The sequence below is a fragment of the Arachis ipaensis genome, chromosome B5 (assembly GCF_059453495.1).
Source record: "Arachis ipaensis isolate K30076 ecotype BB chromosome B5, ASM5945349v1, whole genome shotgun sequence".
NCBI classification, from domain to species: domain Eukaryota; kingdom Viridiplantae; phylum Streptophyta; class Magnoliopsida; order Fabales; family Fabaceae; genus Arachis; species Arachis ipaensis.
Genome location: NC_142440.1, coordinates 140,802,886 through 140,863,833, shown reverse-complemented (window position 1 = coordinate 140,863,833; position 60,948 = coordinate 140,802,886). Strand labels below are relative to the sequence as shown.

The 60,948-nt window shown below is 32.9% G+C and overlaps 5 protein-coding genes and 1 non-coding gene across 15 annotated transcripts; 5 read left to right on the top strand and 1 right to left on the bottom strand.

The window, feature by feature from the left end:
• The first annotated feature begins 464 nt into the window (after positions 1 to 464).
• LOC110262533 (uncharacterized) lies at positions 465 to 3,139 on the top strand. The gene is made up of 8 exons (XM_021102784.2): positions 465 to 627; positions 854 to 1,143; positions 1,239 to 1,304; positions 1,387 to 1,885; positions 1,974 to 2,256; positions 2,612 to 2,715; positions 2,786 to 2,879; positions 2,966 to 3,139. The coding sequence occupies exons 5-8, from the start codon at positions 2,131 to 2,133 to the stop codon at positions 3,137 to 3,139; spliced, it is 498 nt and encodes a 165-aa protein (XP_020958443.1). The 5' UTR covers positions 465 to 627; positions 854 to 1,143; positions 1,239 to 1,304; positions 1,387 to 1,885; positions 1,974 to 2,130.
• A 6,618-nt stretch (positions 3,140 to 9,757) lies between these two features.
• Positions 9,758 to 15,256, top strand: LOC107644150 (uncharacterized). Of its 3 annotated transcripts, none has more exons than XR_015883177.1 (8): positions 9,758 to 9,890; positions 10,191 to 10,273; positions 10,377 to 10,475; positions 10,583 to 10,651; positions 11,580 to 12,048; positions 14,460 to 14,536; positions 14,653 to 14,787; positions 14,874 to 15,256. It is a non-coding gene; the product is annotated as an uncharacterized LOC107644150 (transcript). The 3 variants fall into 3 exon arrangements; XR_015883176.1 differs by having other exon boundaries at positions 9,759 to 9,890; positions 10,196 to 10,273; XR_015883178.1 differs by lacking the exon at positions 9,758 to 9,890 and adding an exon at positions 9,899 to 10,049 and having other exon boundaries at positions 10,196 to 10,273.
• Positions 15,257 to 18,577: 3,321 nt separating this feature from the next.
• LOC148565988 (uncharacterized) lies at positions 18,578 to 22,470 on the top strand. 5 transcript variants are annotated; one of them, XM_088486529.1, is made up of 6 exons: positions 18,641 to 18,706; positions 18,796 to 20,275; positions 21,345 to 21,388; positions 21,562 to 21,683; positions 21,788 to 21,885; positions 21,990 to 22,470. In XM_088486529.1, the coding sequence occupies exon 2, from the start codon at positions 19,127 to 19,129 to the stop codon at positions 20,264 to 20,266; it is 1,140 nt and encodes a 379-aa protein (XP_088342655.1). In that variant the 5' UTR covers positions 18,641 to 18,706; positions 18,796 to 19,126; the 3' UTR covers positions 20,267 to 20,275; positions 21,345 to 21,388; positions 21,562 to 21,683; positions 21,788 to 21,885; positions 21,990 to 22,470. The 5 variants fall into 5 exon arrangements, with proteins under 5 accessions (XP_088342651.1, XP_088342654.1, XP_088342652.1 ...); XM_088486525.1 differs by having other exon boundaries at positions 18,578 to 20,275; XM_088486528.1 differs by having other exon boundaries at positions 18,578 to 20,275; positions 21,788 to 21,892.
• Positions 22,471 to 32,847: 10,377 nt separating this feature from the next.
• Positions 32,848 to 37,120, top strand: LOC107644152 (uncharacterized). 3 transcript variants are annotated; one of them, XM_088486530.1, is made up of 3 exons: positions 32,848 to 34,559; positions 35,394 to 35,593; positions 35,691 to 37,120. In XM_088486530.1, exon 1 carries the CDS (start codon positions 32,961 to 32,963, stop codon positions 34,548 to 34,550), a length of 1,590 nt encoding a protein of 529 aa, XP_088342656.1. In that variant the 5' UTR covers positions 32,848 to 32,960; the 3' UTR covers positions 34,551 to 34,559; positions 35,394 to 35,593; positions 35,691 to 37,120. The 3 variants fall into 3 exon arrangements, with proteins under 3 accessions (XP_088342656.1, XP_088342658.1, XP_088342657.1); XM_088486532.1 differs by having other exon boundaries at positions 35,394 to 35,571; positions 35,691 to 37,073; XM_088486531.1 differs by having other exon boundaries at positions 35,394 to 35,586; positions 35,691 to 37,073.
• A 10,636-nt stretch (positions 37,121 to 47,756) lies between these two features.
• On the bottom strand, positions 47,757 to 49,576 carry LOC148565987 (uncharacterized). The gene is made up of 4 exons (XM_088487328.1): positions 48,820 to 49,576; positions 48,355 to 48,740; positions 48,196 to 48,284; positions 47,757 to 48,117 (listed from the first exon to the last, which is right to left on the bottom strand). The coding sequence occupies exons 1-4, from the start codon at positions 49,574 to 49,576 to the stop codon at positions 47,757 to 47,759; spliced, it is 1,593 nt and encodes a 530-aa protein (XP_088343454.1).
• A 3,707-nt stretch (positions 49,577 to 53,283) lies between these two features.
• Positions 53,284 to 56,375, top strand: LOC148565986 (uncharacterized). 2 transcript variants are annotated; one of them, XM_088488181.1, is made up of 2 exons: positions 53,284 to 55,098; positions 56,081 to 56,375. In XM_088488181.1, the coding sequence occupies exon 1, from the start codon at positions 53,446 to 53,448 to the stop codon at positions 55,087 to 55,089; it is 1,644 nt and encodes a 547-aa protein (XP_088344307.1). In that variant the 5' UTR covers positions 53,284 to 53,445; the 3' UTR covers positions 55,090 to 55,098; positions 56,081 to 56,375. The 2 variants fall into 2 exon arrangements, with proteins under 2 accessions (XP_088344307.1, XP_088344306.1); XM_088488180.1 differs by having other exon boundaries at positions 56,053 to 56,375.
• Positions 56,376 to 60,948: the final 4,573 nt, after the last annotated feature.

The following is a 60,948-nucleotide window of genomic DNA, read 5'->3' as shown; positions in this document are numbered from 1 at the left end:
TTCTTTTCTGTTTATTCTCAAAATTTCTTGTATTAACAGTGCGTTTCTTATTAACTTTCAGAAGCGAAAAATCATCACCAATAGAAAAATAAAAAACATAGAAAAAGAGCAAGCTCATTGTTGAGGATTCATCTCCTGAACAAACTCATTCCTATCATGGGTGGGATATTTTGTAAACCTATACTACCATTTGTGTTCAAAATTATATTTATTAACATGTTGTTTTATGCATATGCTATCAGATCTGAAATTGGAACTGAAGAATTAGAAGAATTATTGAGGGAATCTAAAAAGAAGAAAAATAATGAAAAATCTGCTGCATAGGGGTTTGTAATTTTTGGGGTGTATATTAAACTTTTTTTTGGGTGTTTTCGTTGCTAATAGCTGTTTTTGGTTTCCCAGGGAGAAGGGAGCTGGCTTGCAATCGACAGAAGATCACTATGACTCATCTGAGATGTAAGAACCTTTATTTGATAAAATCTTGTTATTCTGATTTAACCATATGGTATTTTTACTGAATGATATCTATTCCATCTTTAGAATACTGGACATAAACTTAGGAAGTGATGATCCTTTGTCTCAAGGACACACAGATCAAAGCAGCATAAACAAACCAGCAGAGAGCATGTAATTTTTCTTTCTAATACCAGTTGCTTTTATCTTTTATTACCTTATGCTTCTAATTCTGTATATATTTTTTTTAGAAAAAAAAAGCCTTTTTATGTTTTATTCGAGAAAAAAAAGGCAGGAAAAAAAGCAAAATCTGCAGGTACGTAAGTTCTCAAAAAAACAAAGCTTGTGTTTCTTTTGATTACTTCGGGTGTATTTTTTACTTTCTTTGGGTGTATTTCAGGTTGAGTCTGGTTGAAGAGTCAGCCAGTGAGCCAACTGAAGAGAACATGATGGTTGTCCGGTTAGAGACACAATCACAAACGGAAGCGCTTTCAATATGAGTTTTTCAAGAAAATTTCAACCTTATAACCATTTTATTTTCGGTGGCGTTGTTAACCTTTTGTTTTTCTTCTTGTTTAGAGTTCCGATTCAAGTTTGTCTACCACTATCCCAAACAGCCCCTGTGCCAGAAATTGAACCAACCCCTGCAAAGTCTCCAAGTGAAAAAATTAATAAAGAAACTACAAAAAGGTAAGGAATAATCTTGGGGTGTATTTGTTAATTGTTTGGGTGTATATTGTCCTTGTTGGGGTGTATATCCTCACAATTGTTCTGTAACACTGCAGTACTCCAGAACCGCCGCCAAAAACTAAAGAAAGCACACCCACGCTTCCACCAGCTTCATCTAAAGTGTAAGTTCAGCAGAGTAAAATTTTGTTTTCAATATCATTCATCTATTCTTATTCTTATAGTATGTTATATCTCATCACGCAGTAATCCAGCCCCAGAAGATGTTGCTGCACTGATGATGATGGCACGGACAGCATCGTACATTCCTAAAGAAGGTTCGATGCCATCATTCAGCCTCGACTTGATTGGTTCAAGCCAAGAAGAAGCAGCAACGCAAGAGGGTGCAGCAACGCAAGAGGGGTAGAGGGCGAAAACTCCTGAAACGCCAAAACTAATAGAACAGTTAGGGGAGCTGGTGAAAAAAATTGTAGGCAGTGGGGTGAAAATAGAAGGTAAAACTCCAGCTATTCATAAGCAAAGTGGTGAACAAAGTTTTGAAAAGTTTGAAACTCCTGCGAGGACAAATGAAATGAGTGCTGAAATGAAAGAGAAATGCTACATCTGGGCCACACGTGTCAAAACATCCGCAGATGGACGTACTAATGAGTATGACGCCGTGTGCACACTCATTGCCCAAGATAAATACATTTTGTCAAAACTCCACTTCGCATCTCTCCAAGCTGATACACATATAGAAGCTGAGGTAATATTATAATAACATTAATGATTTTATCATGAAAAGTAACTGCAATATCAATTTATGTAAAATTGATTTGGGCTTTTATTTCTAGATTGTCTCTGCCATGTGCCTCATCCTTAACTAGCAAAAGATTAAAAGGTTTCAAGAAGAAATATACTGTCTCCCCCTGATATTTTGGTAAGTTGTACTGCAACAAATCTTGGGTGTATTTTCTGTATTCATTTAGTGTTTCACAATTTTTGCAGAACATGGCCATTGCAAATCATCCAGAAGGGGTATTCTTACAGCCTAAAACTAATAAGCCATTCAGGGTGGAAGACTACCCAATGTTTATATCCTTCTTGGACCTCAAAAAATTAGCATCGCATCGTTATGTAAGTTTTCATTTCTAAAACTTCTTATTACCATTCTTTACTTATGTGCCAAATAAATTAAAACACTGTTCAATCTGGACATACTTCAAATTTTTGCACCTATTTGCCAATCACAACATTGGTGGTTATGGGTGGCTGATACAAGAAAAAAAACTTTTGTACTCGACCCATATCACACGACTTGTCCAGCCGATGAAAGAAAGAACATAAATTTATTCGTTGTAAGTTGGTTTGTGTTCTGTATTTTAATATTTGGGTGTATTTCTGTTCAGTATAAGGTGTAGGTTTGTGCTCATTTGTTTATATTCCTTTATTAAATTTATTCATATATTACTGATTTGTTTTGTGTGTTAAGGGACATGTAATTTCAAGAATGAGAGTATATGCTGGGGCACCTCTAAAGAAAGACGATCACAAAATTCATACACCATACATTGACATCTCAGGCCAAAAGACAAGGTATAAATCTTTTAATCTGAAAGTTAAACTTTCCTAGATGTAATTTGCTAAGTTATTTCTTGTTTTTCAGCTATGACTGTGCTATTTATGTAATGAAGTGGTTTGAGATAATTCAGCCCAAACACGTTAAAAGGGAGAAGTATGAGTGGGACAACTGGACCAAGGTAATTGTGTTTAAAAACTATATAACTCTATATTACCTTACTAAATTCACATAGTTGATTAAAAAGAAAATTCTTTTAAACTTCAGGACGAGGTGGACCACTTTAGAGTAGAATATGCTTTCCGGATTCTATTCCATGAGATGAATCAAGACAAAGTTGAAGCCATTAGGGAAAGTAATGCAATAAGACTGTCCAAGCCATCCTCATTGTTATTGAGTTCATATTGTCAGATAGATTCTAATGATATTGACACTGATTAATGTAATTGTTATATAGTCTTGTAAGAAATTGAATAGATGCTGTAAAAATTTGCCAATTATGAGTAAAATTTTTTTCCATAATTAAATTCTCTCTGCTGTATTCAAAATGTCTGAATTACAGGTACTATAATATGAAGAAAAATATCAAACCAAATATACACCCATGCATAACCTGATATTTTACACCCAAAGAAAGTTGAATATACACCCAAACATTTATCCTCTGATGATTTATCCCTAAAACCCTAAACCATAAAACCCTAAAACCCTAAACCCTAAAACCCTAAAATCCTAAACCCTAAAGCTCTAAAACCCTAAACCCTAAAAATACTAAACCTTAAACCCTAAATGCTAAATCCTAAACCCTAAACCCTAAACCATAAACCCTAAACCCTAAAACTCTAAACCCTAAACCCTAAACCACCCAACCTACTATACACCCAAATCATTGATTCTTTACACCCATAAGATCTTATTTTAAACCCAAGGAAAGTTAAATATACACCAGACTTCTATCCACTAATGCTTTATCCCTAAACCCTAAAATCCTAAACCCCTAAACCCTAAACCCTAAAACCCTAAACCGTAGTAAAAAAAAAATAAACAATATTTTATAACATAAACAGCAGATTGTGAAATATATGTGTGTGTGTAAAATGTGAAACACAAGAAAATTCAGAAATACACCCAAAAAACAGTGCTTTACACCCATATTCTATAATTATATACCCAAAAAGTTATCCACTGCTACTGGTTCCCTGAACTGATAATTCATAACACATCCTTGATATTGGCTGGAATTTGGACACACCACAGATGCAACATCAACGAGGTTTAACTAGATATAATAAACTCACATATTAGCTAAACTATTAACGAGAAAATTAAACTCAATCACCACATATTTAAAGAATATCACTTTTACCTCGTTTAAAGCTTTCGTTTTCTTCTTCTTTGAGGCATTTGCAATCTGTTTGTCCAACTTTGAACCTAGCCTATTTTTTGGACGTCCTCTTGTTCGAATCCTTGGAGTGCTTTGAAGCTCGTTAACGGATTCCAAGTTGGCGTTTTCGTGAGATAAAGAAGATGTCCCCTCCTTTTGGCTTTCAATGATTCCATCTCAACCATGATGTTATCGTACGCACGGTGCAGAATTGCAGTCAGCTCCTCCGATTCTGATGCAAATTCGCAAATATTTTGCGAACGAAAAATCAATTCGTCAAACCTCTTACTTCTTGGCTCCAACAATGGCTCGTCGTGGCTGCTCTTGATGTGTGTGTCTCGCCTCTTTATCTTCTTGCTCCATCGTTCCAATATATATCTCGATGACACTTGGCTTACTCGTTCAAAGCTTAACACACTTAGTGCGTGACGACACAATATCCATCTTGACTCGAATAATAAGCATTGACATTTTACCTCGGCTGCTACTGAGTCGTAAGTAACCACAAATTTGTTGAATATTGAGCTGGAAACTTGTTCTCCAACTTCGTATACTGAATAGCCTAGAGCAGAATTCGTTAATCTAGTGATGCAATTCACCTTTCCTCTAAATTGTGTTTGGACTTCCCTAAACTTTTGATGAGTGTACACATCTTGAAACTGAGCTTCAATGGAGGATTTGGTTGCACATGGTATGACCGTATGAAAATCTGCAGCATCTGATTCTCTCTCTGCTTGCTCCCTGCTTCCGAGGCAATTATCATATTGTTTGACAAATTGAATAAGCGAGCTGTTTCGGGTAATAAACTTGTTAAAAAATGAATGCATGATCTCGCTCCTTTGTGTGCTTTTCATCCCTGCCCAGAAGTGGTGATCCAGATAGATTGAAACTCATATATGACAGTCTTCATAGAGATCTGCAGAATACACCCACAAAAAGACTATAAATACACCCGAAAAAACATGCAATTTACACCTCTGCTGCAGATTTTAAACAACATTACCTGAAAGCCACTTGTTGTCCACAAGACCAAAATTCAGCAGAAAATCATTCCAATTCCTATCAAATGAATCTTTACTATGAGAGTTCCAAACAACTTGGCTCAATTCTTGTTCAATTTCAGCATGTCCCTTGTACCCATTTAATTTGCTTGGGATCTTCTTCGTGATGTGCCAAATACACCAACGGTGAATTGTTGTTGGCATACAAGCCTCTATAGCCCTTTTCATTGATGCGCATTGATCGGTGAGAAACCCTTTTGGAGCATTTCCCCCATGCAATGAAGCCAACATTGAAATAACCATTTAAACGACTCAATTTCTTCGTTTTTCATCAAAGCGCATCCAAGAAGTATTGACTGACTGTGGTGATTCACCCCGACAAAAGAACGACAAACCAACTTATACCTGAAACAAATTACGACATTGCAGAATGAAAATCATTACGTACATCCATATAATGAATTTATACACCCAAGGAACATCCAATATACACCTCTGCAGCAGATTCATAGAACAAAATTAATTTAGCAACATAAACAAGAACATCATATTACCTGTTTGTATTGTAGGTGGTGTCAAATGAAATAATATCTCCGAAATACTCAAAGACAGCTCTGCTCCTTGCATCGGCCTAAAAAGCAAGCTTAATCGATTGATCGTCCTTGAGTTCAAGCTCGAAAAAGAAATTCTGATTCTTCTCTTTCATTCTCAATAAATATTTCCCGAATTTCTTTGCATCTTCTTGTTCCGAAACATTCCGCAATTCTCTCGTGATGTAATTCCTCGCGGTGACCCCCAGCTGCCGCAACGAATGATTGGAATGTTTTGCTTGGTCTGATACCGGCCTCCTCATTATTCTCTATTGTACAACGAACGGACATGCTTAGTTCCCTGTGCTGTTTGAGCATCTCTGCTTGCGTTGGACAGCAAGGGTGCGAATGATGCAGCACGACCTTTGAAATGATCCAAGCACCAACATCCTTCAATGTGTGTATATAAATTCTTGCAGGACAATTTAAACCAGCTGTGGGATTTGTCTTCTCGGTCGAAGATATTTTAGATTTCCATTTTCCCTCTCTGCTACATGTAATCAATTGATTCTTACTTTCGTTTCTCTTTTTATTTGTACTCTGAACTCTTGTAGAAAAACCTGCAGCCTTGGCATAGTCCTTGTAAAATTTGTCAGCATCTTCAAGGGTTTTAAAGGTCATTCCAACCTTGGGAACAAGCTGCTCATCAACAACAGAGAGGGGCTGCAAAAATACATGTTTAAAACAAGAAAATACTATAGAATTTCTGCACCTCATAAAAAAATAACAATCAAAGTAAAATACACCCAAGGACTCCTGATCTACACCCGTTACGACAACAAGTCAACTAAAATAACAAGAAAAACCATAAACTGTAAATACACCCAAACTTCCCCTAAAATACACCCAAACTTCCCTAAAAATACACCCAAAAAGTTCTGATCTACACCTGAGCGTCTGCTATAAATTGCAGATAATTAATCAAAACTAATACATTAGATTCAATCCACAGATTATGTTCACGCATTAATTTCACAGTCTATGTTCACGAATTATTCAGCTAGACAATCATAGACGAATAACTGCATCAAATTCAGATTAATCTTAATTAGCTGAATCTAAATCAAATCTCAGGAACTTTGTTCGATTCAAATTCAAAATCCACTTCGCCCTGATTGAGCTGACAATCTGAGGTTGAATCATCCATTATCTTCAAGGTTCGTTCAAAATTTGATTTCAGAAACCAGAAAATCGAAATAAAATGAAGCTAGAGTTACAGTAAGAGAAACTGAGGTGAATGACGAAGAACAAATCAGTAATAAACGCAGAAGAAAGAACGATCGAAAATACAAGCAAAGAACGCAAGAAGGAGAACGAAGAAACTTGGCAAGAGATTCGAAGAAGGTAACGAAATCTTTTGAAAATTGGAAATTATATTATTCACGCGTTAATTGATTTTGATTGATATAATATTCTGTTATATAGCGCGTGACTTGTACGTAACAATTGGAGCGCATTTAAGGTGTTAGTAAGCTTCAGGACTTGTAACACTTGTAAGTGTTAATCGCTTGTATGCTAAGATTAATCCTTAAATTAATTCATATATTTTATTATTATATTTATTGTTTATTAAATAATTTGATATTTACTTCAATCAAATCAAATAATTAATATAATTAACCAAATTAATTAATTGATATAATTAATTATAATTAATCAATTCATATAAATTATAATAAATGGTGAGATTTGAATGTCTAATCAAATTAATTAATTGATATAATTAATTAATTATAATTGATTTACTTTAACGACTTAAATGAAATAAATTAGGAAACACCTTAAGAGTATGCCACATCAGTTCCATCATTAAATGCAAAAATTCGATTTTTATATAATAGAATAGAATAGATAGATAATAAAGATATTTTCTTAAATTAATATAATTATGCATTATTTATTAAATATTAATTGTAATATTGTAATATAATTATAATAAAGATATTTTTCTAAAATAAATTTATTTAGAGAAATATAAATTGGTTATTAATAACCAGTGCCATTATCATATCATTATCATATTTTTTATTATTATTATTATTATTATTATTATTATTATTATTATTATTATTATTATTATTATTATTATTATTATTATTATTATTATTATTATTATTATTAAAATGATTAAAAATATTTTCGATTGATAATTGATAAGTAATTTAATAATGCATTAAGTATTGATTTTATATAACTATAATAAAGATATTTTCCTAAATTAGTATAATTATGCATTATTACTTAAATGCTAATTATAGTATAATTATAATAAAGATATTTTTATAAAATAAACTTAGAAGAGAAAATAGTACATTCATTTTGGCGGAAAAATGGATTAATGAAAAATCGACACCTCACTTCCATTAGTTGAGGAAAAAACCCAATTTTAGTATATAAAGTAGAAGTAGATAGATAAGTAGATATTTTCTCTTAATCCCATCTATAAAATATATGGTAAGAAATCACATTTTATCCCCTCAAATAAAAAAAATTAAGAGATCCAATCTCTTAGTTCTTTAGTTTTGACAAATTTTAAAAGTAGAAACAATTAAACAAAGAATAAATATCCATCTCCATCCCTAGAAATTTCTTCTAAGGACCAGGAGCCCCAACCAAAAAAAATATCAATTTTGGCCCTCGTTCTTTAACATTGTGAGACTAATTAGTCCTCACGTTAATGATATCTCTTCAGAATATATTTATGTGACACATTAATCATGAATATATTCTCAATTTAATTTTTATAAGTAAAAATAAATTAAAAATTACTAATATTACTTAATTTTACACAATAAATTTAACCAATGTATTTAAAAACGGTAACAAAAATATATAAAAAAAATCTAAACGACCCCAACAACTACCCAAAATACCAGACTCGCAACAAAAAAACTATCAATCCTAATTAGTTTTTAACAGATAAATCAATAGTTTAATATGTCACACAGGTTTATTTCGTTAATATAGAAAAAAATATTAACAAAAAGATTAATTAGTTTTACAGAAATAAAGATTAAGGATTGGAGACGTAATTTTTGAGTAATTACCCATATCAATCCCAAGGATTTTAAAAACGGACATTTTAGTCTCCAAGAAAAATTAATGTATAAACCAATCTCCAACATTTCTCTCCATTAGACATGACAGTCCTTCATCCAAAAATAAAATAATAATAATAATAATATTATTATTATTATTATTATATTATTATTATTATTATTAATTGCACAAGGTGTATTTTTTTGTATTTTTTTAATGATAAATTTATTCATTAGATTCTTATATATATATAGTCACTTAATAATAATAATAATAATAATAATAATAATAATAATAATAATAATAATAATAATAATAATAATTATTATTATTATTATTATTATTATTATTATTATTATTATTATTATTATTATTATATTTTTGGACGAAAGATTATTATGTCTAACGAAAAGAAATATTGGGTATTGATTTGTACATTAATTTTTTGGGGACTGATCTGGATAATTATTCTACCGGAAAATGAATTGGGGACTGATTTGTCTGTCAAAATAATTGTAAAACCTTGGAGATTAATGTGTATTAATTTTTCTTGGGGACTAAAATGTCCAATTTTAAAATTTTTGGGAACTGATTTAAATAATTACTCCGTAATTTTTTATTAAACCTCACTGTGAGAGCCGTTTAAAATTTTCTCTTAAAAAAAATAATCTAAAATAAATTTGATACTATTCTCACTCTCTAATATGTTTAGTTAAAAGAAAAGAAATAAAAAAAATAAGAAATAAAAAAAATTGAATATATTTTTATTTTTCTTAAATATATTTAAATAAAAAATATTATAAAAAATAATTTTATTTTTATATTATAAAATATATTAAAAAAAAGAATACTATTAAAAATAAAAAACATAACAAATTTTTTACTCCTTTTCTTTTAATATTAAAAAAATTTATTAAATCCCATCAATTTTTTTACATTATTCAACTTTTTATTTCTAACTTTTTTCTGACTAAACAATAAAAAATAATCAATTTTCTTTAATTAGTAATTACCTTTCCTCCCTTTTCCTTTGCTTCTATTTTCCTCGCAAACCAACATAGTAAGGTGGAAAGCACTCTTCGACTCAACGCATTCCATTTTACCATACTCCTCTAGTCCTCTTGAGTTTTGATTGCAAGAATGTTGTCATTGTTCTCATCCTCACCAATCAAATTAAGGTATGCTTTTCAATTCCCAAATTCTGTTCCCCAGTCCGCTCTCCGTCTTTGCTTCCCTTCAACTTCATCCCTACACTCTCCCTCTCAGTCCCAATTACTTGATGAAGCTGTTGATTCCTTCACTCGCATGCTCTTGGATTGTGTGTTGTTGTGACGGAGGTGTTAAAAGTGAAACAATACAGAACTCTTTGAAATTGAATTTGATTTTATTTGATGAATTTCTTTACATTTATTTATTATTTTGATTAATGTTGTTCTAGAAGGATTACTTTTAATGAGTCTGAACTTTATATTTGCTAGTGCAGAGGAAGTTTGTATAGACTAATTCATCTGCCAAACAATCAACTAGATGAGCAAAGGCAGTTGAGATGGCCCTCGATACTGTAAGATTCGTTTTTCTTTTATTGCGATGTAGTTTCATTAAGCAAATTATTGCCATAATCAGTGAAACTCAGTTGACGTGACATATATCTCTTGAATCTACAGGCCCGAGGAATAAACCATTTGCACAACTGCACTCCAGTGATTGTACACCGTGATTTGAAGTCACTAAATCTTCTTGTTGATAAAAATTGGGTTGTGAAGGTGTCAACTAATTGTCATGTTTGAATTTTCTTGATAGCATGCTGAATGCTATCTGTAGATATGGTTTAATTGGTTTTTTTCACCCTTTCTTTTTTTCTTTCGTATAGTTATGTGATTTTGGCTTATAAAGAATGAAGCACATTACATTCCTTTCTTCCAGATTAACTGCAGGAACAGTAAGCTGTCATAATCCTTATTTCTAAGCTCAAATACTGTGTCATACCCTCTGCATTCTGAATTATTCGTTCTTTCATGTTCTTGTTCTACATTTTGCTGCATATTTTTTATGTTCGTTGTGCTTTATATTCTTCTAAATCTATACAAACATACACAAATGGAGGCATTTGCTATTATCTTTTAACAAAAAATTTGGAAAACCAGGAGCTTCTTGCCGTTTAAAAATTCATTATGTTTGGCATGTTATATTAATCCTTTTGTGATGATGAATACCTATCTTTAGCCTCGGCTTATGTTATGTTCAATTTATAATACAATTACAAGTTCTATGTGCCAAGAAAATGTCAATTGAATAGGGTTTGAGAGAATGAGAGAAGGAAGAAAACAGAGTGAGAAAGAGAAGAGGATTTGAAGAGAAAGACAAGAAATTTATGATCTGCATTACTAGTGAGCTTATCACTAATCTGTGCTTATGTATAGAGAAGGGTAGCTTGCTGTGCAAGCTAGTACAAAAGGCACAACAGTCCGTTCATTCTTAAGTTAGTTATAATAGCTGTAACTAACAGCTCTCCTATGTAGCTGGCACTGTTCTAACAGCCAACAGTTCTTTCATAACCAACTCTTGTAACTCTTCTCTAGACTTTACCAACTCACTCTACTACGATGAATGGTCTTTGGTAACAAATGAGCAAATCTTTCTTAATTTTGTTGAGGCCTAAAGTTATTGTTTGGTAAGAGTTTTAAATAGGTCAGTGTCCTCTGATAATTGCCAAATGGGGCCTTAGTGTAACTACATGCTTTTCATCTCTACCTCAAGCTCCTCTCTTTCATATGCGTGATCAGTTTCAATATTCTGCACGCATTTAGTTTTGCTGCTAAGCGTTTGTTTGGCATTGAAATATATTCATTTTTTATGACATGTTGCAGGCCGAGTGGATGGTGCCTGAAGTATTAAGAAATGAACCTTCAAATGAAAAGTAAGCTCAGTTATCATTGGTTTTCGTCATTAAATTTTTCTTTATTTTGCTTGTGGAGGAGGATTTCATAGTCTGTGTTCCTCTCTGACCTGAATCATCTGGCATAGGAAAAAATAAGTTGGAGTTTTTATTACATATAAGTGTTGTTCTTTGGCTTCCTTGTCTCGTCGTTCTTCTCATTGGTTTTGCCACCCTTTTAAGGCATTCATAATTTTATGATAACAAGTGGTGATTGGATATCCCGGTGCGATGTTTATACTTTGAGTCATATTATGGGAGCTCTCTACTTTGCAACAGCCCTGGGGTGGAATGAATCCGATGCAAGTTGTGTGTGCTGTCGGTTTCTAGCATTGTTGCCTTGTCATTACAGATGATATGGATCCTGCTATCACGGATATTATCAATCAATGCTGGCAGACGTGAGTGTACTCTTCAATCATTTTATCCGTATTCTAAGATATCAGAACTCTTGCTTATAGCATTCTGAAAACCACTTGTTCTATCTGATATGAATAATCACATGAAAGGAAATACACATTTGATCTTGCCAAGGTACAGTTTTGTTTCAATATAACCATTTTTTAATAAAAAATCTTTATAAAGTGCAAGCCAGTTTCAAGAAACCCCTTAATGACGACTCGTTCTCTTAAAGATTTTTATGCTCTTAAAGATTTTTATGCATGATAAGGACTTGATTACACAATTCTTAAAGGAAAAGTCTAGGAGGCGAGCAACTTTTTCAAATTCTAGCCAGCATGTAACCAGCAAAGAAATGTGAGCCATTGGATGAAATTTCACACCAATCTCACACCATTAAAATCATCATTGATGGTTATTTGATGGCTACAAATCACAAAAGTTGCTGCCCCCTAGCACTCCTCATTTTTAAACTAGAAGACTTGGTTGAAAACTAGGGACTTGACGAGTTGTATAGTATTTTTGCTCATTCAGTCCTATGAGGCTCTGATTCTTTTCAGTCTTGACCCTTTCTTTTCTTTTTTTTTATTTTCTTTCTTCCCAGTTACTTTTTTTTTTCAGTGGAGTCATTGTCAGTTTGTACCATTTGTTTGTGTACACAATTCTTTATAATTTTGCTGTAATCAATTCTAAATTTTAATGTGCATAAATTATGAAATGTTGCAGTTGTAGCTTGAATGGAAAAAAAAAAAAAATTGATAGTGCATGGAAATTGTTTGGTGCTGGAAATGCAAATTGGATAAGCTTTTTATTCTTTTTTTGTTTTACATTTTTTTATTTGGATGGGTCCAAGTGTTACGTCTAACGCTTTGGTTTGGTAAAATTTTTTGAAAAAGTGTTTTTCATTTAAAAACACAAATTTTTTATTTTGCATTTGGTATATAAGAAAGATTATGTATTTGTACTTGCAAATTTTAAAAGATAGAAGTGTTTTTAAAAGCATTTAAGATGGAATTTTTCAAATATAATTTTGCATATTAAAATTAAAAAATCTAATATAATCTTATATATTAATTGATATCTAAATATAATTTTTATATTAATGTATATTATAGTATTTTTAAAATTTAAAAATTATTTACTAAATGCTATTATTACTTATATTTATTGAAAATTAGTTTTAATTTAATTTATTAAGTATAAATGTTATAATTTTTAAAATGTTATCTTTTAAAAGTTAATTTCTATAAATTACTTTAAAAAAAAGTAAAAATTTTACTAAATAAAGCATAACTTCTTCACCTTTCTTGCTAAAAAATAATATTATTTATATTTTTATCAAACTCGTAAAAATAATGTCTTTTGTTTAAATTTGATGGAAAAAAAAAGTATAAAAGTGCTTTAGTATTTTATTATATACATATATTTAATACGTGATGTTATATTTGTAAAAATAATATGAATAGTTATTTAAGATATAAAATAATTTATATTTTCTGTATATTAAAATTAAATGTCTTTTATCTTTTAAAATGACCTTTTTAGCCGATCAAACATAAATTTTTGTTAGTTTAGTCAACATTTCTTTTTCTTTTAGAAAAGTAATTGAGAAGCCAATTCAAACGGATTAATTGTAGTAACAAAGGAAAAAGAGTAAATACTCAAATTGATGCATGAAAGATTATTCGATCTTTAAAATTGGTCTTCGAAAAATAAAATTAATCAGAATTGTCCCCAAAAAATTTAAAAATACTCACGTTAGTCTTTTTGTCTGTTATTTGACAAACAACGTCAACATTTGCTTACCTGTCCGTTAGTGTCACAAGTCAACAAAAGCTTCAAAGGTGTTGTTTTCTTTGGTCACCTTTTTCAATCCTTTTTCATTATGGTCTATTCCATCTTTCTTCTCAAAATAGAACATCTCTCTAATCCAATCCTTCGTCTTTGATTCTCACCTCCAACAAAAAAGGATGTTTGGCTTTGTGACGTTTATTGATCCACAAACGGTTAAAACCATTTTAGACAAAGGGAATCCCCATTATATTCGTGGGTCTCGAGTGCTTGTTAAATCTTATCGGGAAAAGTAAAAGGTTATTAAAAGGTACTTCCTTGTCTAATGTTTCTTCGGTTAATTTACATTTGCAGCTCAGAATTAAATGCTTAAACTTGACATTAGAAAGGGTTGTTGTTATAATTTGATTGTTTCTTGGTATAATTGTATCAATATCTGATTATCTTAAGGTTAATTTAGAGAAATTTATATACGATAATAGTATATATTAATTAATTTACTTTCGTCCTTTGTGTATGAATGAAATTTAGTAATTTAATTTTATCCTTTGATCATGCTAGTTATGTTGACAAATACCTCTTTTTCAAGAAACTTTTCGTATCAACTTTAATTTGGTTGCAGAAAGTATGCTGATAGAATTTAGCACTCTATGTGTTACTCACCTCACCACATAGACATGGATTCTAAAATGAACTCAAGTGAGTATCATATTATCTTGTTTGGAATCTATATTACTTGTCCTGTTCATATGGCTTGTTCTGTGATCATTCTCTCATTAGTCATTAAAATAACTATTTTCAATTTTTTTTTGTAGTTCCAAAAAATTGTGGCAATGCTAGATTTCTTAGGAGACAACTGATGAAATACAAAGGAGACGTTTTTGCCCAAAATTGTCTGCCTACTTCACCCCATTTTCGCTTCTCCACGAATGTAACGAGAGCTTCAGAATGTATGTAGTAGTAATATGAATTGCATTTATTTATTATGAGTACATTCTTTGTATCATTCTTTATAAGGCTACTTTACATTTTTCAGATCATTTTAATTTCAACTTTCATCTTCAAGAATCTTTCAAAAACACACACGGAAAGAAATATAGAGTTTAAATAGCCCAAGGCCAAAGGCATCAACTTTCTTTTGATACACTATACAGTACCAAGTAGCTTTGAAGTTTAGTCAAAATCTCTGGCTTTTAAGATGAAGGTAGCAGCAAGAGGATTATAAGTTATTAGCAGTAATATATATTATATTATGCATAGTTTTCAACCATATTGTATCCTTGTCTAGACTCCGGCCAACTAGATGCTGCCTATGATGTAGTTCAACAACAATGGTATTTAACGAGGATAAAGGATTAGGGTTTATTCTCTTTAGGACTAATTTGACAAAAATTTCTAAATATATCTTGTCATCAGCCATTCTGCACTAACCTGTCATGTTGATATAACACACTAACGACTACATAAGTAAGATTTAACGTCGTTACTGACAGAATGAACGGAGGGGAGACGGAAGAACTAACGTGACCATTTTTAAATTTTTTGGGAACAATTTTGATTAATTTTTTCTTTCAAGAACCAATTTGGAGACCGGGTAATTTTTTAGGGACCAATTTGAATATTTATTCAAAGAGAAAATATATCTTTTCAATTTGTTTTTTTTTAATTAATGTTATAAAATAGACTTACATTAAATTATCTTTATATAAAATTAATAATTAAAATTTTTGTTAAATAATAATTTAGTAAAATTTATTAAATTATTTAATAATTTTTAAATATTATTTTATATAAAAATATTTACATGTAAGTTGTTGTCTATAAAATATAATTTTTATCGGTATTTTTTAAGTGAAATAAAAAAAGTAAAGAAAATGTGATATAATAAAAGACTATTGCTATGCTAATGAAACTTTTTTTTTCTTCACATGATGAACACAAGTAGCATACTCTAGAGCAAATACATTTACCAAGTCTTGCACAGCTTTTCTGCTTCGTTACAGAAGTTTTGTTTCTTCTATAGGATAAATAATTAGTGAAGTTTTTCTACGGATGGGCTTCGAGACCTTTTTTGTGTTTTTTTTAATTTTATTGATTGTTGTTCCTATATTTTCTCTTTGCTTTTTGAGTTTTTTTTGGAATGATGTATATTAGAATCTCTTTTTGGGGGGGGGGGGTTATTTATCAGGACTCAGATTTGGTCTTCTGCAGGTTTTCTATTGTATGTCCAAGACTCCAAATAGTAGTAGCTATTAGGTTTAGTTTGGGTAAATAATTTAATTAAATTCTTTTTAAAAAAATAGCTTAAATAATAAATAATTATATTAAAAGTAATTTATCAATAAGTTATTTTGTGTTTCGGTTTTTAATTTTAAAAGTGCTTATTTTATAGAAATGTAATAAAAAGTAGTAGTATTAAGAGAGAAGTTATTTTTTTAAATTTTTTTATAAGCTCTTAAATAGCTTCTTAAAAAGCTACAATTTGATTTTAAAAATTGCACTAAACATTAATACTACTACTTTTTATAAGTCAAAAAGCTTAAAAAATATATTTTTGAAGCTTCCCAAAGTCCTTAATGTTTAGAAATACATTTTACCAAAAAAAAACATGTTTAGAAATACATATTGTTGAATGAAGGTTTAATTCGTTTCGCGAAATTTTCAATTAGGTTCCTATACTTTTTTTTTTCTTTTAATTAGGTTCTTGCACCAAATTTTTTTTTTCAATTGAGTTCTTATATTTTTTTTATTTGAGTTTCTGCACCAATTTTTTTTAGTTGGGTCCCTATATAATTAAGTCAATTACTACCAAGAGAGACATAATTGAAAAAAAAAATTGGTGTAGGGACCAAATTAAAAAGGAAAAAAAAATATAGGAACCTAATTAAAAATTTTGCGAAACTATAAAGATCAACAGAATAATTAAACCTTAAATGAATTCACATTAAAAAAAATTATTGAAATTAATAGACCTAAAGAGTAGTCATTATTTTTTGGTAAAAAATTATTATTTAGCGTCTCTAATTTTAATGATAATAACTAATAGCTATGGGTGCAATATTTTATTAGGTGACAATTTTTTATTTATTCCATTCAATTTTTTTCTAATAATAAGTTGATTTGTCAATATTATTTGATAATTTTTTTAATATAAATAAACAATTATCAAGAGATAGAAACAAAAATTAACTCTGATTAATTGTTAGAGCATGAATATTCTCCAAGTATAAATTTCCTAATATATTCTTTCCTAGCATAATATTAAATATTTTTGGTCTTCCACTTCACTCGAAAAAATATATAGTAGAGTTGGACAAAATTTTATAAACAGGTGTATATTAAGTGTATCAGCAAAATTATAGTAAGTGTGATGCTAACCACTTCAAACATACTAATTCAGCCTCTTTTAACTTTATATTATTCAACAAATTTTCTAAACCATAAACCCTAAAATTATCTGTCCATGTTATACTTTTCTAAAGATAACATATCTCTTTGTTGTTATTATTATTATATTTAATTATTTTATTAACATTTATAATTTTATCAAGTTTTTAATTAATTTTTTATATTTTAAAAATTTGTAATTAAATCTATATACTAGATTAAAACTTTCAGTTAGATCATCTCATTTTTTTTAATTAAAAAATACTATTTATTTTAAAAGTAAATATTTTAAAATTATTTAAAAAATTTAAATAAGATTAAATTACACAGTTGATCCCTATACTTTAATAAAATTGTAAATTAGTCCCTACGCCAATGAAAGTCTTTGATTCTGCCAAAATAACGTCGTGTTTCTGACACTACCACCATTAATTTCAAAAACGGCTTGGCGGTGAGGCATTGGCAGACGTTATGGAAAGGGAAGAGGATGAGGAGCTTCCTGCGTTCCAAAATGGTGCGTTTGAGGTTGATGGCGGTGATGGTGTTGGAGCAGTGGAGGAAAAGACGTTGATGGATCGTAAATTCTTGGATCGGTATGTGTCTATGGGTGGGATCCAAAGACATACTATGAGGGATTTTTTTTTTGTGACTTTTACTATGAGGGATTTGATTAGTAAAATTGAGTTGTTAGAGAGAAGGATTTTGTTTATGATGAGAGAAAGATTTTAATTATTGATAATTTAAATATAATTGGAATGAATTGAATTGAGTTCATTCATGATAATAGTTCATATTATCGTGATAGTTTGTATAATTTTCGTTAATTTTAGTTTTTACTGTGTGTTCATAAATTTGATCATCAGCAATGATTTCGGCATTGTTGTTGTTAAAGTCGTATTATTGTTAAAGAAGAACAAAAATGCAAGAGAAGGAAAAAAAAAAGAGAAAAAAAAGAAGAAAAGAACATTTTAATAAATGTGCATTTTTTTTATGATAAATGTTATTAAAGACTTAATTACAACAAAATTATATTTTGTACAGAAATTTAATTATAAATTTTTAAAATGTAAAGACTAATTTGTAATTTTAGTAAAAAATATAAAAATTAGTGATATAATTTAACCTTTAAATAATAATTAATAAAGATTTAATTATAAAAATTTAATTATAATTTTTTAGATTCCAAAATTTTGATTAACAAAATAATTAAATTTTATTGTTATTGCGTCGTTGTTTGATAGATCACCTTTTTTTTCTCGAGCATAATGAAACCAGTAACCCCCAAGCCTTGTAATTTATTTGGTATATACGTCCAATTCATAAAATTGATAAAAAAAAAAATCAATAGAACCAAGTAAAACGGGACTGGAGTCTAGAGACCTTTCATTAGTATGGGGGGTGTTAGAAAACTTAGACAACAGCGAAAGTGCGAATCACTAAAATGTTGTCGTCCTCAACCTCAACGATCACTTTGATTTTTAGGTATTCTCTTCTCCGAATCCCTAATTTTGTTTCCTTCCCTTCCTCTTCATCCCTTCACTCTCATTCTGAGCCCCCATCCCTTCGTGAAGTTCATGAAGCTGTTGATTCCTTCACTCGCATGCTCTCTATGCGTCGCCCTCCATCCATCATCCAATTCACCAAGATTTTGGGATCTCTTGCCAAGACCAACCATTTCCCCACCGCCATTTCCCTTTTTCAGCAATTGCAAGCCAGGGGAATCGCTCCCGACTTGGTTACTTTGAACATCTTAATCAATTGTTGTTGCGCCATGAGTCGTATGACGCTTGCTTTCTCTGCTTTCGCCAAGATTTTCAGGATGGGTTTTCAGCCTGATGCCGTAACCTGAAAGGCCTCTGTCTCTGTGGGGATGTTGAAAAAGCACTGCACTTTCATGCCACAATGCTGGCTTATGGATTTCACTTCGACCAAGTCACATCAGCTGCTATTCAAGTGTTGAGAAAGATCCCACGGTATGGCATTGCTCCTAATGTCTTCATGTACAGCGCAATTATTGATAGCCTCTGCAAGGATACACTTGTAAGTCAGGCTTTTCATTTATACTCTAAAATGCTTGCTAAGGGAATTTCTCCTAATGTTATCACATACAGTTCTCTCATTTTTGGATTGTGTCTCGAGGGTCAATATAAGGAAGCCATTGATTTGTTAAGTGATATGGTGCTTAGAAACGTTACTCCAAATGTTCGTACCTATAGTATTTTGAACGATGGGCTATGCAAGGAAGGAAAGATCAAAGATGCTAAGAGTGTATTGGCAGTAATGGCAAAACATGGTGTGAAACCAGATGTAGTTACTTATACCAGCTTAATGGATGGATATTGTTTGGTTAATCAGGTAAATAAGGCAAAATATATATTCAACACAATGGCCCAAATTAGAGTGTTACCCAATGTTCAAAGTTACAGTATCATGATTAATGGCTTCTGCAAAAGTAAAATGGTCGATGAAGCCTTGAATCTCTTTGAAAAAATGCGTCGCAAGAACTTGGTTCCAGACACGGTAACTTACAGCACTCTTATTGATGGCTTGAGCAAATCAAAGAGAATCTCCCGTGCTTTGGAGCTTCTTATCGAGATGCATCATAGAGGTCAACCCGCTAATGTAGTCACTTACAATTCGTTGTTGGATGGGATGTTCAAAAACCAAGAACCTAACGAGGCATTTATGTTATTCAATCAAATGAAAGAGTGTGCCATTGATCCAGATATATTCACTTACAATATACTTATAGATGGCCTATGCAAAGGTGGAAGACTTATAGATGCAAAAGAGATTTTTCAAGATCTTTCCGTTAAAGGCTATCGTCCAAATGTGAGGACATACAATATTATGATCAATGGGCTCTGCAAAGAGGGCTTGTTTGAAGAAGCATTGGCACTCTTGTCAAAAATGGAAGGCAATGGTTTCTTACCAGATGCTGTGACTTTTGAAACTGTTATCCGTGCTTTGTTTGAAAAAGATGAGAATGACATGGCGGAGAAACTTCTTCAGGAAATGGTTGCTAGAGGCTTATTGAATTGATAAAAGAAGGTAAGATACATCAACTCAAATTGAAATTGCATCTCATTGTTGCTGAATATGTATCATAGTTTTGTAAATTCTGTGTCTGTCGGGTCAGAGGACTTTGGCAATGCCATGACATCAATATAATTTTGCACTTTCGATTTTTGCAATTGCTATCATCCTTTTTAATTCCACTACTTTATTGATTCTTTAGATTATATTCCTAGTTATAGCTTACAGATTTAGTGTTTAAGATCTGTTTATAGCAATCGAGTGTTCTTTACTGTTATTCTCTGAGATCATATATTTATCATGCTACAAACTAAGCAAAACTAAAATGATTGAAAATTTTGTTTTGTTGTTTGTTCTCTGTTATTCTGTTGTGCAACTTATTTTTCCGTAACTTTGTAGGTACCAAATATATATATATAATATCAAACTAATTCCTATGACTGTTTTATCATAAGCAACCATGAGCTATTGTTTATTTGATTGAATCCTCTGGGAATTGTCGTAAAAGGAAATTTAAGTAGGTAATAAGGATTTATTCTCCGGCTATATAGTTTTCACTTCCATCTTAAAAATAAACCCACCTTCTAAAATGCATGTCCCCTTTTTTCATCAACCTAAGCAACATTGAGTCAAGGTTAATATGGTTCATTTATCTCAAAATTTTTGGCCATTTTCTTAATGCTACTCAGTTGTATTGCGTGGAAATTGCTTCTGTTGAAAATATGTACATTATGAAGTATTTTTTCGGAGAATGTTTTTCTGTTAATTCTTAGATAAATTACCTCGTTATTTCTTGTGTAGACATTATTCTATTGTCTCTGTTTATTAGCATTTTGAAAAAAGTTACTAGCTTTGAGTTTTGTTTTGTGGTGTTTGAGATGGGAATGTTAAAACTTAAAAGTGAAACAATATAGAATTCTTTGGAATTGCAGTTGATTTTATTTGGTAAATTTATTTGCATAATTATTGCATTTATTTATTTATTATTTATTTTCAATTAGATGTTTGACTATGATATAGCTTTATTGCTGAATATTTCATATTTATGAAACTGATTTTGATCTTGTATTGGTGGTTGACTTAGGTTGAGGCTTGACATGGCTTTCATCCTTGTTTTTTTTCTCAAAGGTAGAATTTCATTTCATGAAAATTAGGATTTGGGTCCACGATGGACCACTTACAATACTAAAAGAGAGATTTCCCAACAAAACTTATCTAAATCAGGAAACAACATTGAAAGGGAAGGAAAGAGTAAAGTGAAAACTTCTTCAGACATTTCTAATCTTCTTCGCATTCCTCAGTTGAGCAAGCACGCTTGGAATTCTGATTCACTCCTTCTGGCTCGTTCAAGGACACAAGCCTCATCGAACTCTTCACCGTCAAACATGAATCTGTTGCGAGCCTTCCATATCTCCCACATCAGGTTTGCAGCTTCTCTCAATTTCTTCACGCCATTTCTGCTTCTTTTCAACTTCTCAGTTAACTCTATCCACTGTTGCCATACTTCTTGGTCCGTTTGACTTCCAGGGGCTCCAATTTCGGATCTGAGCCAAGTGGACCATGACTGACCACAGCTAATTATGCAGTGTTGGACTGTTTCTTCCATCGCGGTACATCTTCGACAGGTTGGTGGTATTGTTCTGATTCTTCCATGGAGGTGTTGGTTCACCGGCAATCCCTTGTGCATTACTTTCCAGAGGAAGATTCTTATTTTCGGTTGCACTTTCAGGTCCCAAATAGAAGTCCAGAGCTTCTTCTGCTGGCAGTGGAGTGGCATCAGATCGAGTGGAGGGTGGTAGAACTAGTGCGCCAGTAAATATCCTGAAGCCACGGTGTAGCAACCCTTTTTCTCCCTTGGCCAGGTAACTGAATCTTCCCCTTCCCCAATTTCAGTTTGTAAAATATTCTGTGCAATATCTGTACTGAATTGTTCTGCAATGAGCTGTTGGTTCCATTGCTTGTTTTCGTTTAGGAGTTGATTAACCCAAATTAGTTGTGAGTTAGTAGGAATTAACATCTGAGTAGATAATGCTTGTTGATTTTTGATCCAAGAGTCCTCCATTTACATATGGGTAAATACCAATCTACCATGTTATATGTATAAATTTAACTGGCTACACATTAATCCAAACTATGCTGAAGCTCTCTAGTGTGAATTTTCCTTTATACTTTGTTTTGTATTTGGCCCCTACGGAATCAATTGTGAGACACTAGAGTTCTTCTCAACTAATTTGGTTTCTTGTTGAATCCATACTCACTAGATTTTAAACTTCAAAAATCACTTCATCTCAAACGGATGAAATATTGCTGTTGCTATAAATTTTGCAAAGCCAATCTTTGCATTATAATTTGGTTCTTCATTTATATACTTCCATTCTAACTTTGTGTGGTGCGTGCTGCATAAAACAGTTGTAGACTTAAGCAAACAGTACTCCAAATAAACATTTGATACTGCGAAGGGAATAATTTTGCTTTATGGTGAGAGTATATGATATACAATGTGTTTTGGATATTGCAAGTTCATCAAGAGTTGTTTGAGACTCTACAGAAAGGGAAAATTTTAATATAGTTAACCAATTCTTTGTTCATTTTCACTGACATACAAAATGGGAGCTCAAGTTGAATAGTATTTTTTATTTTTTATTTTTTATTTTTTTCAGTTTTCGTTATGCAATCTACAATGCAGTTCTTTTCAGGTTTTACCATTTGTAGGCATAGGTAATTTAACTTTTGTTATGTCATTAAAAAGTTGCGATTCTACCTTGGAGCAGAAGAAAAAATGGTTAACTAAATTAAAAATTTTGGTGCTGGTAATTGTTGGCGCTATAAATTGTGACCGCTAGTATATTTTATATGGAGTATTTATTATGAAATGTAAATATAAAATTTACTAATATTATATGATAATTTTTTGTGTCAATATTATATGATAATTTATTATTTATTGTTAATTTTCTAGTATTAGGTCCTGCAAGATATCATAGGTTAAGTTTCACCTAATCAATTTATAAGAAGTTATTATATTGTTTTACATGTAACTAATTTTTTATATTATTGAAGTTGAATTATATTGTTTATTATTGTCTTATATATTATTGAATTTGAATTAAATTAATAATAATGTCATGTGACTTTAGATATAGTCTAGTTAATGCAATATAGTAGAAACAGATATTATAGTAAAAACATGAATCACTAATATATTTCTAGTCATGAGAACAAGATATTTGAGTGTTTTTCTTTTCCACCACCTCAATACATCAAATCTATTAGAATCTTTGGTTACATCATCTTCCAAATACCTATCTATCTTATTCTTATTGAGTTTACTTGGCTTTATTTTCTATGTTTGCTTCCATTTTCTCAAAGGATCTTTAATCATATCGCTATCATTTTCACTTATCTTTAAACTAAAATTTGGTTCGATATCTGAAGAAAAATTAGCATTGAGTGTTAGCTAATTTTGCCTCCAAATACTAATTTTCCCTGCACATATCCTTCTAATTCCTAATTTTCGATCATCGTTCATTCATAATTTGTCTCCAAATAATTTTTATCACCATCATTCAACGATGGTGAACACTTTCAGGACTCCAATAATAGTACTATACGTCTGGTATCTTCGTACCTTTTTTTGTTCTTTTCAAATTTAATACTCATGCTTTACTTTAAAATTTTTTGTTTGGTAAATTTTTATTTCAAAAGTCGATTACATTAATTTTTGTCAATGTGACTTACTCAGCCACCATAATCTATGCATGTTATGTAATTTTTGTCATTATAGTACGAATTCTATGTTATTATTTTTATCGTATTTGTTATGTATATAATGATATTTAAATAAATTTTCCTTCACGGAAAGTTCACATTCACGTAGAGCAGGTATTTTAATTTCTGTCTCTCCATTTATTCGCGGGGTTGATCCTAAAATTTTGCGGATACCTATTAGCCTTATTCAGTCGTGAATAATCCCAGCAGGTATTTACAGATGTAAGTTGTTTTGCCGAATATACAACTATGTAGCGATTTAACTATTCATATTGTTATGCAGCAGAGGCTTAAACCAAATGACAATCATATTGCCTCTTAATAAAGTTACACCAAATTCAAACTCCAGCTGAGACTGAGGAGAGGTTTGAGTACTAAAACCTCAAAGTGTGGGTGTGTGAGTAGTGTAATGACCAAAAAGAAAAAAAAAAAAAACTACTATTCAGATTGTTATAGAATTCATATCTAAGAATACTATCTTCTTCCAATTCTGCAGAATCTATTCTGCTTTCTTTGTCTCAAAAAATGTTAATATATTGAAGATACTATAATATTGATGACGTGAAATCTCATAATATATTCTCATCGAAGCAAGCAAGCCCCCATCCCAATAATAATAATAATAAAATTTCAGCATCAAATAAACAAAGATTCATATACATGAATTTTGTGGCTAAAATTTTTATATATGAATAATTTTAATGTGAAATACAAAAATATTTGATTATTTTGGTGTTTTATACGGTTGTGGTAGTAGCACAAAACATTCGTAATATTTTATAATAAAAAATATTATTTTAATAGAAGAAATACAAAACGTCACTAATGGTTTGTACATAACCATAGTAGTGTTTATCACATGGTTTGGTTCATCTTAAATGATTTCACCCTTAATAATATAATATTAAAAAGAAAAAGTTCGAATTTTGTTGGACTATTAATCTTAAATAGAGTAGCAGCCAACAAAACAAAAAATTTGGAACACCAAAACGAACGAGTCTCGTTGCACTTGATAACAACTAATAAATATCTAAGTATAAATTTTTTAATATTCTTTCCTAGCATAATATTAAATATTTTTGGTCTTTCACTTTATCCAAAAAAAATATATAGAATTGGACAAAATTTTATAAATAGGTGTATATTAAGTGTACCAGCAAAATTATGGTAGGTGTGATGCTAATCACTTCAAACACACTAATTCGACCTATTTTAATATTATATTACTCAACAAATTCTCTAAACCATAAACTTTAATTATTCTATTAGTATTTATAATTTTATCAAATTTTTATTTAGATTTTTATAATTTAAAAGTTTGTAATTAAATTCATATACTAGATTAAAATTTTTAATTAGATCATCTCTATTTTTTTTGTTAAAAAATACTATTTGTTTTAAAAGTTAATATTTTAGAATTATTATATTTTTTTAAATAATGACTAATAAAAATTTAATTACAAACTTTTATTTAATATAAAAATTTAATTGTAATTTTTTTAATTTTAAAAACTTAATTAAAAATTTGATAGAATTACAAAGACTAAAAAAATAATTAAATTTTTATTATTATTATTTGATGGGTCACCTTTTTTCTCGAGCATGATGAAACCATTACTCCCCGAAGCCTTATAATTTATTTGGTATCTAGGTCCAATTCATAAAGTTGATAAAAATAAAACAGGCGTGGAGTTTGGAGACATCTAATTATTATGTCGAGTTAATAGTCAAAATCGTCTCTGAAAGATATCCCGATTTTCATTTTGGTTCTCGAAAGATAAAATTAATCGAAATCGTCCCCGAAAGATACACGACTTGGTCACGTTCGTCCTTCCGTCATCTCTCTCGCTGAGTTGGCAAACGGTCGCTTACGTGTGTCGTTAACGGCCAGCGTGGCACACAAGCAAAACGACGTCATTTTGATACAATGCTCTCCCAGACTTGAAACGTTGTCGTTTAGTATTCAGAAGAGAGATTCAAATGTTGCAAAGTCTTACTCCCCTCTCATATCACCATCTCTCTCTGTTTCGCTAAAAAACGCATCGTCTCCCTCAAGGTATGCCTTAAGCCTTTCACACAAGTTCTGAACCTGCCATCAACATTCGTTAGTGTTGGTTGACGATCACAATAGAGGAGTTGTCGCTACTGGACGCAGAGTTGATCTTATCCTGGAGCAGCGTTGATAGTGGAAGAAGCCATAGTAACGGTGGAAGATAACGATGAAACTTTTTGCATGATTTTTGAGCTATAATGTGGTATGATGTATTCCTAATGTTGCGATCTTAGTATTTGTCTGATTTAGACTAGGGTTTGGGGTGAGCAAGGGTTTGTGTGAATGTTCTTTTATCATTTTAGTGTATTCGAATGTGTTGCTTTAACTGGCTCTGTGATGGTTTTTAGTTAGGAGTGTTTGATTTTAGTGATGGTTCTGTTGCATGTTCATTTTGGGGTAATGGTTGATTGGTACAAAGGGGGTTTAGTGGTTGGTGACACTTAGAGAATAGTTGTTGCTGCTCTGTTTCTTAATAGTGTTTTCGTGTTTGTAATTGTAGATAGAGGGTCCTCCTATGACATTTGTCTTTCACCATGGTGGGATGTTTAAACAGGAGAAGGATGGAGACATGGTATATGAACCTGATAATACAGAGGTATTGATGGGTGTTGGCGGAGACACACTCGATGTGTTTTTTATTAGGGGTTACTTTAAGGAGCTAGGATACATTGAAGCTGGAGACTGTTAGTGGAAAGTTCCTGGAGTTCCCCTTTCGTCCGGATTGAAAAAGTTAGTGATAGATGCAGATTTGCTTGCAATATGCAAGGACTGTAGGAGGAATCAACATTTGATCAACCTGTACTTTGAAAATTGCATCTCACAGTCATGTGTAGTGGACAATATGGAGGAAGATGTATTGTTTTTGGAAGCAAGAAGTAGCAAGAAGAAGAATACTTCCAAGGCTAAGAAGCACCATTCTCAACCTGCCAAGATGCCCCCTACAATGCCCAAGAAGCCAACTTCTCAACCCACTAAAGCAGCCTCACAGCCCAGTAAGCCTAATTCGCAGCCCATTAAAGCAGCCTCACAGCCCAATAAGCCCAAATCTCAGCTCACCAAGGCAGCCTCACAGCCCGGTAAACCCAATAAGCCCACTTATCAGCCCACCAAACCAGCATGTAAACCCATGAAAACTACCTCTCAGCCCTTGAAGGCTCCCTTGTAGTCCACAAAACTCCACTCTCAACCCACCAAAATCACCCTTCATGGCAAGACAATCCCACCTCATTCCAAAGCATTATCTCAACCAGCCAAGAACTCATAAACTAATAAGAACAAAGGAAATACTAGTGGGTGCAGAGTCACTAGATCTGAAAGATGTGTAAAGGAAGGTCTTATTCAAGAAGAGGATTCTCACACTCATGACTCATATAAAAGTGGTGAAGATGAGTTGTACTGGTCTCCCAAAGTTGTAGGAGACAATTTGTATAGCAGTGACAGTGATACTGACAGCGAAAAAGGTGCACCAAGAAAGAACAAGAAGTTTGAAGCCAGGGAGAAGTATCGGCCTCCTAAGTCTAGATTAGGGGACAAAGAAATAGACACTGATGACTCAAGCTATGAGGGGTTTGAAGATGAAGAAAGCTCTGACTCTGGTATGTTTAGAGTTTCCTTAGTGGTATTGATTTATTCATTGAAAGGGCAAGTGTTTTATATCATTCATGTTTTGATTTGGCAAATGTAGAAGGAGATGATGATGATCTTAATGGTGCCTTAGATGCTGACTCATGGCACTCAGACGATTCTGGTAAAGAGTTAGACTTTGATGAAGACTCGCCAGCTATTTATCCTCAATTTAATGAGAAGACCAAGTTTGGAGACCTGAAAGTTGAGGTAAGTATGACTTTCAAATCAAAAGCTGAATTTATGCAAGCTACTAGGGACTATACAATCCAATGGGGTAGAAATATTTTATTTACAAAGAACGATAAGGTTAGGGTTAGAGCTGTTTGTAAGTCAGAAGATTGTCCATGGGTAGTCTATTGTGCATGTAACAAACAAGACTTATCTTGGCAAATTAAAACTCTGGTTGATAATCATACCTGCCCTAGAAGGAGGAAAAATAGAGCTGCCACCCAAACTTGGACACTTAGTAAACTAGTGCCTAAGCTTAGGAAGCATCTGACTATGAAGCATCGAGAAGTGTATGATTGGTTTGTAAGAAAATGTAATGTGTACCTCAATAGCACTTGCATCACTGGGGCTCTGAAAGCAGCTAGAAACGTTGTGGAGGGTGATGAGATAGCACAGTATGGGCTGGTTTGGGATTATGCAAATGAATTACTAACTAGCAATCCAGGATCCACAATACAAGTTGGTGTCATCCCCATGCCTGAAAGTCTTCCTCTGTTGGAGCAGTTCTATGTGTGTCTTGATGCTTGCAAGAGGGGGTTTAAGGCAAGATGTAGACCCCTAATTGGGCTAGATGGAGCGTTTCTAAAGACACTGCATGGGGGACAAATACTGACAGCATGCGGACAAGATGCAAACAATCACATTTCCGTGATTGCTTATGTGATTGTCAGTATGGAAAACAAGGATAATTGACAATGGTTCCTAGAGCTCCTGCACAATGATCTCAGAGACTACACACAGAACAAATTCATCTCAGACATGCAGAAGGTAAGGATGAAATTGATGTACGATTACATGTTGTAGGGACTAATTTGATTTAATGAATATTATGTAAGGACTAATTTGAGTTAATATCTTTTTGGGTCTTGCCCTTGGTGCAGGGTTTAATCCCTGCCGTGTAGGAAGTGTTTCCAAGAGTTCACCATCGATTCTGCGTGTAGCATTTGTGGCGCAATTTCTCATAGCAGTGGGGGTAGCAGTGAGTTAAAAGACTTGGTGTGGGAATGTGCTCGGTCAAGGACAACAACCGGGTTTGATAGAAACATGAAGAGAGTAAAGTTGATCAACGAGAAAGCTTGGGAGTATCTTGATAAATGGCCGAAACAAGCATGGACGATGGCGCATTTCAATGAAGTTCCGAAAGTGGATAACATATGCAACAACGCATGTGAGTCGTTCAACGCAAAGATCAAGCACGAAAGGAGCAAGCCCATCCTAGCCTTAGCTGAAGAAGTAAGAAGAATCATCATGAAGAGTATGGTTGACAACAGGAAGAAGCTGCAGAACTATCAAGGACTTCTCCCTCGTGTTCAACAAAGTAGACTAGAAGCAATGACAATGTTGTCTCGCCATTTGGGCTCCTCAGTGGTCTGGTGATGAAAAAGAAGAATTGTACGAAGTGCATGGCTGGCCAACCAATATGGTGGTTGACCTGGGCAAGCACACATGCACCTATAGGTTTTGGTAACTCACAGGTAACAACTTCCAATGAATTTGATTTAATTAGTTGATAATGTCTTTAAACTAGATAAACAGATTTACTGAATATTTTAATTGGTTTCCAAAGGAATGTCGTGTATGCATGCAATATCAGCAATCCAGGACAACAATGACAAAAGGGCTGAAGAATATTGTCATGACTGGTTGAAAATAGAAGTTTGTAGGCGAACTTACTGTTTCAACGTCAATCCGGTTAAAGGACAGGATCTATGGGAAAAAAACTCTGCATCCAGCTCTAGTGCCACCCCCAATCAAGCCAAAACTTGGAAGACCGACAAAAAAAAGGAGAAAGGACAAGGAAGAACAACCAACTGGGTCAAAGACAAAGATGAAGAGAAAGTACAACCCAATCCGATGCATGTATTGTGGTGAGGTTGGACACAATAAACGAGGTTATGCTAAGAAGAAAGCTGTGGATGCTGAGGAACATGCCAGACAGATGCAGCTGCAACTAGCAGTTGTTGCCCCTGCTGCGACTGGTGCTGAACCCGAACTAAATACTGCCCCTGCTGATGTTGATATTGCTACAGAAGCAATAGAACCTTTGCCTGCACTTCCATCACCAATCTAGCCTCCAACAGTTATTGACATATCTCAATCCGAAAGTATTCCAGCAATCCAAACTACACAACAGGTTGTGTCATAACTACTCAACCTTAAAAAATTTCAGCTTTATTTAATTATTTAACAACTTTATTTGCTACTGGAATATGTAGGATCAAGTGGTAGCCAGGCCACCTAAGTTACAAGTGATTAAAGGAAAAACAAGAGCTATGTCCTCCCCAAAATCTACTGCAACTGCACCTGTGGCTGTTTATGCTAAGACCATCAAAAGGACAAGTTCTGCAACTGCTAAGAGGCTGGCCAACTTCATGACTTTTGTGCCTACTCCAGGCTTCAAGCACCCAAGGAAGAATGATAAAAAAAAGATTGATTAGTTAGAAATGTGTTGTGGTTGAATCTTTTTGTATGGGACAACATTCTCTTTTTTGTATGGTATTTATCTTTTTAGGACAATGTGTTGTGGTGTTATCAAAATCTCATAACTTTGCTATGGTGTTTATCTATTAAGAGAATGTGACAATTAGCCTTCAGTGACAACTTATTACTAAGGTTACTTAGTTTGATTACTTATTTTGTTTATGGCTTAGCATAACTTATATCAATAGTGACAGAGACTTGTTTGCAAAATTTCACAATTTATAATAATGAACATAGACTTGTTTCCAACTTTAAATAACTACTCCAATTCAGGCCATGGAGTTCAATACAGCATTACATTTTCACATAACATAACTGGGTTTACTTAGAAATACATATCAAACAATAAAGTATCACACTAATTACAACAACTCCAAACGTGAAAATCATTAGTAGTTTCTGTGCTTTAACCTTCAGCTTCCAAGCTGCTCAGTCTCCATGTCACTTTCAATCTCCATTTATCATAGTCACTTTCAACCTCCATATCAGTTCCTGCATCCTTCTTTGTACCACATACACCCACTTCTTCATAGACATCATCATCAACCTACATAAAATAATTACAGTAATTGTCCTTCTGCAATTTCAAAAAGGAGAGAGCAAAAAAATAAAAAAATACCCAACAACATAGAACAAGATGAAAATCATAAACTTTTTTCAACATCACTCACCCGATACCTTGGACATGCATGGAAGAATCTATTTGGGTTCTCTGCTGTCCCGAATTTTTTAATCACAGTCTTCAACCCACAGAAACATGATTCGTGATGTGTCTTTAACCTCCTCGTTCGCATTGAAACGCTAGAACCATGACTGTCGTGCGACGGATGCCACGAACCACCACCATGACCTCCATTTCCTGTCTCCATCCTCGCCGTGAACCAACAATTACACCTCCTACCGAGGTCTATTCCCACCCAAAGCGTTGACGGCAACTTATTTATCGTTGAATTTGGGATTAGGGTTTATCAACTCAGGGACTAATTTGACTTGTTATAATGGATTTATCTTGTCAGCAACACCATGGTACAACTTGGCTTCTGTCACCGCTGGTAGTTAACGACACACGTAAGCGACCGTTTGCCAACTCAGCGAGGGAGATGACGGAAGGACGAACGTGACCAAATCGTGTATCTTTCAGGAACGATTTCGATTAATTTGATTTTTCAAGGACCAAAATGGAGATCGGGTATCTTTCAGGGACGATTTTGACTATTAACTCTTATTATGTCATTAGGATTAAGGCCCAGTTTGGATAAACAACTTAAATAAGTTCTTTTGGAAAAAGAGCTTAAAACATAAAGATTTTTATTAATAGTAGCTTATAAATAAGTTATTTTGTATTTGGTTTTTTAGTTATAAAAGTACTTATTTTAAAGTTGTAGCGTTTGTATAAATAATTCAAAAAATACAATTTTTTTACACAAGAAATGAAAATTAAAATAACGATGATAACAAATACTTTTTAATATTGAATGTTGATTTTACATAATCTAATCACTAAGATTACAATCGTTTAGGCAATTGATTCTTTATTTGCTCTCTTATTAGTTCCATCTTTTAGACAATTAGTTCTTGCCATGTAATATCATTAGAAATTGGTTCTTCTACTTCATTTTCACCCACAACGGTGTTATTGAATGTGGTGAATAGTAATAAAATTTTAATTCATAATAATCTTGATGGCAATGCTAAAAAAAATTATTGTGTAGTTAGTGTTTGTTGTTTTATTGTATTGTGTATGATATGGTAGGTAAAAATAAAAAATAAATATAAAATATGTGTCAATGTATATTTTGTTGCTATTTCTTTTTTTTTTACTCCTATTAGCCTCCACCTTTATTAGGGTCAAGAACTTGTTATAATTAACTATAAAAATAATAGCAAACTATATAAAAATAAAATCACATGTAAAAAAAATAAAATTAAAACTGAGATTTCATACTGCAAACACTATTAAATACAAATTTAATAATATAAATAGAGCGATAAAAGAATAAAAAAAAACTAGAAGAAATATATGCAGTAGGTGATTCAGATGAAACATTATTTTAAATGGTGGTAGAGGGTCAATATTTTTAGCATATAATCATTACGTGAAAATGATGGTACAAACCTTAGTGCTTCTAACAGATAGAACATTGCTTAAAAATAGTAATAGAGGGCCAGTATTTACAACGGAAACAGAAAACATTTTCACAGAATCAAATAAAAAATAAAAGCATATTTTTTTGTTTTGAAGTCAATTTTTTGTAGAAAAATGATAGAATGCCTTAACAAAAAAAAAATCATATATTTTTACTTTCTTAAAAAATTGTGAATTAATTTGTCTTAAATTTTTTTTTTAAATAGTACCAAACTCGTGTGTTGTAAATCTTTATAATCCGGAAAAAAAAAAATAGCTTGTGCAATTTTCCAAACAAGCTCTAAAGCGACAGTGGGGGATAGGAACAGAACTAAAGCTGACAAAATTGAGAGGACTATTTCCGCAGAATTAGCAAACTCCCTCAAACTTAGACAACAGCGAAAGTGCGAATCACTAAAATGTTGTCATCCTCAACCTCAAGGATCACTTTCATTTTTAGGTATTCTCTTCTCCAAATCCCTAATTTTGTTTCCTTCCCTTCCTCTTCATCCCTTCACTCTCATTCTGAGCCCCCATCCCTTCGCCAAGTTGATGAAGCTGTTGATTCCTTCACTCGCATGCTCTCTATGCATCGCCCTCCATCAATAATCCAATTTAACAAGATTTTGGGCTCTCTTGCCAAGACCAACCATTTCCACGCCGCCGTTTCCCTTTTTCAGGAATTGCAAGCCAGAGGAATCGCTCCCGACTTATTTACTTTGAGCATCGTAATTAATTGTTGTTGCGGCGTGGGTCGTATGACGCTTGCTTTCTCTGTATTGGCCAAGATTTTCAGAATGGATTATCAACCTGATACGGTAACACTGAATACACTCGTTAAAGGCCTCTTTCTCTGTGGTAGTGTTGAAAAAGCATTGCGCTTTCATGACAGAGTGCTGGCTCATGGATTTCACTTCCACCAAGTCACTTATTGGACCTTGATCAATGGGCTCTGTAAGGCCGGACACACATCAGCTGCTATTCAAGTGTTGAGAAAGATCCCACGGTATGGCATTGCTCCTGATGTCTTCATGTACAGCGCAATTATTGATAGCCTCTGCAAGGATACACTTGTAAGTCAGGCTTTTCATTTAGTTTCTCCTAATGTTATCACATACAATTCTCTCATTTTTGGATTGTGTCTTGAGGGTCAATATAAGGAAGCCATTGATTTGTTAGGTGATATGGTGCTTAGAAACATTACTCCAAATGTTCGTACCTATAGTATTTTGATCGATGGGCTATGCAAGGAAGGAAAGATCAAAGATGCTAAGAGTGTATTGGCTGTAATGGCAAAACATGGTGTGAAACCAGATGTGGTTACTTATAGCAGCTTAATAGATGGATATTGTTTGGTTAATCAGGTAAATAAGGCAAAATATATATTCAACACAATGGCCCAAATTAGAGTGTCACCCAATGTTCAAAGTTACAGTATCATGATTAATGGCTTCTGCAAAACTAAAATGGTCGATGAAGCCTTGAATCTCTTTGAAGAAATGCGTCGCAAGAACTTGGTTCCAGACACGGTAACTTACAGCACACTTATTGATGGCTTGAGCAAATCAAAGAGAATCTCCCGTGCTTTGGAGCTTCTTGTCGAGATGCATGATAGAGGTCAACCCGCTAATGTAGTCACTTACAATTCGTTGTTGGATGGGATGCTCAAAAACCAACAACCTAACAAGGCATTTATATACACTTACAATATACTTATAGATGGCCTATGCAAAGGTGGAAGACTTCTAGATGCAAAAGAGATTTTTCAAAATCTTTCCGTTAAAGGCTATCGTCCAAATGTGAGGACATACAATATTATTATCAATGGGCTCTGCAAAGAGGGCTTGTTTGAAGAAGCATTGACACTCTTGTCAAAAATGGAAGGCAATGGTTACTTACCAGATGCTGTGACTTTTGAAACTGTTATTCGTGCTTTGTTTGAAAAAAATGAGAATGACATGGCGGAGAAACTTCTTCGGGAAATGGTTGCTAGAGGCTTATTGAATTGATAAAAGAAGGTAAGATACATCAACTCAAATTGAAATTACATCTCATTGTTGCTGAATATGTATCATAGTTTTGTAAATTCTGTGTCTGTTGGTTCAGAGGACTTTGGCAATGCCATGACATCAATATAATTCTGTTATTCTGTTGTGCAACTTATTTTTCCGTAACTTTGTAGGTACCAAATATATATATATATATATCAAACTAATTCCTATGACTTTATCATAAGCAACCATGAACTATTGTTTATTTGATTGAATCCTCTGGGAATTGTTGTAAAAGCAAATTTACGTAGGTAATAAGGATTCATTCTTAGGCTATACAGTTTTCACTTCCATCTTAAAAATAAACCCACCTTCTAAAATGCATGTCCCCTCTTTTCATCTAAGCAACATCAATTTAAGGTTAATATGGTTCAGTTATCACAAAATTTTTGGCCATTATCTTAATTAATGCTACTCAGTTGTATTGCTTGGAAATTGCTTCTGTTGAAAATATGTACACTACGAAGTACTTTTTCAGAGAATGTTTTTCTGTTACTTCTTAGATAAATTACCTCGTTATTTCCTGTGTAGACATTATTTTATTGTCTCTGTTTATTAGCATTTTAAAAAAAGTTACTAGCTTGGAGTTTTGTTACGTGGTGTTTGAGATGGGAATGTTAAAAGTGAAACAATATAGAATTCTTTGGAATTGCAGTTGATTTTATTTGGTGAATTTCTTTGCATAATTATTGCATTTATTTATTTATTTATTTTCAATCAGATATGGGACTATGATATAGTTTTATTGCTGAATATTTCATATTTATGAAACTGATTTTCATCTTGTATTGGTGTTTGCAGCTTCTCTCAATTTCTTCACGCCATTTCTGCTTCTTTTCAACTTCTCGTTAACTCCATCCACTGTTGCCATACTTCTTGGTCCGTTTGACTTCCAGGGACTCCAATTTCGGGTCTGAGCCAAGTGGACCATGACTGACCGCAGCTAATTATGCAGTGTTGGACTGTTTCTTCCATCATGGTACATCTTTGACAGGTTGCGGGTATTGTTCTGATTCTTCCATGGAGTTGTTGGTTCACCGGCAACCCCTTGTGCATTACATTCCAGAGGAAGATTCTTATTTTCGGTTGCACTTTCAGGTCCCAAATAGAAGTCCAGAGCTTTTTCTGCTGGCAGTGGAGTGGCATCAGTTCGAGTGGAGGGTGGTAGAACTGGTGCGCCAGTAACTATCCTGAAGCCACGGTGTAGCAACCCTTTTTCTCCCTTGGCCAGGTAACCGAATCATCCCCTTCCCCAATTTCAGTTTGTAAAACGTTCTGTGCAATATCTGTACTGAATTGTTCTGCAATGAGCTGTTGGTTCCATTGCTTGTTTTTGTTTAGGAGTTGATTAACCCAAATTAGTTGTGAGTTAGTAGGAATTAACATCTGAGTAGATAATGCTTGTCGATTTTTGATCCAAGAGTCCTCCATTTACAATAGGTAAATACCAATCTACCATGTTATATGTATAAATTTAACTGGCTACACGTTAATCCAAACTATGTTGAAGCTCTCTAGTGTGAATTTTCCTTTATACTTTGATTTGTATTTGGCCCCTTTCGTAATCAATTGTGAGACACTAGAATTCTTCTCAACTTATTTGGTTTCTAGTTGAACCCATACTCACTAGATTTTAAACTTCAAAAATCACTTTTCTCATGAAACTCAAACAAAAATCACTTCATCTCAAACGGATGAAATATTGCTGTTGCTGTAAACTTTGCAAAGCCAATCTTTGCATTATAATTTGGTTCTTCATTTATATTCTTCCATTCTAACTTTGTGTGGTGGTTGCTGCGTAAAACAGTTTTTAGACTTAAGCAAACAGTACTCCAAATAATCATTTGATACTGCAAAGGGAATAATTTTGCTTTATGGTGAGAGTATATGATATACAATCTGTTTTGGATATTGCAAGTTCATCAAGAACATGATGGCTCTGTCATCAAGAGTTGTTTGAGACTCTACAGAAAGGGAAAATTTTAATATAGTTAACCAATTCTTTGTTCATTTTCACTGACATACAAAATGGGAGCTCAAGTTGAATAGTATTTTTTATTTATTTATTTATTTTTCAATTTTCGTTATGCCATCTACAATGCAGTTCTTTTCAGGTTTTACCATTTGTAGGCATAGGTAATTTAACTTTTGTTATGTCATTAAAATTCTACCTTGGAGCAGAAGAAAAAATGGTTAACTAAATTAAAAATTTTGGTGCTGGTAATTGTTGGCGCTATAAATTGTGACCGCTAGTATATTTTATATCTAGTATTTATTATGAAATGTAAATATAAAATTTACTAATATTATATGATAATTTTTTGTGTCAATATTATATGATAATTTATTATTTATTGTTAATTTTCTAGTATTAGTTCCTGCAAGATATCATAGGTTAAGTTTCACCTAGTCAATTTATAAGAAGTTATTATATTGTACATGTAATTAATTTTTTATATTATTGAATTTGAATTATATTGTTTATTATTGTCTTATATATTATTGAATTTGAATTAAATTAATAATAATGTCATGTGACTTTAGATATAGTCTAGTTAATACAATATAGTAGAAACAGATATTACAGTAAAAACATGAATGACTAATATATTTCTAATAATGTAAAAAAGAACACGATACTTAAGTGTTTTTCTTCTCTACCACCATACATCAAATCTATTAAAATCTTTAGTTACATCATCTTCTAAATACCTATCTATTTCATTCTTATTGAGTTTACTTGGCTTTATTTTCTATGTTTGCTTCCATTTTTTCAAAGGATCTTTAATCATATCGCTATCATTTTCACTTGTTTTTAAACTAAAATTTGGTTTGATATCTGAAGAAAAATTTGCATTTTGAGTGTTCGCTAATTTTGCCTCCAATTCCTAATTTTCCCTGCACATATCCTTCCAATTCCTAATTTTCGATCATCATTCAATGGACAATTTACCCAAATAAATAAAGTTGGTGAAAATTTTACCCAAATACACAAAACAGAAACATGTTACGTGCATGCGCATTTTCACCTTTTTATGTAATTCATGGGAAGCAACCACGGTTTCTCATTTCATATAAACCGTGGCTGCCAGGGACGAATTATGAATGGTGGGTGTTGTGTGTAAACCGTGGCAAGCCGCAACGGATTACAAAGGGAGAAAGCAAGGCATAAACAGTGGCTGACTCCCACGGTTTATGAAGAGGGTGTAGTAAACGTAAACCACTCTAGCTTCCCACGGTTTACGTGTTAGGGGCTATAAATACATAATTCGCTGAAGTTCCAATAATAATTATTGATATTCATCCAATATGATTTTTTTTTGTTTCTTATTAAAAAATAAAAAATTTTACTCCAATCACAGTTAGACATACTGAAATATTATCACGTATCAGTGTGTTCAATTTTATTTTTAATATGAATTTTTAAAATGAATTTAGAAATAATATATATTATTATTTATTAAAATAAAAATATTTTAAATACTTTATATAATTAAAAGAAGATATTAAAAATAAATGGCTAAATGTGTCCCAATAAATAGGGGTGAAAACAGGTCAGGCCAAGTGAGACTTTTTATTTAACTTGACCTAACCTAGAATTTGTTAAAAGGCCTAATAATTTTTTTTTACTAAAATAAAAATATTATTTTTAAAAAATTAATTTTTAATAAAAATATTTATATATAATATATCATATTTAATATTTATAAAAAATTTAAATTTTTAAAATATTTAAAATATACAAAAATATTTAATTATAAATATAATAAATTTAAAATAAGTTATTTTTATTGATAGCAGTTTATAAATAAGTTATTCTGTGTTTAGATTTTTAGTTATAAAAATACTTATTTTAAAGTTGTAGCCTTTGGATAAATAAGTCAAAAAATACAATTTTTTTTTCACAAGAAATGGATAATACCAAATACTTTTTAATATTGAATGTTGATTTTCTATAACCTAATCACTAAGATTACAATTATTTAGGCAATTAATTCTTTGTTTACTCTCTTATTAGTTTCATTTTTTAGGTAGAAACAGGTTCTTCTACTTCATCTTCACCCATAACAGTGTTCTTGTATGTGGTAAATAGTAATAAAATTTTAATTCACAATAATCTTGATGGCAATGCCAAAGAAATTATTGTGTAGTTAGTGTTTGCTGTTTTATTGTGTATGATATGGTAGATACAAATAAAAAATAAATGTGAAATGTGTGTCCATGTATATTTTGTTGCTTCTTTTTATTTTTTTTACTTCTATTAAAATTTCTTTCTCTTTTATTGGGGTCAAGAACTTGCTATAACTAACTATAAAAATAATAGCAGCTCTATAAAAATAAAATCACATAGAAAAAATAAAATTAAAACTGAGATTTTATACTGCACATAATGTTAAATACAAATTTAATAATGTTAAATACAAATTTAATAATAAAAATAGAGTAGTAAAAAAAACTGGAAGGAATATATGCAATAGGTGGTTCAGATGGAACATTGTTTTAAAATGGTGGTGGAATGTCAATATTTTCAATAGATAAATCATTACGTGAAAATGATGGTGGAAGGTCACATTACGTGAAAATGATGGAAGGCCAATACTTCATAAACCGTTGTAGCCCACAACGTTTTATCATCACCTCTTAAACCGTGGTAGCTTGCCACGGTTTACACACAACACCCACCATTCATAATCCGTCTCTGTCAGCTACGGTTTATGTAAAAATGAGAAACCGTAGTTGCTTCTCACGGATAACATAGAAAGTTGAAAATGCACATGCACGTAATATATTTCTGTTTTGTGTATTTGGATAAAGGTTTCACTAACTTTATTTATTTGGGTAAATTGTCCTCATTCAATCATAATTTCTCTCCAAATAAATTTTTTTTATCACCATCATTCAACGATGGTGAACACTTTCGGGACTCCAATAATAGTACTACACCTCCAGCATCTTCGGACCTCTTTTTGTTCTTTTCAAATTTAATACTCATGCTTTACTTTAAAATTTGAGTGAACTATCAATCTGATCGCTATCCATTTTTTAGAATAATAATCCGATACCTTAAAAAAAATACTATCCACTTCCGTCCTTATTCTTTATTTCATGAGACAAAGCGGTCCGTTTCTCCGTGAATTCTGAACGAAAAATAATGACGTGTCAGATTTAAAAATAGATAGGAATTTAATTTCTCTAAAATTTAAATTGGTTAAGGATTTATTTATCTTTATTTTTTAAATGATATCTTTTTTAAATTATTTTTTATTTATTATATTCATATTCTTTTTCAATAAATTATTGAATATATGATATAATAAATATAAACTAATTAATAAATTATTTAAATTTAAAAATATTATTTATTATGAAACTAAATAAATAATTTTTAAATATAATTTTTAAATATATAAATAATAAACATTAAAAAACGGTTAATACATTAATAATGATCATATGATGTTAGGGTTATTAATTTAATGCAAAAATATCAAATAGAAATATAGAATTATTAATTTAGTTTAAAGAGATAAAAAATTAAATTTGTTATTACACAGAAAAATTTTACTATATATCAAATAATGTGTTTATTAGTTTTCACTTTATTGTGAAAATTATCTAGATTATAATACTTGATTTTGAGTAAAATATATGTAAATTTAATTGAATTTTAATATACGTAAAATTTTAATCAATCCACATTATTCTTATATTGATAAATCTTCATTGATCTGTAACCTTATGACAATATGTATTATTAATATTATTGATGCTTTGAGTTTGTTGAGTTTATAAATAGTATTCATAATATATATATATATATATATATATATATATATATATATATATATAATATTTTTATTTCATTTAGTATTAGTAGCCTACTCCTAATGTATTTTAGGCAAAAATATCAAATAGAATTATTAATTTAGTTTAGAGAGATAAAAAATTAAAGTTGTTATTACTCAAAAAAAATTATTATATATCAAATAATATGTTTATTAGTTTTCAATTTGTTGTGAAAATTATCTAAATCATAATACTAATAGTATATCATAGGATTATTATTATTAATATATTAACCGTATTTTAATATTTATTATTTATATATTTAAAAATTATATTTGAGAATTATTTATTTAGTTTCATAATAAATAATACTTTTAAATTTGAATAATTTATTAATTAGTTTGTATTTATTATACCATATATTTAATAATTTATTGAAAAAGAATATTAATATAATGAATAAAAAATTAATTTGAAAAAGATATCGTTTAAAAAATATGGACAAATAAACTCCTAATCAATTTAAATTGAGAGACAATTAGGTCATTGTTTACTTTTGAACCTGACACGTCAGCATTTTTCGTTCAGAATTGACGGAAAAACAGTTATAAAGACCACGTTGTGTCACTAAATAAAGAAGAGAAACAGAAGTGGATTATTTTTTTCTTGAGAGATCGCGTTGTCATTCTAAAAAACAGACATGACCAGATTGATAATTCACTAGTCTTAAAATTATTTGTTTGGTAAATTTTTATTTCAAAAGTTAATTACATTATGTTTTTGTCAACATGACTTACTGAGCCATCATAACCTATACATATTATGTAATTTTTGTCATTATAGTACAAATTCTATATTATTATTTCTATCGTATTTGTTATGTATATAAGGGTATTTAAATAAATTTTTTTTTATAAAATAGTCACATTCACGTAGAGCAGGAATTTCAATTTCTGTCTTCCGATTCTATTTATTTGGCGGGGTGAATCCTCATCTCCGTGAAAATTTTACGCGCAAATACCCGTTAGCCTTCAGTCACAGATAATCCCAGCAAATATTTACGGATGCAAGTTTTTTTGGCCGAATATACAACCGTATAACGATTTAACTAGTTAGATGGTTATAGAATTCATGTTTAAGGATACTATCTTCTTCCAATTCTGCAGAATCTATTCTGCTTTCTTTGTCTAAAAAAATGTTAATATATTGAAGATACTATAATATAGCAAAATGATCAAAGAATTAAAAAATCATTGAATTGCTCTATGATAACTCTAAGTATATGTGTTTTGGTTGCAATTGATGACGTGAAATCTCATAATATATTCTCATCGAAGCAAGCAAGCCCCCATCCCAATAATAATAATAATAATATTAATAATAATTGATACGTAAGCAAATAAGCTCGGCTAGCTCAGCAAACGAATATCTCGGCCAAGCAAAACACCACAGAACAAGAAAGTATAATCAAATACTAACAAACCCACCTAATCCGGATGAATTGCGAGTAAGCTCGGAGTGTAATAAACATAATAAAGCCTAAACATTTGGGATAACTTCGGAATACACGGAGAATCCCGAGATTTACTGTAACCAAACACACAAGAAACGCCTATATAAACACATACCTAACCTCGGAATAGACAGGTCACAGAACTCATTCTTATTCATTTCTCTTATTCTCTCATAATTCACTTTTTTACTTGAGCGTCGGAGTGCTTCTTGCAGGTACTCCCGCCGCGGTGTTCCATCTCAGCCGACGTATACCTCATCCATCCGAGCATATTTGCAAGACGAAGGAATCGCTATACCTCGGCTCTATACGCACGGAACATTTGGCTCCTACCGTGGGGCCGGAGTTAATCTAACCCCACCTTTATTTCACGTTTTATTTGTTTCTTTCCTTTCGTGCAGGGATTTTCTGACCTTCCAGATATGGCTGAAAATGGAGCTCAGCAAAACGGAGTTCCACAGCTCAACCAAGCCGAGCTCCTAGCCCAGATAGCTGAGCTTCAAGCAGAAGTCCGAAGACTTGCCGAGCTCTCCACACAGAACAACTCTGGAAAACATGACGATGGAGGCTCTAAAAACTCGGCCCTGGGAAACTCAGACCCTTTGAGCATAACCCCACCAAAGGAAAAGTTGACGCTAGATAACCCATTCTCCGAAGAAATTACAAATTTCAAAATGCCGAAGAATTTTGTTTTGCCTAACTCTCTAGAGCCTTATAAGGGGATTGGTGACCCCCGAGCTCACATCAAAAAATTTCAATCCATGATGTTTTTTAATGGCGCTAATAATGAACCCATACTTTGTCGCTCTTTTCCCACTTACCTTGATGGTGCTGCTTTACTGTGGTTCTCTAAATTGTCTGCAGGGTCAATTTCATCCTTTGAGGACTTGGCAAGGTCCTTTATTGACTACTTCGCCGCTTCCAGGATATATGTACACGGATCCAATTATCTCGGGACAATTAAGCAAGGACAGCACGAAAGTCTCAAAGATTACCTAACCCGATTTGCTGAGGCCACGATGGAGATTCCAAACTTGGACCCTAACGTCCACCTACATGCTCTCAAGACTGGACTTAGACCCAGGAAGTTCAGAGAAACAATCGCAATCACCAAACCAAGGTCATTAGAGGAATTCCGTGAGAGAGCGGCAGGACAGATGGAAATTGAAGAATTGCAAGAAGCACAAAGGGCGGACAAACAGCCAAACAAAAAGGAAGAAGAAAGGTTATTTAAGTCGCCAGGCAGAAAAGAGCAAAACAAGCCGTTTAAGCTCACACCAAAGTATGATACGTACACCAGATTCAATACAAAAAGGGAGAACATAATCAAGGAGATCCTCAACGCCAAAATAGTCAAACCTCCCGTTAGAGCAGGGAGTTATCAAGATCAACGGTTCGTGGACAGAAGCAAACACTGTGCCTTCCATCAGAAGTACAGACACACCACGGACGAGTGCGTCATCGCCAAGGACTTGTTGGAAAGATTAGCTCGGCAAGGACTCCTAGACAAATATGTCGAAGGACGGACAAACAGAGAAACCAAAAAGGAGCCAGAAGAACGATCAGCAGACAAAGGAAAAGGGAAATGGGCAACAGCGGACCCCCCTAGAGGGATTATAAACTGCATATCAGGAGGATACGCAGGAGGAGGTGAATCAAGCTCGGCACGGAAAAGAAGCTACCGAGCAATGCTAGCAATTGAAGGAACAACAAAACACAGCACAACAGAGCCGGAGATAACTTTTTGCCAAAACGATCTAACAAGTCCAAACCTCGATGACCCAGTAGTAATATCCATCCAAACAGGAGAGTTACTGGTAAGAAAGGTCCTGCTGGACCCAGGTAGTAGTGCTGATGTATTATTTTATTCAACCTTTATAAAAATGCAATTATCTGAAAAAGCCATGCAGCCCTCATCAGGAGAACTAGTTGGGTTCTCCGGAGAAAGGGTCCCAATAAAAGGATATATATGGCTAAAAACAACCATGGGTAATCCCCCACTGGCAAAGACCATTGACATCCAATACCTGGTGGTCGATTGTCCCAACCCTTATAACATTATTTTAGGTAGACCCGCTTTGAATAATTTCAGAGCGGTAGTGTCAACATTACACTTGTGTGTTAAGTTTCAGATACAAAATAAAATAGCAACAGTACATTCAGACCGACAATAAGCTCGGCAATGCTACAATGCCAGCCTAAAGAAAACCCACACAGAACAACGGACAAGCCAGGGGACAATAATTCCTACAACATCCGAGGTCTTGACACTTGCAGATTTGGACCCTAAGGAAGATTTCCTGGAAAGACCCCAACCAATAGACGAACTCCAGAAGGTCCCACTAACAACAACAGCCGAGCAGTTCACCTACATTGGACGAGCATTGGAAGGAGAAGAAAAAACTAAACTCATAAAAGTACTCCGAGACAACGCCGACCTATTCGCCTGGAAACCAGCAGACATACCGGGAATAGACCCAAATGTAATCTGCCATAAGCTCGCCATAGATAAAGCGAGCAAGCCAGTGAAACAGAAAAAGCGAAACCTCGGGACCGAAAAATCAAAAGCAGCTTTAAAAGAGACCAAAAAGCTCCTAAACGCAGGGTTCATCAAAGAGCTCCGCTTCACCACATGGCTCTCAAACGTGGTAATGGTAAGGAAAAACTCAGGTAAATGGCGCATGTGCGTCGACTTTACAAATTTAAACAAAGCCTGTCCTAAAGATGATTATCCTTTACCATGTATCGACAAACTAGTAGATAGTGCTTCTGGATTTAAAAGCCTGAGCTTTATGGATGCATACTCTGGTTACAACCAGATCCTCATGCATCCAGAAGACCAAAGCAAAACGGCTTTCATAACAGAGCACGGAAATTTTGTTACAAAGTTATGCCTTTTGGTCTTAAGAATGCAGGAGCAACATACCAACGGCTAATGGACAAAGTTTTCCAGCAGCAAATAGGGCGGAATATAGAAATATATGTGGATGACATGGTGGCAAAAACCCCATCACAGGGATCACACTGCGATGACCTACATGAAATCTTCCAACAGATCCGAGCATATAACATGAGGCTCAACCCAGAGAAGTGTGCATTCGGAGTCCGAGGAGGGAAATTCCTTGGATTTATGCTAACCTCACGAGGGATCGAAGCAAATCCAGAAAAATGTGAAGCCATCCTTCATATGAACAGCCCGAAGACAGTTAAGGAAGTCCAGCAATTAGCAGGACGAGTTGCTGCCCTATCCAGGTTCATTCCAGCAATAGCAAACTGATCATATCACTTTTTTAGAACAATTTCAAAGAGCAAAAAATTCAACTGAACGGAGGAATGCGAACAATCTTTCTCAGAGCTCAAACAAATACTATCTTCGCCACCCATCCTTCAAAAACCAGAACTCGATAAACCGTTATTTTTATATTTATCAGTTTCTAACCATGCTATAAGTTCGGTGTTGGTTTCTGAAACAGGAAAAACACAGAACCCGGTGTATTTTGTCAGCCGAATTCTACAACCAACAGAGACCAGATACCCAAAAATACAACAGCTCGCACTAGCTTTAGTTACGACCGCAAGAAGACTGAGGCAATACTTCCAAAGCTACGTTATAATAGTAAGAACAAACCAACCACTGCGACAAATCCTGACCAAGCCCGAGCTAGCTGGACGTCTAACAAAATGGTCCATTGAGCTCTCCGAATACGACATACAATATCAACCGCGAAAATCCCCAAAATTACAAATACTGGCTGACTTCATTTCGGAGCTGACCAACGAGGATAGACAAGCGGAACAAATTTGGAGCTTATACGTGGATGGAGCTTCAAATAAAGAGGAAAGTGGCGCAGGCGTAACACTCAAAGAAGGAGAACAAGTCATAGCCGAGCAATCACTACAATTCTCTTTTGCAGCAAGCAATAACCAGGCAGAGTATGAAGCTCTTCTAGCCGGACTAAAGCTCGCCCAAGACTTACACATATCCCATCTTACAGTATACTGCAACTCACTACTCGTCGTTCAGCAGATCAGAGGCGACTTCCAGGTAAAAGATCCTTTGTTAGAAAGGTATTGGTTCCTAACAAAGGATCTTATTACAAAATTTGATAAGTTTGACATAGTACACATAAACAGAGAACAAAACACACGAGCTGATATATTATCCAAACTAGCCACCACTAGATCGCAATTACACACACCAACACTTTCACAACTAACGCTTAAAAAGACAAGCTTTGAAATTTATGGCATATTGAGCATTACACAGGAAAGGGATTGGAGAACACCATTCCTCGAATACATCACCACAGGGGTCATCCCGACAGACGAGCAAAACAAAAAACTCTTTCGAAGAAGAGCCAGCTATTATACAGTTCTCAGAGAAAACCTATACAGGAGAGGACTCTCACAACCTCTCCTAAAATGCCTCAACAAAAGCGAGGCAGAGATAGTAATGGCGGAGACACATGAAGGCATCTGTGGAAATCACATTGGAGGCCGAGCACTGTCCACAAAGATATTACGAGCAGGGTACTATTGGCCAACGATGAAAAGCGACTGTATCGCCAAAGTAAAAAAATGTGACAATTGCCAAAGACACGCCATGATATCCACAACACCAGCAGAAAAGCTACACACTCTGGAGGTAAGCTGGCCTTTCGATAGATGGGGGTTGGATATCCTCGGCCCCTTTCCGAAAGCGCCAGGACAGGTAAAATTCCTTTTGGTATCAATAGATCACTTCTCAAAATGGATCGAAGCACAACCCTTAGCACGAATCACGGCAGAAAAGGTGAGATCTTTCCTTTGGAAAAATATCATCTGCCGCTATGGTTTACCTAGAGTAATAATCTCGGACAATGGGAGACAATTTACAGATCAACACCTCGCCTCATTTTTACAAAACTTCAATATAAAACATCACTTTAGCTTGGTAGAGCATCCACAAATAAATGGCCAGGTGGAATCAGCTAATCGAGTCATTTTGCAGGCTTTGAAGAAAAAATTGGACAATGCTAAGGGAGAATGGGCCGACCTCATCCCAGAAGTCCTATGGGGCTACAACACGACAATTCAGTCATCAACGGGAGAGACCCCCTTTAAATTAGTATATGGGGCAGAAGCCCTCATACCCGTAGAAATCGGGGTACCAACCCTCTGAACCGAGCTGTATGATCCGAACATAAACAATAAAGAAAGAGCAGCCGATCTAGACCTTGTGGATGAAGAGTGGGAAATAGCGACGATAAAACAACTGGCGATGAAATAATTCCTACAAAAGCGGCACAACAAAAAGATAATCCCCAGAACATTCGAAACTGGAGAGCTCATCCTCAGAAAAACAGAGCAAGCGAGAAAGCCCAAAGCCCATGGGAAGTTAGCGGCAAATTGGGAAGGACCATTTCGAATTTACAAAGTTCTCGGCAAAGGGGCATATCAACTAGAAACCTTGTTAGGAGAGCCAGTATCAGGAAATTGGAATGTATCCTCTTTGAGGAAATATTAATCATAATGTACACAAAGCGGATGAAGGTACTCTTTTTCCCATTTGAGGTTTTTATCCCAAAAAGGGTTTTACTCAAAGGGGTTTTAATGAGGCCGGACGCCACAAATAATTTTTATCAAATACTTACCCATACCACGCATTCTCAATAAAATCTGGAAATATTCACAAAACATGACCCATAAGGGCAGCCGAACAAAATACTCAATAAACGTTTAAAACATAATTATATATATGCGCATATCAAAACAAGCTAAACCAAGCTTCATACTCGGCAAATCCTAACAAACATCAACGTCAAAATAAAACAACCAAAAAATCCAACAATATTTCAACAAACAACATCAACCTAACAGAATCATCATACTATTCTATCCCCTATGCTGGAACTCTCACTCTCCTTATCAGCTTCATCATCAATCAACTCACCATTCACAATGATCTTAGTAGCATCCAACTTCCCAACATCAACATCAGGAAACAAAACACGAACTTGTGCAGCAGCCCGGTCGAAACCCTGAGCAAAACCTTCATACACCTCACCCTCCAATTCTTTGACACGAGTAGCAAGCCGACCATTCTCAGACCTCAAGTTACCAGCCTCTTCAGTAACCGAAGCATGGAGCCTTTTTCCCTCATCCAATTCGGTAGCCTTTTTCTTCAGAGATGAGGACAGCTCACCAATTGTTTTCTCTTTCTCTTGAAGAGAGGAGGACATCTCACTAATTGCCTTCTCTTTCTCTCGAAGAGAGGAGGACAGCTCTCTAATTGTTTTATCCTTCTCTTGAAGAGATAAAGACAGCTCAGCAACGCTCAAAGACTCTTTCACCTCCGATTCGATAACGAGCTCTTGCACCCTTCCAACAGCAACTATCCTAGCACCCACCACCTGCAAGCAAAAACCAACAAAAGTTACACAACAAGAAAAGGAGAAATAACATTAACATCGACAAAGATACCTGAAGAAAGTGACCCATTCCCGCTCGCCCAACCTCCTCGATCATCTTCGAATCCTCAGGAAAACGACATAATTCGTCAGCAAGGGTGGCAAAAGGGAAGAATCTCGACCACAAAGATCTCATATTATCATCCTCACGGTAAGCATGAAGTCGCTTCTGGGATTCATAAGCAGCCTCAACAAGTGGCAAAATGGGAGAATCCCCCTCCTTGCTTTCAGCCTTCTCAGCCTCTTTTCTGGCCCGTTTCCTTTTCGGCCGAGGATTTGCCTCGGAAGGATTAACAGGAGCATCCTTTCGCACATTACTCGAACCCTCCTTCTCCGCCTTTTTTCTTTGACTAAAAAAGGACTTCAATCCCGCGGTAGTGATGGTAGGAGCTTTCTCAGCTACAAAACAAAACAAATAACAAAAATCGTCAAAAACAAACATTCAGAGCACCCAAAACCCTCACCAAAGTTAAACTACCTAAATAGTCCAAAACCGCTTCCTTATCCGAATCCCACTTTAAGAGTTCAGCTACTGACAAAAGCCCACTACTCCCCAACATTTCTAACAAAAACTCCAGCAAAACATCATCCTCATATACTCTATCATCAACATCAAGCACTTGAACAGGCTCCGGAGACCAAGACACAGGAAACCTCTCCTCTAAGAATTGGTTTAAGTAAAAAGGAAAATCCTCCTCCACGCTCCTAACCTTCACAAACATTGTCTTAAAGTCCTTATACGAAGACTTATACAGTGAGAAGACAGAACGCCGAGGGTAACTACTGAGATTCACCCACAACCCCCGTCTGACACCTTTTGCTTGAAATAAAGAAAAGAAAACCCTAAGGGATGGAGGACGCTCTAGCACATCCATTAAGACCTCAAAAGCCCGGACAAAGCCCCATGAATTGGGATGCAGCTGGGAGGGGGCACAATTCAACCAGAACAAAACTCCACATTGAAATTCAGAAAAAGGAAGACGAACACCCAACTCGGTCAACAAACATGTGTAAAGGTAAAAATAAGCCCAACCATCAATCTTTTCACACACACGGTCACTCTCAGAACAAGGCAAAACCTTTATCCTAACCCCAGAACCCTCTCGGACCCACACATCTGACCCCAACACCCTCACAGATTCAGAATCCTGAAAACACAACACACAACATTTTACTTGATCACTAACCCAGCTACAGGGATCACTCTCTAAAACTACAACTTTACCCTTATCCATCACTATACGACAACAAACAGAAATAGAAAAGCAAGGGATGAGACCAGAAAAACTTCAAAGCCTACCTTTTTCACTCATTTTCTCTGAACCCAGAACAATGCAACACAAGTTAAAAAATTGGGGGCTCACTTAAGACAAACCAAGAAAAAGGCAACTGAGGAAAGTGGAACGGTTTTTTATCCTTTGATAACCGCTCCCATCCATTTATTACACTAAAATCTAACGGTCCAGGTAACTCCGAAAACAGAGCCACAACATCACGTCAATCATTTCTCCAGCGCGGGAAATGAAGCGCTAAATAAATAATACAAAATTTCATTCCCAAGAAAACCAAGGCAAGCTTGGGGGAGCGGAAGAGCATCTCAGGAGCACTTTCTTGTCCGAGGTATACAAACAATTTTTTCAAAAAGCTCGCCTTTGTTTTCTTACAACAAAGCAAGCTTGGGGGCTATGATACGTAAGCAAATAAGCTCGGCCAACTCAGCAAACGAATATCTCGGCCAAGCAAAACACCACGGAACAAGAAAGTATAATCAAATACTAACAAAGCCACCTAATCCGGATGAATTGCGAGTAAGCTCGGAGTGTAACAAACATAATAAAGCCTAAACATTTGGGATAACTTCGGAATACACGGAGAATCCCGAGATTTACCATAACCAAACACACAAGAAACGCCTATATAAACACATACCTAACCTCGGAATAGACAGGTCACAGAACTCGTTCTTATTCATTTCTCTTATTCTCTCATAATTCACTTTTTTACTTGAGCGTCGGAGTGCTTCTTGCAGGTACTCCCGCCGCAGTGTTCCATCTCAGCCGACGTATACCTCATCCATCCGAGCATATTTGCAAGACGAAGGAATCGCTATACCTCAGCTCTATACGCACGGAACAACAACAACAACAACAACAACAACAACAACAACAACAACAACAACAACAACAACAACAACAACAACAACAACAACAACAACAACAACAACAACAACAACAACAACAATAATAATAATAATAATAAAATTTCAGCATCAAATAAACAAATATTCATATACATGAATTTTGTTGGACTATTAATCTAAAACAGAGTAGCAGCCAACAAAATAAAAAAGCTTGGAACACCAAAACGAATGAGCCTTGTTGCACTTGATAACAACTAATTATAAATTTTTATCTAATATAAAAATTTAGGGCAATTTACGCATTTAAATTGTTTGACCCCCAATATTACACAAATACATTGTTTTCAAATTCAATACGCAAATGCATTGTTTCACTATTTTATGTAAACCGCTACTGGCAGTAGCGGTTTACAGGTGTGCATAAACCGCTACAACCAGCCGCGGTTTATGTGTGTAAGTGTGTGAGTGTAAACCGCTGCTCCCAGCAGCGGTTTACGTGCGTGTGTGTGAGTGTAAACCGCTACTGCCAGTAGCGGTTTACGTGTATGTGTGTGTATACTATTTAAATAATATTATAAATAAAAAATTTAATTTATCATTTCACAATATAATTTAAAAAATATAAATATGCATGTAATAAATTTTTTATTTGTATTTATTATTAGAAGTGAGACCAAATTACAAATAAAAAAATACAGTCTTCAAAGTATTGAATTATATAAACCAAGACTAGTTTTTTTTATTCTCATCTCTTTTAAAATTTATAAATAATAAAATAATTTATTTTTAGCCAAAAGTTTACTAAATTATATATTTTACTCTTTAAAAATCACTTCATTCTCTTTTATTTATATCAACCATACAAAGGAGATTGGAGAGTTTGGAAAATGGGTTGTGTTCTTTGCTGCTGATTTGCATCTGAGGTTCTAGCTAAATGATTTTTTTTATTTGTGCAACTTTGTTGTCTTATACCAAAAAATAAAAATTATTTGTATTTTACAGTTGATTAATTGGATAAATAATAGTGATAGCATCATAATTTTGATGAATAAAATAAAAAATATAAATATGCATGTAATAATTTTTTATTTGTATTTATTATTAAAATGAGATTAAATAGCAAATCAAAGAGTGAGTACTCACAGAGTACTAAAATATATAAACGAAGACTAAATTTTTTTTTATCTTCATCCCTTCTAAAACTCATGAATGATAAAATAATTTATTTTTAGTAAAAAATTCACTAAAGCATACACTTTTTCTTTAAAAATTACTTCATTTTTTATCCATATAAATCATATGATTGCAAAAAATATATACTCCGTTTTCTTTCTCTCAATTTTTTTGTAACTTAATTTAGCATAAATAAACATTTTTTCTAATCAACGTAAACCGCTGCTGCCTCTAGCGGTTTCTATGTTCCTCTAGCGGTTTACGTAAACTTTTTAAGGAGTAAAATATATAATTTAGTAAACTTTTGGCTAAAAATAAATTATTTTATTATTTATAAATTTTAAAAGAGATGATAATAAAAAAAATTAGTCTTGGTTTATATAATTCAATACTTTGAAGACTGTATTTTTTTATTTGTAATTTGGTCTCACTTCTAATAATAAATACAAATAAAAAATTTATTACATGCATATTTATATTTTTTAAATTATATTGTGAAATGATAAATTAAATTTTTTATTTATAATATTATTTAAATAATATACACACATACACGTAAACCGCTACTGGCAGTAGCGGTTTACACTCACACACACGCACGTAATTTACACTCACACACTTACACACATAAACCGCGGCTGGTTGTAGCAGTTTATGCACACCTGTAAACCGCTACTGCCAGTAGCGGTTTACATAAAATAGTGAAACAATGCATTTGCGTATTGAATTTAGAAACAATGTATTTGCGTAATATTGGGGTCAAACAATTTAGATGCGTAAATTGCCCAAAAATTTAATTATAAGTTGATTTGTCAATATTGTTTGATAGCTTTTTTAATATAAATAAACAATTATCAAGAGGCATAAACAAAAATTAACTCTAATTAATTGTTAGAGTATAAATATTGTCTAAGTATAAATTTTTTAGTATATTATTTTTTAGTATAATATTAAATATTTTTGGTCTTCCACTTTACCCAAAAAAATATATAGAATTGAATAAAATTTTACAAATAGGTATATATTAAGTGTACCAATAAAATTATGACAAGTGTGATGCTAACCACTTCAAACACACTAATTCGACCTATTTTAATATTATATTACTCAACAAATTCTCTAAATCATAAACCTTAAAATTATCTATGGACACTATACTTTTCTAAGGATAACATGTCCTTTTATTGTTATTATTATTATATTGGTATTTGTAATTTTATCAAATTTTTATTTTAAATTAATTTAAAAGTTTATAATTAAATTCATATACTAGATTAAAATTTTCAATGAGATCATCTCTATTTTTTTGGTTAAAAAATACTATTTATTTTAAAAATAAATATTTTAAAATTATTATATTTTTTTAAATAATGACTAATAAAAATTTAATTATAAATTTTTATTTAATATACAAATTTAATTATAATTTTTTAAATTCTAAAAATTTAATTAAAAATTTGATTTAATTATAAAGGCTAACAAAATAATTAAATTTTATTATTATTATTATTATTATTATTATTATTTGATGGGTCACCTTTTTTCTCGAGCAGGATGATTGATGAAATGAAACCATTACTCCCCCCAAGCCTTATAATTTATTTGGCCAGTTCCAATTCATAAAGTTGATAAAAATAAAACGGGCGTGGAATCTGGAGACCTCCAATTATTATGTCATTAGGATTAAATCGGTGACAGGGAGGGGGACGGGGGTAGGAGCCGTAGGACTATTTCCGCAGGGTTAGCAAACTCCCTCAAACTTAGACAACAGCGAAAGTGGGAATCACTAAAATGTTGTCATCCTCAACCTCAACGATCACTTTCATTTTTAGGTATTCTCTTTTCCAAATCCCTAATTTTGTTTCCTTCCCTTCCTCTTCATCCCTTCACTCTCATTCTACTCGCCAAGTTGATGAAGCTGTTCATTCCTTCACTCGCATGCTCTCTATGCGTCGCCCTCCCTCCATCATCCAATTCACCAAGATTTTGGGATCTCTTGCCAAGACCAACCATTTCCCCACCGCCATTTCCCTTTTTCAGCAATTGCAAGCTAGAGGAATCGCTCCCGACTTATTTACTTTGAGCATCGTAATTAATTGTTGTTGCGGCATGGGTCGTATGACGCTTGCTTTCTCTGTATTGGCCAAGATTTTCAGAATGGATTATCAACCTAATACGGTAACATTGACAACAATCTTGAAAGGTCTCTGTCTTAGTGGTAGTGTTGAAAAGGCAGTGCGCTTTCATGACAGAGTGCTGGCTTATGGATTTCACTTCGACCAAGTCACTTATGGGACGTTGATCAATGGGCTCTGTAAGACCGGACACACGTCAGCTGCTATCCAAGTGTTGAGAAAGATCCCACGGTATGGCATTGCTCTTAATGTCTTCATGTACAGCGCAATTATTGATAGCCTCTGCAAGGATACACTTGTAAGTCAGGCTTTTCATTTATTTTCTGAAATGCTTGCTAAGGGAATTTCTCCCAATGTTATCACATACAGTTCTCTCATTTTTGGATTGTGTCTTGAGGGTCAATATAAGGAAGCCATTGATTTGTTAAGTGATATGGTGCTTAGAAACATTACTCCAAATGTTCGTACCTATAGTATTTTGATCGATGGGCTATGCAAGGAAGGAAAGATCAAAGATGCTAAGAGTGTATTGGCTGTAATGGCAAAAGATGGTGTGAAACCAAATGTAGTTACTTATACCAGCTTAATGGATGGATATTGTTTGGTTAATCAGGTAAATAAGGCAAAATATATATTCAACACAATGGCCCAGATTAGAGTGTTACCCAATGTTCAAAGTTACAGTATCATGATTAATGGCTTCTGCAAAAGTAAAATGGTCGATGAAGCCTTAAATCTCTTTGAAGAAATGCGTCGCAAGAACTTGGTTCCAAACACGGTAACTTACAGCACACTTATTGATGGCTTGAGCAAATCAAAGAGAATCTCTTGTGCTTTGGAGCTTCTTGTCAGGATGCACGAAAGAGGTCCACCCGCTAATGTAGTCACTTACAATTCCTTGTTGGATGGGATGTTCAATATCAAACAAGTTGACAAGGCACTTATGTTATTCAAGCAAATGAAAGAGAATAGCATTGATCCAGATATATGCACGTACAATGTACTTATTGATGGCCTATGCAAAGGTGGAAGACTTGTAGTTGCAAAAGAGATTTTTAAAGATCTTTCTGTGAAAGGCTATCCTCCAAATGTGAGGACATACACTATTATGATCAATGGGCTCTGCAGAGAGGGCTTGTTTGAAGAAGCATTGGCCCTGCTGTCGGAAATGGAACACAATGGTTGCTTACCAAATGCTGTGACTTTTGAAACTGTTATTCGTGCTTTGTTTGAAAAAGATGAGAATGACATGGCAGAGAAACTTCTTCGGGAAATGGTTGCTAGAGACTTATTGAATTGATAAAAGAAGGTAAGATACATCAACTCGAATTGAAATTACATCTCATTGTTGCTGAATATGTATCATAGTTTTGTAATTTCTGTGTCTGTTGGGTCAGAGGACTTTGGCAATGTCATAACATTAATTAATTTTGCACTTTCGATTTTTGCAATTGCTATCATCCTTTTTCATTCCACTACATTATTGATTCTTTAGATGATATTCCTAGTTATAGCTTACAGATTTAATGTTTAAGATCTCTTTATAGCAATAGAGTGTTCTTTACTGTTATACTACGAGATCATGTATTTATCATGCTAAAATTAAGCAAAACTAAAAAGATTGAAAATTTTGTTTTGTTGTTTGTTGTTTGTTCTCTACTATTCTGTTGTGCAACTTATTTTTCCGTATCTTTGTAGGTACCATATATATATATATATAAAACGAAATTTAAATAGGTACTAAGGATTTATTCTTAGGCTATATAGTTTTCACTTCCATCTTAAAAATAAACCCACCTTCTAAAATGCATGTCCCCTCTTTTCATCAACCTAAGTAATATGGTTTAGTTATCTCAAGATTTTTGGCCATTTTCTTAATTAATGCTACTCAGTTGTATTGCTTGGAAATTGCTTCTGCTGAAAATATGTACATTATGAAATACTTTTTCGGAGAATGTTTTTCTGTTAATTCTTAGATAAATTACTTCATTATTTCTTGTGTAGACATTATTCCATTGTCTCTAAGTCTCTGTTTATTAGCATTTGTTATGATCGAAAAGTTACTGGCTTGGAGTTTTGTTATGGGGGTGTTAAAGTGAAACAATACAGAATTCTGAGTGTTGGCTAATTTTCCCTCCAAATACTAATTTTCCCTGCATATATCCTTCCACTTCCTAATTTTCGATTGTCATCATTCAATCATAATTTTTCTCATCAAATAATTTTTTTATCACCATCATTCAACAATACCGAACACTTTCAGGGCTCCAATAATAGTACGAAAGCTCCAGCATCTTTGGTGGGGAGGGGTCCTCATCCCCGTGGGGATTTTGCGAGTTCCGTTAAAACTCCGGATAATCTCAATAGATATCCATGGGTTCAAGGTTTTTGGTCATCCCTATATACAACATATAAATGTATAATGAACTAGTGATTCAACTATTCAGATTGTTATAGAATTCATATTCAGGAATACTATCTTCTTCAATTCTGCAGAATCTATCCTGCTTTAAAAAATGTTAATACATTGATGAAGATACTGTAATATGGCAAAATGATCAAAGAATTAAAGAATCATTGAATTGCTCTATGATAACTCTAAGTACATGTGTTTTGGTTGCAATTGATGAAATGAAATCTCATAATATAATCATTGAATTTTCCTGAGTGCTACTGCGGAAAATGAAATCTCATAATATAATCTCATCAAGCAAGCCCCCGGTCCGAAAAACAATAATAAAAAAAATTTCAGCATCAAATAAACAAAGATTCATATATATAAATTTTGTTGGACTATTAATCTAAAATAGAGCAGCAGCCAACAAAGCAAAAAAGCTTGGAACACCAAAACGAATGTCTTGTTGCACTTGATGATTCAGCAGGGGGACCAAACATTTTAGGGTCTAACTTTATATCTGAAACCAGCAAATCTAGTTTGAATTTTTGTCATTATAGTACTATCTGATAAATGTACAATTGACAAACTAATTGATTTGAAATTAATAATAAATTAATTTATTATTGGATAAATTTATTCACTACTATGCATTAATAAAAAAATATAGATATATTTATCACTTTGTATTTGTATCCGTAAGTACTCTTATAATTCCAACATTTAAGTTAAGTTCTAATTCTATTTCTAAGGTTTGATGTTTTATTTCCAAACATATTTATTTGGTTCTAATGATTTAAAAATAAAAGTAACAGAAGAATAAAAGAAAAAAGAAGGCAATAATAGAGAGAAAATAATATTTTTGGAAAAAATTTTAATTTCGACCAAAAGATTAAAATAGAATGAAATAAAATGTTTGTAAAAAAAAGAATTTTTAAGCGTTAGGAACTAAATTAAAATGTAACCGAAACTTTAAAGTCCAAAATAATATTTTTATCTTGTATAAATTATCCATAAAAAAATTGTGCTAATTTTTCGTCATCTATTTTAAGAGGATTTAGTTGTTTTCAAATCTAAAAGGAGGATATTTTTCTATTTTTTTAGAAATAGTTTTGAAAATTTACTTTAGATAAATATATTTGTCATAAATAAATTACTTCAAAATTGCTTAAATTTTATTTAACTTGTTCAACAAATATTTCAAAATTTCAATGCTTTTTTTTCAGACATGAAAATTTCAATGCTTCAAACACAATAGTATTAGTTGATGATTTGCCTGATAGGCTGATATTGGTGGGCTTTTTGCTGCAATGAAAATAAAACAGCAAGTTGAAGGTTAAAACCAAGCCATCCATTAAGTGAACAAAATTTGAAGAATACAAATTATAGACATTATGTTATTAATTCAAGGTTTCAACTACATTATGCGAAAGCTCAACACAAGTACACAACTCGGTGAACATTATAGAAGGTATATGTTGATTGGGTGAAAGCGAGGATAATATAATAGGGAACAATTCCACAAACTATAAAATGTTCATCTATTTGTTTTAATTTGTTTACTTAGTAGGTTTATAGCTATAATGGTTTTGTTCTCTTAATTTGATTATGGATCTTTCAATGGAAAATGCAATTTCTCGATTGTTAAATTTTTAAACCAAGAAAAAAGATATAATAATAAAAATGTAACTATGAAAATAAAAGGAAAAAAATTATAAAAACAATCAATATTCCTATTTTCATGTGAAACAAGACAAATATTGCATTAAGTTGTGCAACGTGTGATATTAAAAGAGGGGAGGGGAGGGGAGGGGAGGGGGAAGCTATATATCATTGTTTTAGAAGGGTACTAATACTTTTTTATTCTTTGATATAAAACGGGGCTAAAGCCCAGGAAAAAGAAAAACACTAAACAAGAGTGGTTCTGCAAAACTCCACTCCATGCTCATCAGTTTTCATCAAGAGAACCATTATAGCTGGGACTTCTTTGAACAGCATGACCCCTTTCTCCATTCCTTGCCCATATTTAGTTAGAGCATCACACATTGACTTGCTTCTTTAAAGATATGCCGAATCACCTCTTTTTGCGGTTTTATCAACAGTTCCTTGATCGACCTCACCAGGGAAGTTCCAACGTGAGTCTCAACTGCCGTACTCTGGACGAGATTAATAGCACAGCTCGGGTCAGATTCAATTTCCAGGTAAGGGATATGCAAGTCTACTGCTAATTTCATTTCTATAAAAAAATTCCAAAGCTCAACTATAGTGATTGTACATTTTTCAATGTTCATACTGAATCCACCGATGAATTGTCCTCTGGAGTCTCTGATTATGCCCCTAGTGGCTCCTTTGCTATCAGGTTGAAATACAGAACCATCAACGTTGAGCTTGGCCTATCCTCTTTCCAGCGACTTTCACCCAATCAAGACTGTTCTAGTAAGACGAAGTGCTCTTTTACTCTGTTTTGTGATATTCAGAATGTAGTTGTAGTTCTCTGCCAAGTTCCTAATCTTGTGATGCATCTGATTATTCTGGGTATTTAGGTTGCTAAACACTAATTCATTTCTGCATTGCCAGGCTAAGTTGCAGGTGGTCACGAAAGTGATGGTCTACGGAGTACCATCCTGGGATGGAGTATGTTTACTCAAGTTATTTTTAATCCATTCTGAATAAGAAAGGCTAAAAAGCTCTTGTTATAAACTACTATTGACAATGCTATTCCAAACAGTGCGGATAAAAGGGCAGTCACGTAATGTATAGAGCAAAATCTCTTGCTTATAGCATTCTGAAAACCACTTGTTCTATCGGATATGAATAATCACATGCAAGGAAATACACATTTGATCTTGCTAAGGTACAGTTTTGTTTCAATATAACCATTTTTTTAATAAAAAATCCTTATAAAGTGCAAGCTAGTTCCAAGAAACCCCTGTAATGACGACTCGTTTTCTCTTAAAGATTTTTATGCATGATAGGGACTTGATTACACAATTTTTAAATTAGAAGACTTGGTTGAAAACTAGGGACTTGACGAGTTGTATAGTATTTTTACTCATTCAGTCCTATGAGGCTGTGATTCTTTTCAATCTTCCCTTTCCTTTCCTTTTTTTTTTAATTTCTTTCTTCCCATTTACTTTTAATTTTTTTCAGTGGAGTCATTATCAATTTGTACCATTTGTTTGTGTACACAATTCTTTGTAATTTTGCTGTAATCAATTCTAAATTTTGATGTGCATAAATTATGAAATGTTGCAGTTGTAGTTTGAATGGAAAAAAAATTGATGGTGCGTGGAAATTGTTTAGTACTGTAAATGCAAATTGGATAAGCTTTTTATTCTTTTTTTGTTTTCCATTTTTTATTTGGATGAGTGCAAGTGTTATGTCTAAGTTATGAAACACGGACACTTCGCTGAGTTGCTGTGTCCGCATGTCGGACATATTTTAGACACGACGTTTATCGATACTTTCGACACGCATGTCTGTTGTGTCCAACCGTGTCATAATAAAAGGTAAAAGATTCTTTTTCGGAAATTTGGACACACCTATAAATACCATCACGTGTCAGCGTATCGAATCTTATTCTTAACATATATTCTTGAAATAAATTTAGATATAGTATATACTATTATTAATTAAAATAAAAAATATTTAAATATTTTATATAATTAAAATAAGATATTAAAATAATTAAAAAATTAATTTATATTTTAATATCAATAAAATATCAAAATATCATTACGATTTATCTAAAAAATATTTTTTTATATATATATACATGTCCCTGTGTCTTATAAGATTTTAAAATTCGCGTGTCGGCGTGTCCTGTCGTGTCCTATGTCCGTGTCAGTGTCCATGCATCACAGTGTCTAAGGCTTGGTTTGGTAAAATTTTTTAAAAAAGTGTTTTTCATTTAAAAGAACAAATTTTTTATTTTGCATTTGGTATATAAGAAAGATTATGTGTTTATACTTACAAATTTTAAAAGATAGAAGTGTTTTTAAAAGCATTGAAGATGAAATTTTTCAAAAATAATTTTACATATTAAAATTAAAAAATCTAATATAATCTTATACATTAATTGATATCTAAATATAATTTTTATTGTAATGTATATTATAGTATTTTTAAATTCTAAAAGTTATTTTACTAAATGCTATTATTACTTGTATTTATTGAAAATTAATTTTAATTTAATTTATTAAGTATAAATGTAAAATTTTTAAAATGATATCTTTTAAAAGTTAATTTCTATAAATTACTTTTAAAAAATAAAAAATTTACTAAACAAAGCCTAACTTCTTCACTTTTCTTGCTAAAAAAAAAATAATATTGTTTATATTTTTATCGAACTCGTAAAAATAATGTGTTTTGGTTTAAATTTGATGGAAAAAAAGTATAAAAGTGCTTTAGTATTTTATTATATACATATATTTAATACGTGATGTTATATTTGTAAAAATATGAATAGTTATTTAAAAAATTATATAATTAAATAAAAATATAAAATAATTTATATTTTCTATATATTAAAATTAAATGCTTTTTATCTTTTAAAATGACTTTTTAGCGGATCAAACATAAATTTTTGTTAGTTTAGTTAACATTTCTTTTTCTTTTAGAAAAATAATTGAGAAATCAATTCAAACAGATTAATTGTAGTAACAAAGAGAAAATATATCTTTTTTAATTTGTTTTTTTTTTAATTAATGTTATAAAATAGACTTACATTAAATTATCTTAAAATAAATTAATAGTTAAAATTTG

Bases quoted from the DNA above. Each gene is read 5' to 3' on its own strand.
- LOC107644152 (XM_088486530.1), top strand. From the start codon at position 32,961: ATGTTGTCATCCTCAACCTCAAGGATCACTTTCATTTTTAGGTATTCT.
- LOC148565986 (XM_088488181.1), top strand. From the start codon at position 53,446: ATGTTGTCATCCTCAACCTCAACGATCACTTTCATTTTTAGGTATTCT.
- LOC148565988 (XM_088486527.1), top strand. From the start codon at position 19,127: ATGCTGGCTTATGGATTTCACTTCGACCAAGTCACATCAGCTGCTATT.
- LOC110262533 (XM_021102784.2), top strand. From the start codon at position 2,131: ATGGCCATTGCAAATCATCCAGAAGGGGTATTCTTACAGCCTAAAACT. The intron at 2,257-2,611 runs GTAAGTTTTCAT...TTGTGTGTTAAG, and splicing joins AATTAGCATCGCATCGTTAT to GGACATGTAATTTCAAGAAT. The intron at 2,880-2,965 runs GTAATTGTGTTT...TTTAAACTTCAG, and splicing joins AGTGGGACAACTGGACCAAG to GACGAGGTGGACCACTTTAG.
- LOC148565987 (XM_088487328.1), bottom strand. From the start codon at position 49,576: ATGGATAAGGGTAAAGTTGTAGTTTTAGAGAGTGATCCCTGTAGCTGG. The intron at 48,741-48,819 runs GTAGTTTAACTT...TTTGTTTTGTAG, and splicing joins AGCGGTTTTGGACTATTTAG to CTGAGAAAGCTCCTACCATC. The intron at 48,285-48,354 runs GTATCTTTGTCG...TTTTGCTTGCAG, and splicing joins GAATGGGTCACTTTCTTCAG to GTGGTGGGTGCTAGGATAGT.